This window comes from Arvicola amphibius, chromosome 5 (assembly GCF_903992535.2).
Source record: "Arvicola amphibius chromosome 5, mArvAmp1.2, whole genome shotgun sequence".
NCBI classification, from domain to species: Eukaryota; Metazoa; Chordata; class Mammalia; order Rodentia; family Cricetidae; genus Arvicola; species Arvicola amphibius.
The window spans coordinates 141,393,550-141,454,497 of NC_052051.1; the positions used below are offsets into that span (position 1 = coordinate 141,393,550).

General features: G+C 48.6%; 2 protein-coding genes across 2 annotated transcripts; both read left to right on the forward strand.

Annotated features, from left to right (window-relative positions):
• The first annotated feature begins 4,204 nt into the window (after positions 1 to 4,204).
• On the forward strand, positions 4,205 to 28,822 carry Cidea (cell death inducing DFFA like effector a). The gene is made up of 5 exons (XM_038332147.2): positions 4,205 to 4,551; positions 18,324 to 18,468; positions 19,779 to 19,925; positions 26,830 to 27,011; positions 28,387 to 28,822. The coding sequence occupies exons 1-5, from the start codon at positions 4,514 to 4,516 to the stop codon at positions 28,535 to 28,537; spliced, it is 663 nt and encodes a 220-aa protein (XP_038188075.1). The 5' UTR covers positions 4,205 to 4,513; the 3' UTR covers positions 28,538 to 28,822.
• Positions 28,823 to 46,561: 17,739 nt separating this feature from the next.
• Tubb6 (tubulin beta 6 class V) lies at positions 46,562 to 60,023 on the forward strand. Its single transcript, XM_038329264.2, has 4 exons — positions 46,562 to 46,692; positions 47,244 to 47,352; positions 48,851 to 48,961; positions 58,575 to 60,023. Exons 1-4 carry the CDS (start codon positions 46,636 to 46,638, stop codon positions 59,639 to 59,641), a joined length of 1,344 nt encoding a protein of 447 aa, XP_038185192.1. The 5' UTR covers positions 46,562 to 46,635; the 3' UTR covers positions 59,642 to 60,023.
• Positions 60,024 to 60,948: the final 925 nt, after the last annotated feature.

Below are 60,948 nucleotides of genomic sequence, written 5' to 3' on the forward strand. Positions count from 1 at the left end.
GTAGTAAAAATTTGTTTGGCACAGGATCTCGCTATGAAGCCCTGGCTGTTCTGAAACTCACTCTGTAGATCAGGCTGACCTTGAACTCGCAGAGATCTGCCTGCCTCTGCCTCCCAAATTCTGGGATTAGAGGCGAGCACCACCATACCTGGCTCTCCATATTAACTTTTAAAGCAGGATATGCACAAATTTGTGAAGATACTAATTCCTATTTTAGAATCCTTGGCATAGTTGCTTTTAATCTAGTGGAAGAAATAACTGTATAGAAGAAGGGATCTTTGCACAAGTGTCCCTACCATGCCCACCTCGGCTTCCTGCCTTCCCCAGCCTTATTCACCCACATTTACCCCCCCTATGTTCACACTCAAGTAGGACAGTGGAGGTGACTGTCTTTTACATTGTTCAGAATGTAACTGGCCTCAGGCCACATATAGGGTTTGAACCTAAACTAGTAGTAGGAGAAGTCAGGTACGGTGAAGCCAGCATGGTTACTTTGTCCTAGGCCCTAAATATGCCTTTCTTCCCGTTGTGGTTGGTTTAGGGTGTCAACTTAACACAAGCTAGAGTCATCAAAGAGAAAGGAGCCTCAGCTGAGGAAATACCTCCATGAGGTCCAGCTGTAAGGCATTTTCTCATAGTGATCAGTAGGGGAGGACCCAACCCATGGTGGGTGGTGCCATCCCTGAGCTTAGTTCGCCTTCAATTGCTGTGAGAGATATCATGACCAAAAGCAACTTGGGGAAGAAGGGTGTTTATTTCTGTTTACATGACAGCTTACAGTACAGCACGAAGGCAAGTCAGGGCAGGAACTCCAGGCAGGAACTGAAGCAGAGGCCATGGAGGAGTGCTGCTTACTGACTTGCTTGTTTTCTTTTATTTGACTAATTTGCGGGTTTGCTTTCTTATGCAACCCAGGACCACCTGCCCAGCGGAGGTGATGCCCACAGTGGGCTGGGCCTGCTCACACAGATCATTAATCAAGAAAATGCCCCCCTCCTGCCTAAACCAGGCAGTGGTGCGGCACACGCCTTTAATCCCAGCACTCGGGAGGCAGAAGCAGGCATACCTCTGTGTGTTTGAGGCCAGCCTGGTCTACAAGAGCTAGTTCCAGGATAGGCTCCAAAGCTACAGAGAAACCCTGTCTCAAAAAACCAAAAGAAAGAAAAGAAAGGAAAGAAAGAAAGAAAGAAAGAAAGAAAACTCCCCCACAGATATGCCCACAGACCAGTCTAATGGAGGCACTTCTCAGTCTAGGTTCTCTTTCCAAACGATCCTGGGGTCAAACTGACCCCAAAAGAAAACAAAATAAACAAACAAACCGTAGTCAATGCACTTAGCCATAGGACTTCAGGTAGCAAGGCAGGGGTCAGACTCAGAATTCATTGTTAATGCAGTTGGTTACTAATATGAGCGAAAATCTGAATAGACAGTTCCTAAACCACCAAACTTTCCCTGAGCAACAAGCACTTATCTTCCCCATGACTAGCCCCATAACTGAGAAGGTGCCTGTCCTCTGCTTCCAGCAGGGACCTCCCCTGAGCAACAGCTCACACGGTGGCGGGTCATGAGGGGCCCCTCCTCCCAGAGTAGATTCAGCTTAATGTGTACTCCAACCCTGAACTGAGCCTCCTACTGTTTCTCATCTGTCAGGTGCTGTCTCCCCAGCCACCCAATTAAAATTACCAGGGGCCTCTCCAGCTCCTCCCCCTTGTTATCACCATGTCCTTGAAATGCCCCAGCCTACCCTCACGACCATGCCCACTGTTGGCACCCATGATGACAATTGGCATCTTTTATTTGGGTCACTGTAGTTCCTCCCCTACCTAGTCCAACCTCCTTTCTCCCAGTCCATTACCTTTTTTTGGGGGGGGGGGAGGCGGGCCTTTGAGACAGGATTTCTCGTGTAGCCCTGGAAACTGAAACTCACTCTGTAGACCTGGCAGACCTCCAACTCACAGAGATCCGCCTGCCTCTGCCTCCTGAGTGCTGGGATTAAAGGCGTGCACCACCGCTGCCTGGATGCCTCAGCTTTCTTAAACCAAGGTCTGAGCAGGCCATGCCCCCTGTCTGCAGGCTCTCCACCACTCCTACCAGCCCTGGGCAGCTTTCCAGGTCACTCATGTTCCATGGGGTTTCTACTCTCCCTGAAAGCAACGCAGGACAGTCTTGCTGCCTCCCCACCTCCAACTCCTCCTCCATTTCCAGCTCCTTCAGCGTCAGCACCAAGTCACTGTGTCTTTGCTATTCCTGCCCCAGCAGCCAGGGCAGTTACATCATCACCTGTTGCCAGGTGCTTTTCTACCATCAGCTGTGCGACCTGTGTGCCCCTTAAAAGTCTCCAGACACAATCCTCTCTCTTGCCTTTCTTGTCTCTTACTCCTTTTGCTTCTCCGTCTGTCTGTCTGTCTGCCTTCCTGTCTCTCTCAAGTCCCCACTCCTAGAGGACCTTTCCGAAGCTCTTTTACTCTCCCCCTCCCCCAATAAACTTCTGGCACTAACTCTGTTATGAATGGTGTGTTTGCTTAGTGGCATATCCTGGCAGGGTCTGCACAAATGTGCCCACTTCACTTTTTTTTTTAAATCAGCACATATACCGTTGGAACTGAATTCCTCTCCTTGTTCTTTTTGCTGTTTGCATTCAGATATTGTGTGGCAGCTCATTTGCTCTTTTGTGTTCAAGTCTACGTGACTTCTGAGCCAATCAGGTCACTAGACTCCATGACCTTGACCGCTGCAGACTCTCACTCCCGGTAATGGTTAGTGCCTTGTGTATTTATAGCAATTAGCCTGAATGGTTAGGGCATAGACTACAGACTATCATTTTTGTTAGGAATGATCCCACTGATCTTTGGGGGAAGTTTTCTTGTATTTTTATTAGTTTTCTTATTTGAGAATTCCAAACGTTGTATAATACATTCTGGCTACTCTCTATTCCCTACCCTCTCCAGTCTCCCACTTACCCTGTCAATCACGGCCCCCTCCCCCACAGGTGCCTGGACCTTCCGCTAGGATTTTTTTTTTTTTTTTTTTTTTTTTGGTTTTTTGGTTTTTCGAGACAGGGTTTCTCTGCAGCTTAGGATTTTATGTGAGTGCTGGGATACAAATTTTCATCTCTCCAGCCTTGTGAGATTTTTTTTTCTTTCTTTTTTTTTTTCTTTTTTCTTTTTTTGGTTTTTCGAGACAGGGTTTCTCTGCAGCTTTTTTAGAGCCTGGCCTGGAACTAGCTCTTGTCGACCAGGCTGGCCTCGAACTCACAGAGATCCGCCTGCCTCTGCCTCCCGAGTGCTGGGATTAAAGGCGTGCGCCACCACCGCCCGGCTGATTTTTTTTTTTTCTTAAGGAAGTGCAGATTCCTGGGAGTAGTGACACAAACCTTTAAACTCACCAGGTAGAGGCGGGAGAATCTCTGTGAGCTAGAGGCCAGCCCAAACAAGCAAAGACTTCAGAGCGCTGAGGGGCTCTGAACCCGACTGACCAGCTACCCTGTGCGTCTGGACATTAGAATTTCTCTACAGTAAGGCATTTTCCTAAAGGTGATTTGAAGTGAATGGTCCCATGTTCTCAGGAGGGTGAGCTAATGACCTCGGGTGGCTTTGTCCAGCCCCATAGGCCTGGGCTGGACAGGCCGCTCTGTGAGCCTCTTGCAGGGCGTTCACCGGAAATAGCTTTTGGCTTCTATTTTCCTGCAGGTCAGGTGAGGTTTGTTGACACCAATGACCCCCAAAGGAGGAGCAGCCTTTGCTCCGTGAAGTAGAGGACTAATGATCATGCCTTGGAACACAAGCTCCAGCGACAGAAGAGCTTCCAGCAACTCCCTGTTCAGAGTTTACAGCTTGCGAAGAAAGTCGACATTGTAGCAGATCTCTGGCGCATGCCCATCCCCTCGAGGCGGTGGGGCAGCCTGTGCTCACTGCGAGAAGAAACCCCTCCTGGCCTCATCAATTTTCAGCTTTCCTTCCGTCTCTCAGAAGCGAACCTAGGACTCTAGTAATGAATGGTGGCAGCCGGATGCTTCCTCCACTCCCTCTACTTACCCACAGGGAAGCCCTGGCACCTCCGAGAACCCGAAGTGCTGCGCTTCCGCGTATCCCGGCAACTTCCCTGTCCCCCGGGAAGTCGCTGGCCAGTCGCCCAGCCCCGAGTCGGGCGCTGGAGACTCCAGCCTGAAGACAGCGGGTTGGGGCACTCCGCTCGCCCCACGCACAACTGCTTTTTCACTGTCAAGCGATGCCGCTGGCATTGGTAATGTCACCCCTGCCTCCAGAAGAGAAAGACAAACTGACAACAGCCACCAACACCGCCAAATCTGGGGTTCCAGAGTCCTCGGTACCGTTTGCCCACGAAGGGGCGTGGCCACGGGACCCAGGCGTGGGAGCCAGAACTGTTTGCTGCTCACAGAAGCGCAGATTGTCGCCAAGGTCCGGGCCGGGTCGGGTCAAGTCGGCGCGGGGCGGGGCGGACAGGGCAGTGCTTTTAAGAGGCCAGGCGTGGGACAACTGAACGACCCGCGCCAATGGAGACCGCCATGGACTACGCGGGAGCCCTCATCAGGCGAGTGCAGCCCGCGCCCCCCTGGACCCGGGGTACTCCGTTTGTCTCCATTTCCTCTGCTCCCCGGGTCCTCCTGCGTCCCGAGTCACTCCCTCCCCGTGCGTTCTCTTAACCCCGAGCTCCTCCTCTCTTCCACACCCCATCCGTCCCCTGCCTTCGCTCCGTCGGCTGCGATCCCCCTACAAGTCCGAACCGCCGGGACTGTTCCCACCCTCACCAGCCAGTGCCCACCGGCTCAGCAGCCCCGAGGTCCCTCCCACAGAGGGCTGTAGGTGCCCGGTGGGTCACTCCCGAGGTGCGTGGGAGTCCGCAAAACGTGACAGTGGTGAACGCGCGCAGTTTGGGAGTCTGCGCATCTCTTGCATCGCCTATGGACTATGGCTACAAGCCTTAGCGATGTGTCCATGCTGAGGGGACAGGGCTTCTCCGGGTCCTGGGTCTGAGAACAGAGTTGGCGTTCAAGGGGAGAGTCCCAGCTTAGGTTCTTCGGGTGAATGTGGATTCTGCCTACCCAGGGAAGGTTGGGCTCACAAAGTTTGTGAGAGCAGTTTTGGCTCCTAGCCAACTCCACATCAAGGCCTTGCTCAAGCCATTGGCATCATTCCCCTTCGGTTTATCTCCACATGCTGATAGAACATTCTAGTTCTTGATAATATCCTAGACATTTTGAGGCAGAGGGTTGTGTGTCTGTGTATATCTATGTAAAAAGAGACAGAGACCCAGAGAAACACTGAGACAGAGACAGAGACAATGAGAGACAGTGAGGATGAGAGACAGAGATAGGGAATAACACACACAGAGAAAGAATTAGAAACATATAGACAGAGAAAGAAAAACTGACAGACATACAGGGTTTCTCTTCAAGGCCCAGCCTAGCTTTGAACTAGCTATATAGTCCAGGCTGGTCTCCAATTCATAATCCTCCTGCCTCTGGTTCTCTAGTTCTAATGACTGGCTGGCTTTCAGAGTCAAGACCAGTTCCACGGCAGCGACTCTACAGAAGAGTGAGATCTTGATTCTCTAAAGATGGTTAAAGTATTGCCAAAGGATGAAGAAGCCCAAGTGCATAAAAATAGGGGCGCCACAGTGACAGACCTCACTATGGGGAGAAATATGGATGAGGAAGAATAGGGTTCCCAAACATGGGTGCCCCAGCAGTGTGTGAGACAGGGTCATAGGGGAAACTGTGGGTCATTTCACAAGGTTAGAAAAGTGGCTACCAAAATGAAAAAGCTGATCTTCTGGGATAGTACCTGCTTCCTCATGAAACAAATTAAAGCCTTAACTTTAGGGCTTGGGATTTGTCAAGGCTCCCAAATAACACTGCATTCCAGCTATCAGTGGCAGAAGATGTGTGGGAGGAACATTGGTGTTTAAATGTCGTGAGACAGCTTCACAGCCTCAGAGCAGCCCTTTGCCAGATTTCTCAATTCCACCTGCAGCCCCACCTCCTCACCCCAACCTTCCCCTGTAGCTCCCCAGTTTCCTCCACTCCTGTCTGTGCTTGTTCTGGGAAGCCTTGTTTCTCCCCACCCATTTTGTCCTGCGGCTCACACTGGTCCAGGGTCTTCTCTTTGCCACCTTCACAACTAGACGATGCCATCTAGCTGTGCCCTCACCCACACTTTTAAACTCCAGGACAAGGGCAGAGGTTTTCTTCAAAGGCTGAGGTTTACGGATGTTGGTATTAACTAAGCAGTTGCCAGTTGGCCTCAGAGTGGGAGGCATGAAGGCTGAGCTTACCCTTGGGTCTAACCATGCAACAGTTCATTGAAGTCCAAAATATTTCTGGGTGACGCCTCCACGGTGTCATGTGTGAGGTGGAAGCGGCTCCGAAAATTAAAACTCTGTAGAATATATGATCTACGGCACCGTCCATTCCAACCTGGCGGGTCCCTGGAGCTCACGCCTTTTTGTTAGTGACAAGCTTGCTTCGGTTCTCAGAATAATCTACCTACTTCCAGACCAGCCTGCTCTGATCCTTTGGCATCACTCGATTCCAGCCCAAACTGGAAGAAAACAACCTATAATACTTGCTGAAGGGGAAAGGGTCTTCTCCCCCTCATTCCCTCACTTCCTTGAAATCCCACCCAGGCTAAAGAGTCACGGGCTAAGTCCACTGCTTGTTCTTTGTGGTCTTGCTGTATTTCTGCTTCCTTTCAGTGAGTTTAAGCAGCCCAGTCCAGTACACTGCAGCTGTCATTCATTAGTTAATAACTGGATTTTCCCAGGGAGGTAACTTTATCAATAGAAACCTTATAAAGAAGATAGACACTAAGTTCTGAGGGTGTGGCTCAGGAGTAGTGTGCTGGACTGGCTTGGAGGAAGCCCTGAACAGAGATGGGAGACAGGAGATCCTTGTAAACAATTATGAAGCAGGAGAAATAGCTCTGAGGGCTCGGGGGAGGGAGGGTAGTGTTTGCTGCACATGCCCCAAGATCTGAATTCAGATCCCAGTACCCTGATGTAAAGTCGGGCATGATCACAGCACCCGGGACCCCAGCCTTGTAGGAAACAGAGACAGGAGGATGGCTTGGGCTCACTGGCCAAAGCTCCAGCCTCACCAGAGACCTTGTCTCAAAGGAATCAAGCAGAAAGACTGATAAAGCAGGACTCCCAGTGTCCCCCTTCAGGCTCTGAGTATGCTTGCAGGCATGTGTACACAGACCGTGTTCACAAAGTACAAATTCTTCTCTATCGACTTTAAATTTTATTTGTTTTTATATATGTGCACTTTAAGTGTGTGGGATGCCTGGAGAGGACATAAGGTGTTTGGGATCCCCTGGAGCTGGAGTGACAAATAGTGAGTCACCTGATGTGGGTGCTGGGGCTCGAACTCTAGGTCCTTCTCAAGAGCAGTGAATACTCTCAACTGTCATCTCTCCGGCCCTGACGGCACATGCTTAAACAGTTTGTGGACGTCTGTGAACACTGGTAAGAAGGGAAGAGCCTGGAGTCTTCCAGCAAAACTCTGGATATTTGTAGGTTTTTATTACCACAGACAATCTGCTTTGGTCAAACTCTGAAGCTGATATTTACCCTAAAGGGCAACATGAGCATTTGTAATTATTATTTAGATCTTCTGTGTCTGGATGCTACTCAGTGGTGCCGCTTTCCTTTTTCTTTTTGTTTTTTAAATTTTTTATTGATATTTATTGAGCTTTATATTTTTCTCTGCTCCCCTCCCTGCCTCTCTCCTCCCCCTTCAACCCTCCCCCAAGATCCCTGTGCTCCCAATTTACTCAAAAGATCTTGTCTTTTCCTACTTCCCATGTAGATTAGATCTATGTGAGTCTCTCTTAGTGTCCTCATTGTTGTCTAAATTCTCTGGGATTGTGGTTTGTAGGCTGGTTTTCTTTGCTTTATATTTAAAAACCACTTATGAGTGAGTACATGTGATAATTGTCTTTCTGGGTTACCTCACTCAAAATAATGTTTTCTAGTTCCATCCATTTTCCTGCGAAATTCAAGCTGTCGTTATTTTTTTCTGCTGTGTGGTACTCCGTTGTGTAAATATACCCCATTTTCCTTATCCATTCTTCAGTCAAGGGGCATTTAGGTTGTTTCCAGGTTCTGGCTATGACAAACAAAGCTGCTATGAACATAGTTGAGCACATGCCCATGTGGAACGATTGAGCATCCTTTGAATATATACCCAAGAGTAGTGTTACTGGGTCTTGAGGAAGGTTGTTTCCTAATTTTCTGAGAAATTGCCACACTGACATCCAAAGGGGTTGTACCAGCTTGCATTCCCACCAGCAATGCAGAAGTGTTCTCTTTTCCCCGCTACCTCTCCAGCCTAAGTTGTCATCAGTGTTTTTGATCTTGGCCATTCTTTCAGGTGTAAGATGGAATCTCAGAATTGTTTTGATTTCCATTTCTCTGATGACTAAGGATGTTGAACATTTCCTGAAGTGTCTTTCAGCCATTTTAGATTCCTCTGTTGAGAATTCTTTGTTTAGGACTGTACTCCATTATTTTTATTGGATTATGTGATCTTTTAGTGTCCAATTTCTTGAGTTCTTTGTATATTTTGGAGATCAGACCTCTTTCTGATGTGGGGTTAGTGAAGATCTTTTCTCATTCTGTAGGCTGTCATTTTGTCTTGTTGACCGTGTCCTTTGCTTTACAGAAGCTTTTCAGTTTCAGGAGGTCCCATATATTAATTGTTTCTCTCAGTGTCTGTGCTGCTGGAGTTATATTTAGGAAGTGGTTCCCTGTGCCAATGCGTTCAAGTGTACTTCCTACTTTCTCTTCTATAAAGTTTAGTGTGGCTGGCTTTATGTTGAGGTCTTTGATCCATTTGAGTTTTGTGAATGGTGATAGATATGGCTCTATTTTCATTATTCTACATGTTGATATCCATTTATGCCAGCACCACTTGTTAAATATGCTTTCTTTTTTCCATTTGATATTCTTTGCTTCCTTGTCAAAGATCAGGTGTTCAAAAATGTGTGGATTGATATCCGGGCCTTCTATTCAGTTCCATTGGTCTTCCTGTCTGTTCTTAATCCAATACCAGGCTGTTTTCAGTACTGTAGCTCTGTAGTAGAGTTTGAAGTCAGGGATTGTGATGCTTCCAGAAGTTCTTTTATTGTTCAGGATTGTTTTGGCTATCCTGGTTTTTTGCTTTTCCATATGAAGTTAAGTACCGTTCTTTCAAGGTCTTTGAAGATTTTTGTCAGGATTTTGATGGGCGTTGTGTTGAATCTGTGATACTTTCCCTTTTATAAGGAACTTGATTTGTACAGTGGCTCTTCCAGTTCAGAATCTAGACTAGCATCTGCTACAAGCAAACCAGGTTTCTGTTTATGGAACCAAACCTCCTTTTAGAATAATGTTGCAAAGTGTTCAAGGGCCCTTTATACCAAGCATTCTGCTAGGTCACTAAGAATAGATGTGGGTCAGGAAGCCTGTGTTCAGACTTGTGCTCAGTCATGTCCCAACTGTATCTCAGGCATGTTCCAACTGTGTCTCAGGCATGTTCCAACTGTATCTCAGGCATGGAGCCACGTGGGGGGCTTGGTGATGGGATCCTGCTTTGCTGCTACTTGCCATTGGGCCATTAAATGCTGCCCCACGGTGCATAGACACCTTATTAAGTCTGATGGGCACTTCCTAATCATCGCCTCCGCGCTCAACTTGCCAGTGTTTGAGCTCACATATTCTTGCCCCTGAGGTGTCTGTCTGAGGAAGTTCCGCTCTTTACTACCCTCATATGCATCCCTCATTTTCTGAGTAACTGAAACACACAGCATATGGCTGATCCCTGAGTAGCTTCTATCACTGATAACACCACAGTACAGCTGACCTCCACACCCATGGCATCTGCCCCAAGGATTCAACCAACTACAGGGAATAAAATAGGTGATTGATTGGTTGATTGATTGATTTTGTTTGGAGAGGGGGTTGGTTGGTTGCTTTTTTTGATACTAAGTCTAGATTTCCCTGTGTAGCCCAGGATGGCCTCTAACTTGTATGATCTGCCTGCTTCTGCCTCTTCAGATACTGAGAGTGCAGGCATTTTGGACCACCTGCAGATATGTACCACCTGAGGGTGCAGGTGTGCGCCGCCCAAGAGTGCAGGTATGCCACCCGAGGGTGCAGGTGTGTACCACCCAAGGGTTCAAGTGTGTACCACCCAAGGGTTCAGGTGTGTTACACCCGAGGGTGCAGGTATGTGCCACCCGAGGGTTCAGGTGTGCGCCACCCGAGGGTGCAGGTGTGTGCCACCCGAGGGTTCAGGTGTACACTACTATTTCTGGCTTGTGAAATAGCTGTATTTTTCAGTTGCATCTGTGCAGACTCGGTGTTTTCCTTCCCTGCTCTGTTATAGAGTAAAGCAGCTCTTTACATTGTGTTTGGTATGTGTGTAGGTTCTACAAAGGCTACATCTTATACAAGGGGCTTGGGCATCTGTGGATTTGGGGATACTGGGGCTCCTGGAACCCATCCCCTGAGGATACAGAGAGACAGCTGTATTTCTCTCTAGGACCTAGTTCCGGGGCCTTTCCTCCACCACTTTCAGGATGAACATCAGCCTGTGGGAGGCATACAAAGAAAACTTTTTATAGACTTTGGGGGGTTCCATGTTGTACGTGGGGCAGGTGGTAAAGAACTCACCAAAGGTACAAAGGACAGAGGGAATTGAAAAATACTACAAAGAAGCATCAGGCGATCTCCCAGGTGCCTGAGAGGGACTAGAAGTCTTTCATAGATAAGGAGAAGTTACTTAGTCATCTTGTGGGCCCTTTATATGGGGTCCGAATCTGGTGGACATTTCATTATCTTGTAAAGCAATAAATCTTACAACATGCATTTTATTTCTTCTTGGGACTGTCCTTATTCAGGTACATTGAATCATAGGAATCAGACACCTCTGTAAAACATGTTGGTCACTAAGATGAGGTCCCAAGGAGTCATGGCCTTGATGTGGAAGTGTAAGGATTTTGATCTTGGTTTTTGGTCTTTTTTCTCAGGTGTGTAGATGTATGTATGTGGGGAGGGTTAGTCAATTGGAGAAAAGCCAGTGGCCTGGCTACCTATGGCTTCTTGCTTTGTGTCACATATTTCTATAAGTTCCCTCAGGGAAGAACGCAAAGGTCCTCTTACCTGCTCTTCTGGGAGAGCCGATGTTTGACAGTTTTTGAGAATATTCGATGAAGTCTGATTTCTACTGTTGTTTTGAGTTCCACTAAACACCTACTTCCTTAAAAGCCCAGTTTCCTTATTGTTTTTCCTGCAATGACTTACTTCCTTTCCTATTTCATAGAATTGTCTGAACCCATTTTCCAAGGAATCAGGGAGCAACTGTCTCCTCAGTTGACAAGGTGAAAAGCTGAATTCTGAGATTTCTCGGTGGTCTTGCTGTTTTGCTTTTGGAGAGCCATCGAGAAAGGAAAACCAGGACCTTATGCTCGGTTAACTAAGCCACACCCTAAACTCTTCAGCCAGCCTGTCTTAATTTTGGCGGTGGGTGGAAAGAGAAATCCCACATCAGCAATGTGCCAGTGGCAGATGTAAAGTCTGTCTTTCCTAAGGGACACAGTGGGCAGGAGTGACACCCTGTCCTTTGATGCCTTGCCCTGTTCAGTTAGCGACTTGGCCTAAGTGATCATCTAGTTGGAGCAGTCAGTACTCATACTAAGTGGGTTTAGGAAGCAGAAAAGAAAAGTTCATTTAACCCTTTCATGTCTTACAGTCTTGACGTGAGAGAGAGAGAGAGAGAGAGAGAGAGAGAGAGAGAGAGAGAGAGGCACAGGCAGGCAGGCAGACAGACAGACAGACAGGCAGGCAGACATGGTTGAAACAGGGTCTCTCTTTGGGATCCAGGGCTCACAGTTTGGACTAGACTAGACTAGGTCACATTGAGTCCTAAGGATCTACAAGGATTGTTTTTGTTGTGCCAACTGAGCCTATTGTTTTACAATTCAACACATTAAAGCACAGAAACTTGACAAAAATGGTAAGATTTGGGGGCTGGAGAGATGGCGCAGTGGTTAAGAGCATGCTCTTCCAAAGGTCCTGAGTTCAATTCCCGGCAACCACATGGTGGCTCACAACCATCTGTAATGAGGTCTGGTGCCCTCTTCTGGTCTGCAGACATACACACAGACAGAATATTGTATACATAATAAATAAATAAATATTAAAAAGGTAAGATTTGATTTCCATGGTGTGTTTGTGTGTGTGTGTGTGTGTGTGTATATACAGCCCATGAGTCTTATCTTCAGCAATGAGCCAGTTCTTGGTTAGGAAATAGGCGGAAAACAAAAGCTCTACTGTCCTTTGGTAGCCAAGAAGGCTTCCTTGAGGGCAGGTAGAGGTGGCGAGGGTAGCAGTGGTTGCCAGCCCTTATCTTGTCAGATGGAAAAGACAATGCACTTTTAAACTCTTTGCCAAGTCAGGTTACTTTGGGAGACGTGTGTCTTTTCCCGATGAGGAGACCTGGGGCCCAAGTAACTAGGTCAAAGATGCGCCTTCTGCTGCAAGTGGCTAGGCCAGGCGTTTGGAAACATGGCCCTGTTCTTTTGTGTCTCTAACTTCGTCCTGTCATGCTTTGACTCAGCAAATAAATGGCATGCAGTGGAGGTGGGAGGCGAACTCTCGGGCAGACCCTGGGCTCTGTGAGCAGCTTCCAGAGGCCTCATGGGTAATAACAATGGCCTCTTAGCCAGGAGTAGGAGATAGGCTCGTCTCTACAGGGAGGTTCAGAGTCTCCTCTGGGAGGGAGGGATAGAGTCTGGCAGGCCAACTCCAAGGTCAGAAAGCTGTGGATAGAACGTCAGGTGTGGTGGCACAGGCCTGCAATTGTACCACACCGGAGACTCAAACGGGAGAATCAGGAGTTCCCGGTCAGCCTGAAGTACACAGTGAAACCCTGTTTCAAACGCCCTTTCCCTCAAAAAATGTGGGTGTGTATTCAAAACTCCAACCTGGCACTGCTTAACGGCCTTCTCCATGGCTGCTGTCCTGCGTCACTGGCTGACTCATGACTGTGACTTACAGGTGTCGGCCTTTCTTCTTTGCGAGAACTCGGCTAGCTGGTTAAATTTTCACAGCACACATGGGTTGACTGGGAAGCATGGATGTCGCTCATCCCCAAGCCCTGCCTTCCAGGTCACCAGGTGTGACAACGCTGTCTGAATTCTGCTCTCATGTCAGCCGTGTGTGGACATCTTGTTCTCTGGGTTGTGTAACGGAAACTTGGTGCGCCTCCTCCAAATCGAGGCAGAAGTTCAGGAACCACTCACCAGGGCCGCTGCCGTGCCGGGCCCAGCTAGGTCTCTGGTCAGGTTCCAAGGTCATTCCAATGCCAGACCCACGTCAGGGACCCTTGATCAATCTCATTCTCCTCAGCACAGCCCCTCAGGAAACAGATTGTTCAGCCGCTTTGTACCCCCTGAAAGGGGAAGGATGTGCACGCAAACCTCCTGAGCTTGGGGCTGCGGGGAGAGCCCCGTGGTCAAGAACACTTGCTGCTCCTACAGAAGACCCGAGTTTGGTTCTCAGCACCCACATCGGGAGGCTCACAACCGTTTGTAATTTCCAGCTCCAGGGCATTTGAGCCTCGGGCCTCCCTGGGCATCGGCACGCACATACTCGTACCTACATGCCAACACACAGTCCTACACCTGTCACGGGTGGGGTTTCACTCGGGTCTGTGAAAGAAGACTCAGAGAATGAATTTAGACTTTTTGCAGCTGCAACGGGACTCGGCCTCTAAGGACTGGAGCCCTTTCCTTTCGCCCAGGGACTTTTATTTTTTTCATATTTACACTTTAGCCAGCTGATTTCCATATGCAAAAAACAACCCGAAGGAAGCTTCCAAAAATACAATGTCAAGTGCAAGTCCTCGATTCATGAAGTTATCACAGTTTTCAGGGTTTCCCCAACCAAGTTTGTTGTTTGTTTTTTCTTTTTTGCTTTATTTATTTTATGTGTGCTGGCGTGTGTGTGTGTGTGTGTGTGTGTGTGTGTGTGTGTGTGATGGTGTCGGATTCCCCTGAAACTGTAGTTACAGACAGTTGTGAGCTGTTTTGTGGGTGCTGGGAATTGAACCAGTCAGTGCTCTTAACCACTGACACATCCATCTCTCCAGTCCCGCCCAACCAAGTTTTGCAAAGGCTTTGTATCCTTGGGAAACTCTCAGACAAGATTCACATAGGGCAACAAGAGAAACAAAAGGTATCTGCTAAACAAAAGATGGATTAGGGCTAGGTGCTAACTCTCCAGAGCTAAGTCAGGTGTCGCCCAGCTAGAATGCTGCCACATACACCTTATTAAAAATAATAAATCAGGCAGTGGTAATGCATGCCTTTAATCCCAGCACTTGGGAGGCAGAGACAGGAGGATCTCTTTGAGTTTGAGGCCAGCCTGGTCTACAGAGAGAGTTCCAGGACAAACTCCAAAGCTACAGAGAAACCCTGTCTCAAAAACAGCAAAAATTAATTAATTAAAAATAGGCTGGACAGCATGGTGCATGACTCTAATCCCAGGACTGAGGAGTCAAAGGCAGGGAGAGTGAGTTTGAGGCCAGTCTGGTATACAAAGCAAGTTTCAAGACAGCCAGGACTACATAAAGGGACCCTGTCTCAAAAACAAACAAACAAACAAACAAATGGGTCTGGAGAGATGGTTCAGTGGTTAAGACTGCTCTTCCAGAGGATTCAATTCCAGCACCCACATGGCAGCTCACAACTGTCTGTAACTCCAGTTCCAGGGGTTCTGATACCCTCCCACAGACATGCAGGCAGGCAAAACACCAATGCACAATAAAGTAAAACTAAATTATTAACAAAAGAATAGAAAAGTAATTTTTCAAAATCAGTCACCGTTTTAAAGAAATCCTGTCTCGAAAATGAGCAAAATAATTAGTAATAATAATAATAATAACAAACAACTCTTTTTTAGAGTGCTCTGCTCGCAGCCTGGCTGCTCCGGCATGTTGTTGCTTGCCTGGGATCGGAAGTCCAACCACCCCCCAATATGAAATGTTGGCTCTGGACAGATACCCATCCCACCCCATCGCTTACCTTTGTCACTTCAGACGATGTGGAGAAACCACGTTGGGCCTCAGTCTTCCCACATGAGAAATGGGGCGTGGTGGCAACAGTGCGTGTGTTTGAATTCCCGTGGCAGGTGCTCAGGGACAAGCTGGAAGAAGTCCTGGTGACGCTGCCTGTGTGTACTTCAGACCAGACTGCTGCTGACAACCTAGGTCTGATTCCAGAGCGCCAACCAGTTGATGGGGCCATAGGAGGGAGAGAGGGAGGGGGAGGAAAGAGAATGAGAAGCTGTAAGCCACAGGTGTTGGCAGCCAGGCCTCCCTCTTCTGAATTTCCTGAGACTTAACCACTCAGACAGCTACATGACGTAACCCGACAGGGGCCTTTTGCTTTGTTTTATTTAAAAGCTTTATTTATTTTTATTTTATGTGCATGTATGTTTATCTATACACACACATTATCACTCACACACACACACACAGACACACACACACACACACACACACACACACGATGTGTGTAATGCATGCAGTACCCACTGGTGCCAGAAGAGGGCATCAGATTCCCCGGAACTGGAGTTGCGAACCACAGTGCGGATGCTGAGGATCAAAACCAGATCCTCTCAAAGAGCAGCCAGTGCTCTTCACTTTTGAGCCATCTCTCCAGTCCCTTGGAATAATTTCTTTATGGGTCTGTTCCTAAATGAAAAAAGAGCCCACAGGCCTGGGTTAAAGCCCTTTAAGTGTTGTTCACCTGGTCTCCACAGAGGCTTAACCTCGGAGAGTCAACGGCAAAGCCTGACACTCTATGACGTTATTTTAGGTAGTGGCGGATCGCACGGAGCGAGAGAGAGAGAGAGAGAAGAAGACGAAGCGATAGGAGAGAGAGCTTCTAGCTAGAGTGACGGAGAGCGCGAGGGAGCGTCGCGAGACTATCGTGGAGAGGCGCGAATAATAGCATCGATCTCCGACCCTCTCCCTATCGTCATATCTCTCTCTCTCTCCTCTCCCCTCCCCTCCCCTCCCTCCCTCCCTCCCTTCCTTTTTTCTTTTTCTTTTTGGTTTTCAAGACAGGGTTTCTCTATGTAAACAGCTCTGGCTATCCTGGAGCTAATTTTGTAGACCAGGCTGACCTCAAATTCACAGCGGTCCGCGTGCCTCTGTCTCCAAGTGCTGGGGTTAAAGGCGTCCACCACCACCGCCTGGTTTAGGTAGCGTCTTAATGCTTCCCTCCCCAGGATTATTTTTCTAGTTTGTTAAACACAGCCCTGCGTGTTGTTTCAGAATAAGTAGTATGACAGAGGCAGTTTGGAATTTTTTCACAGCGACCAAAGCGTCCTGCGGTGACTGCCATGCAGACTTTGTTTACACAGTCCTACTTCAGGACAGCACCTACCTGACCTGTGAAGGGTGGTGATGGGTGCCTGGGGCTGAATCAGAGGCTCGAGGTCATCCTCTGTTACGCAGGGACTTGTAGGCTAACCTGGGCTACATGAGATCCTGAATCACAACAACAAAAACAGAAACAATCCCATCCAACTTTGAAAGTTGAGTTAAATAAATATTAAGTCCAAATAAAACAAAATTTATTTTTCCTAAATAACTACTACAAGAGTAGTCATCTTCATTCTTTCTCACTAATCCACCAGACTACTTTTCTGTAGTTTTCCAATAACAAAAATTGAATAATGAAGGACTGAGCTATTTTCCTCAGAAAATGTTGTTTTGATGTTGCTGTAATTCCTTCCCTGGTCCATGCTAGTGTGATTTGAAGAGACATTGTTTAAAATATCATTAGTGAAGATCTGCCTCAGCTGGAGTCTATGACTTAGTCTTTGCTTAGAAAAAAGGATATTCAATAATATTTGTCTTTTCTGCATGTACACGTGAAAGAATACTTCTGTGTGCATGTGTACGTGCGTGCTGTTTCACGTGCTGTAACCTGCTGTGTGGGGTGTGTGCTGTTTTACATGTGGTAACCCGGCCTAGCGGAAGGTGTATAATTCCACATTTTCCAAAAAATTAAAACTACATCCAAGGTTTCATGGGACTCGGGATCTAGAGTTTTCCCTTTCTGCTCTTCCAAGGCGTTTATGATGGCGGTTCTGTTTATACTGATCCCAAAACCTTGGTTGAGGTGCTAGGAGTCAGTTTATTGGCAGGGTCCTTGCCTAGCAACCCCTACAGTAAAAACAAAACAAAATAAAGTCCCATTGACTGCTACCTTGACCAGTATTTGACTTTTATGTTAATTTCTGGGCCAGCCTTATACAAACATATGCCCGTTTGTTCTTCTGTATTTACCAACTCTCCGAATTGGTTTAGCTACTTTGTAATCACTAGGCATCCTTTCCTTGGATTTTTAGTTCTGAAACCTTCCTGTCAGTCTGCTGAGATGGTTCCGCAGGTGAAGGCTCTTGATAACCCAAACCCACATAAACGTGAGAGGTGAGGATGACCTCCATGAGGTTGCCCTCTGACCTCCACTCACATGCTGTGGCATGTGTACCCACACATACACACATATATGTAGATACACAGAAACGAATAAAAAATTCAGTATAGATCCGGGGGTTAAGAGCACATTTTGCTCTTGCAGTGGACCCAGGTTCTATTCCCAGCACCCACAATAGCGGTTCACAACTCCGGTTCCAGAGGATCCAATGCCCTCTTCTAAACCTGTGTATACCATAGGTACCAGGCACACATGTGGTGTACACATCCACATGCAGGCAAAATATTCACGCACATAAAATAAATAAATCTAAAATGTTTGAATCAGTATTTGTGGAATACAATTTGGAGAAGGGGCTGAAGACTAACTCCAGGACAGCCCTGGATGTGCTAAGATGATGCATTATTTGCTTGCTCCTTGGAGGTATGGATGTGTGTGTAACATTTAATAATTCCTAGGCAGTGTTTTTCTTTCATTTAGATGCAAATATTAAACTGTATGATTTGTGTGTGTCTTAAACTTTCCTTTCCCTTTCTTTCTTTCTTTCTTTCTTTCTTTCTTTCTTTCTTTCTTTCTTTCTTTCTTCTTCCTTCCTTTCTTTCTTTCTTTTTTGGTTTTTCGAGACTGGGTTTCTCTGTAGCTTTGGAGAACTCACTCTGCAGACCAGCCTGGCCTCGAACTCACAGAGATCCACCCATCTCTGCCTCCCAAGTGCTGGGATTAAAGGTGTGTGCCACCACTGCCCAGCCTTAAACCTTTCCTTAAAAACCCTCCTCTAAAGGATGCTTTTCCTCTGTGCCTCCTCCACAGGCCCCTGACATTCATGGGACTGCAGACTAAGAAGGCCCTGCTGACACCCCTCATGCATCCAGCTCGTCCTTTTAGGGTCTCAAACCATGACCGAAGCAGCCGGCGTGGGGTGATGGCCAGCAACCTGCAGGAGCTTATTAGCAAGGTACCATGACCGCAGCCTCGGGTGTCCAGATCCTGGGCACTAAGACAGTGTCAAGGCACCGGAGTCAAGCAAGACAGCATAGCTGCTGGGTACTGTGGCACAGGCTTTTAATCCCAGCACTCGAGAGGAAGGAGCAGGCAGATTTCTGAGTTGGAGCCAATCTGGTCTACAGAGTAAGTTCTAGGACAGCCAGGACCACATGGAGAGAGAGATTGTCTCAAAAAAAAGGAAGAAAGAGAGAGGAGAGAGAGAGAGAGAGAGAGAGAGAGAGGATGAACTCATCGATCCCTCTCTAGGTTTCGGGGCTTGAGGGGACCTGTAACAGGTGGATGAAGGATGGATCTGAATCCTCAAAGTGCCACCACGTCTCCTCATCATGGAAGACTGTGGGCTGGAGGTGTGTGCCTTGACAGCATGCATCCCTGGGAATGTTACTTTCCTGCTTTGACAAGGGAGACTAGAGAGACCTGGGAAGGAATCTGATCAGGATAGGTGGTCCTCAAGCTAAAACAGTGCTCTCCGATATGGAAGCATCATAGACTCTCAAAGAAGCCTGACTCAGAGGTGCCACAGAAATGAGAAGTGAGCATCCAGCACTCAACCTCCACAGCAAGGGGTAGGTGATCAGCTGTGCTGTGCAAGACTGCATGCTTAAAGTACAAGACCATCTGCTTATTTATTCCTCTGCATAATAGGCAACTGTATGTATGTGTGGTGGCGCATGCCTTTAATTGCAGCGCTTGGGAGGCAGAGACAGGTGGATCTCTGTGAGTTCTAGGCCAGCCTGGTCTAGCAAGTTCCAGGACAGGATCCTAAGCTACAGAGAAACCCTGTCTCGAAAAACCATAAAACAAACAAACAAACAAACAAAAAGAAATCGTATATATGCAACAGATCACTTATCTCATTCCTTAGGAAGAGAAAGGTCCATTTAAAATCTTAATTTTTTTTTTCATTTTTTTTCCAAAATATTTATTTATTTATTATGTATACAATGTTCTGTCCTTGTGTATGTCTGCAGGCCAGAAGAGGGCACCAGACTCTTTACAGATGGTTGTGAGCCACCATGTGGTTGCCGGGAATTGAACTCAGGACCTTTGGAAGAGCAGTCAATGCTCTTAACCACTGAGCCATCTCTCCAGCCCCTTAAAATCTTAATTTTTCTTCTGAGTCATACATACCAGTCAATGTTTCTTTACCTCTATAGCTTTATCCCAGCCAGCCCTCCTGAAACCTTAACATAAACGTCACTGATGGTCCCATACAAATAGCTCCCTTCATCCTGTGCTTCTGCTTCCTTGCAAACTTAGACTCTGGATGTCCTGCTCATCACGACTGGCCTGGTCACACTGGTGCTGGAGGAGGATGGTACCGTGGTGGACACAGAGGAGTTCTTTCAGACCTTAAGGGACAACACACATTTCATGATCTTGGAAAAGGGACAGAAATGGACACCGGTAAGTATTGCCTTGCTCTGCAGACAACAGCAGGGCAGATGTTCTGCCTACGAGGGCGCTGTCTAATGTAGTGTTGTCTGAGCCACATCCTAATTATATTCTTATATACTCACTTCCCAGCTACAGCAGCAGCCCTCAAGAGGATTCTCCAGCGATTCTAGAAATTCATTGTCTCTGAATTTAGACTGTATGATCAAAAAATAATAATAATTTTGAAGCATAAACTTTTGGCCAGTGACCTGGCTGGGGCAGGTCAGCAGATCTGATCTGGTAACTGTTGACCTTAATCCTTAAGAAGCTGGCCAGCTGGCATGGCCAAGTCGTGTGTGTGTGTGTGTGTGTGTGTGTGTGTGTGCTAATCAGCCTTCTGTCACTATAATAAAATACTTCAGACAATTAACTTAGAAAAAAGGTTTATTTTGTCTAATATTTGGGAGGGTCCAGTCCATGGTCAGTTCTGCCTCCTCATCGAGGCAGTATATCCTTGAGACAGCGTGCCCTTGAGACAGTGTGCCCTTGAGACAGCGTGCCCTTGAGACAGCACGTCCTTGCAGGAGCAAGCAGGGCAGCAAAGCCGCTCACACTGGAGCCAGAGAGTGCTGTGAGCAAAGAGGAAATGGGAGTCCCGTGATCTTTTTCCATTACCCAGATCTAGGATCAGCTTTCCTCCTCTCCCCCTACAAATTGATATTTAAAAACAACACAGTTGAAGCCAGGCAGTGGTGGCGCACGCCTTTAATTCCAGCACTCAGGAGGCAGAGACAGGCAGATCTCTGTGAGTTCAAGGCCAGTCTGGTCTACAAGAGCTAGTTCCAGGACAGCCAGGGCTGTTCCACAGAGAAACCCTGTCTTGAAAAGCCAAATAAATAAATAACTATAACCAGAGTTGAAACACAGTGTGTGACCTAGGAACATGGATCCTGGCCCGTGCACATGCCCCTGGAACATGCTAGCTCCTACCGAGCAGATGTATATCAGACCTCACGTGTGACCCTTATGAGGGACCATAAATATTGGCAACAAACCCCATGTCTATTGCAGTTGGGTAGAGATGCACATCACTGCACATTTATTTCAGTTCACATAGTTTGATACGCCACTTCATATTTACTGAATAAAACATTCCTGACCTTGAAGACACATGAAGTGCAGCTACGGGCGCTGAGTAAATCCCATGACTGCTGAGTGAGACCAGCACAGGACAGAGCATCAGGCAAGCCACCTTCAACCTTTTTCATCTCAGGATTTATGAAAAGTAATGAAGACTCCCAAGACCTTTTTTTAAAAAATATTTATTTATTTATTATGTATATAACATTCTGTCTGTGTGTATGCCTGCAGGCCAGAAGAGGGCACCAGACCTCATTACAGATGGTTGTGAGCGACCATGTGGTTGCCAGGAATTGAATTTAGGACCTTTGGAAGAGCAGGCAATGCCCTTAACCACTGAGCCATCTCTTGAGCCCCTCCCAAGACCTTTTGTATCTTCTGTTACCATGGGAGACATCAAAGACAGTTAACAAATACCTGTCAGTCAAAGTTTCTTAGCTGGGGATCTTTTGCCCTTAGGAGCCATGGAGTAACATCTGAAGACAGTTTATGACGATAAACTGGGGAAGAGGACACAAATGTGCCGTCTAGTATGAAAATTACAATGCACAACCTTTGAAACAAAGAATTACCCAACTCCAAATGTCATTTGTGCCAAGGTTGAGAAACTATAGCCATACATACAGACGTTTCCATTATTCAAAATTAAAATTGAGAAATTAAAAGATATGTATCAATTAGTAATAACTCAGTAAAGGTTAGTTTGAACTACATATTTTAATAAGAAAATATTTTATTTTTTTTAATATTTATTTATTTATTATGTATACAATATTCTGTCTGCGTGTATGCCTGCAGGCCAGAAGAGGGCACCAGACCCCATTACAGATGGTTGTGAGCCACCATGTGGTTGCTGGGAATTGAACTCAGGACCTCTGGAAGAACAGGCAATGCTCTTAATCTCTGAGCCATCCCTCCAGCCCAAGAAAATATTTTAAATGAGTAGGTAGTGGCAGTGCACACCTTTAATGCCAGCACTCAGGAAGTAGAGGCAGGCAGTTCGAGGCCAGTCTGGTGTACAGAGCAAGTTCCAGGACAGTCAAGGTTACATAGAGAAACCCTGTCTCGAAAAAAAACCCAAGGGGAAAAAAAAAAGAAGAAAATATTCTCTTAAAATAAATGATCACTCTCCAAAACAAGATCAGGGAACTATACTTTTCATTTTTTTGGCAAATCTCTTTAATGTCTAGAAGACACTTGCATTCTCAGATATGGGCCTGGAGAGATGGCTCAGCAATTAAGAGCATTTGCTGCTCTTGCAGGGGACCCAGATTCAGTCCTTAGGACCCAAATGGCAGGCCATAGTCATCTGTAACTCCAGTTCCAAGGAACCAGATGTCTCTTCTTATCTCTGAGTAAGAACATATACATATACGCAGGTGCACTCACACACACACACACACACACACACACACACACACACACACACGAGCTATAAATAATTTTCAGGTGTTCCTCCGTGTTCAATCTTCTATACTCTGTTGTTTGGTGAGACTATGATGAACTCTGGCCTGTCTGCAGATGTGAAGATGGAGAGGAGAGGGGGTGCTGAGCAGATGTGAAGATGGAGAGGAGAGGAGGCACTGTTTAAGGATACCCTGCCTTGATCCTGCACCAAGAGTCAACAGTTACCAATTCCACAAAACTCAGCTGCAGTGGGGAATCTAAGGAGCGCCAGGTGGAGTCGGTCCCTGTGCTCCACTGAGAACATCAGCCGGCCTTACACTGTGAAAGGATCTTCCATCAGGGTGATATCGAAGCATCTCATTTTGGAGCAGAGGTGTGGCTTAGTGATGGATGTACTTCCCATGCCCTCTCCAGTCCCACAAGGAAAGCAGAAAAAGAAAAAGAACAAAAGAAAATATTGATTCAATAAGCCACATATTTCTCTCAAGCATGCTGTAGAAAACCAGGACGTAAGAGAACAGAGAAGGAGGACTGGAGAGATGGCTCAGCTGTTAAGAGCACTGGCTGCTCCTCCAGAGGACTTGGGTTCAATTCCCAGCACCCACATGGCAACACACAACTTTCTGTAACTCCAGTTCCAGGGGACCTGGCACCCTCACACAGACATATATCAAGGCAAAACACCAATGCACACAAAATAAAAATAAATTATAAAGATATAAAAGAGAACAGAGAGGAGCATAGCCTAATCCTTGAAAAAAAATATAAAGAGAATTGCCTTTAGTATTTATTGTGAAAGTAGTTTCAACCCGGGAGAGAACTTAAGTCTGATCCTCCTCCAGACCACACCATGAGAACATCTGCATTAAACCATTTCTAGATAACTCAGAACGATGCGAAATTAGAAATATAGTGTTCCCGGGAAGGGGCACCGCCAAGGTGACATCCTCCTGTGGAGGGGGTGGAATAACCAGAAGAGACTCCACGGGACCTCTGGGCTAGATAATGCTTTATTTTGTCTTGTTATTTCACATATGTGTATACATGCACACAAGTACCTCATAATTTTTCAGATTATTTTAATTTATATGTATGAGTGTTTTGCCTGCATGTATGTATGTGTTGATCCCACAGACACCAGGGAAAAGGTCACCAACCTAAATCATGGCCAAATTAAAGCAAGTCTTATTGGTGTGCGTGGGCTGCCTTCTCCTAAGTGGGGTTCAAGAGATCAGCACCGGTCATGGGGAAGATAAGGTTTTATAGCTCAGGGACAGGGGGTTCCCAAATAGGGGACTTGGCAGGCAAATAAGTGAGGTCACAGAAACAACATAAACATAACAGGTCTGTCATAACAACCTCCTGAAGCAAAGGCATGGTTGCTGTCTCCTGGGAAAGGCGGGGCAGAATCATTTGTTGTTAAGGTCACAGGTAGGAGCATAGCCTAATCCTTGAAAAAAAATCAGAGATTTGTAGTAGGAGGCCGCTTGTTTGCTTCCCCTACTGCCCGGCTGCCCAAACTCCCAAAATAACCACACAGAAATGCTATCCTTAAGATAGATAGTAAGGTAACCATTGCCTGTAGAATAGGTAAATCAGAAAAATCTTTGAAGACAGATTAATCTTAGGCTCTTCTTTCTTTTCTTCTTCTTTTTCTTCTTCTTTTTCCTCCTCCTCCTTTCTTCTTTTCTCCTAACTGTCCTGGAACTCTCTTTGTAAACCAGGCTGGCCTCAAACACAGAGATCCACCTCCCTCTGCCTCCTGAGTGCTGGGATTAAAGGCGTGTGTCACCGATGCCCAGCTTCCAATTCTTTCTTCTGGGCTTTCTTTAACTGTTGGCAGTGCTCGGGACGAGCTAACCATGGCCTGCCATGATGGCCTCCCACAGGGTGGCTCCTCCACCCCTGTGCTTTCTGTTTAAAGAAGGTGTGGTGACCTGCATGGCTTCCGTAGCATCTGTTTAAAGAAGGTGTGGTGGCCTGCATGGCTTCCGTAGCATCTGTTTAAAGAAGGTATGGTGACCTACATGGCTTCCGTAGCATCATCTGCATTTATTCTCGGAACCTCACCTGGCCAGAGAGCCTTAGCAGATGTGTGTCTCAAGATGGAGAGAATGTCCTGCATTACCCTGGAGTCCAGTGTCACCACAGGGTTCTCATGAGGTGGGGGAGCACGGGGAGGAGAGGATGAGATGCAAAGAAGAGGATCACAGACTAAGGAAGACAGGGGCCTTAGTCAGGACCCCGACCCCAGAACCGGCAGAGCATAAACAGGTGACTTCTAAGCCGAGGCTCCGGTGACTTACACCAGCAATAAGAAATTAACGCAAGTGGCAAGTGGAAAAGCTGTTTGCTATTGGTTTCTACAGATGAGACAAATGAGAGTTTAGAGGTGAATTTGGAGTGGCGTGTTTAAGCTCTGCATGGTAAATGGGACCTAAGAAACGTAGCGCGGTACCAAGTCGTAACAAGATATAATCAGTACGGATATCGTGACTTCCATGTCCCAGGGCTGGCTGAGGGCTCGTGAATCTGAAACACTGGATTGGTTTGGAGGTTGGCTTTTTGGGGAGGGAGGGAGGGTTTAATGCTGAGGATAGAACCCAGCCCCTCACAGACATGCACAGCTCTGCTGTTGAGCCCCATAACAGATTCTAGAGTCCCTCCTGGCTTAATTTCTCAGCCACTTTCCAGTAAGGTAGAAATGGTGGCTTCCCCGCAGAGCACAGACTGCCCCCTTACCTCAGAAAGGTTATCCCCAGGCCCATTTTGACTGAACCAAAATCTTCAGCCAAGAAACAGCCACCAGATGTCTCCCTTGCTCAGTCTCAGGGCCCCAAAACTCCATGAGAAGATGTTCCCTGCCACCTTGGAAGAAGACAGGGCCCAGTAATGCCCTTCCTTTCCTGCAGCTTATGGAAGCCTGGGTGCCCAGGTGTGAGGCCTCCTGCCCTTAGCACGGTGAGGGCATCTTGGCTTAGCCCCGAGACTAAAGGCAGCCTGAAGGGAGAGTCAGACAAACTTTGAAAAGCCAGAAAGCAATGTGAGGAGTGAAGGAGAGCTGGGGGAGGGGATAGATTTAAACCCTTCTATTCCTCAGCCGTGGATTGTTTGTTTTGAGGGGTCTCTTTGCATAGCCCTAGCTGTCCTGATGTTTGCTATGTAGAGCAGTCTGGCCTCAAACTCAGAGCTCTGGCTGTCTCTAAAGTGTTGGGAATAAAGGCGCGACCCTCCATGTCCAACTCAGTGTTTGTAAACGATGTTTCTTTCTCAAATAGTGGCTGGCTGGTGCAGGGGTGCCAGACTCTTGTGCATTGTACACTGGGTGACAACTGGAATCCTTTGTCGTTTATGATCTGGGTAGTAGGAAGACAGGGACACTAGCAATGGCTTCAGCAAGAAGGACTGGCACACTTTCAGGGGCATTTGTTTAAGTTTCAATGGATTGGATCGTTTTCATTATGTGACACTACTGTTTTCAAGTACTCCCAGCATGCAAAGCTCCTGAGGCACAGGGATGCTTGCATCATGCTAACTTGACCTTGGATACAGTGGGACTGGTGTGTGTGTGTGTGTGTGTGTGTGTGTGTGTGTGTGTGAGAGAGAAACCACTTAGGAAAGCAGTTCATGAGCCAGATTGATGCCCCACCCCCACCCCATCCCAGGACTGGAGATTGTACTTGAACCCAGAACCTTGCACACGCCAGGCAAGTTCTCTATTGCTGAGCCACATTTTCATTTGCATCTTGGGACGTCTTTGCTCTTCCAGGGTCTATTGTAGAGCTGTCTACAAACCCAGGAGCTACTGTCCCTCCCAACCGGAAGGGTCACCTGGTGTCCCTGGTAGACAGTGTGGTTCATGTTCCCACACAGTCATTCTTCCTCTTTGGCAGTTCCTGGAAAACAGGAGACAGTCAGAAAGACTGTTCCACCCGTTCCCCGAGCCTGAGTTCCAGCATTTTCTTCATCAGACCTACTTATGAAATGAGATGGAACTAGAGCTTCCTGCTCCTCTCTGGCTTTGTGACAGTTACAAGAGGAGGCTGGCCGTGTCCTCACATTCTCAGGGAGTAGCTTCAGGCCTCCAGTCAAACTAGCAAACAGGCAAACCGCTCCCTAAGGCAGGACCCTGAGCTCCTCTGTACATCAGATACTGAGTCCTTAAAGCCAAAGCCAACTGATCCTGAGTCACTGGAAGTTGATGAGGGATGAGTACATATGTAGGCATGGTTGTGTGTAACACGGTGGCCTGCTGTAAATGTGATTGGAAGAATCACAGCCAACATTTAGGAGACTCTGACTTTGGCAATAACCCCTAAATTGTGTGGATCAAGGGTCTTGACCCGTGTCACCCCTAAGTTTATTCCTTGCTTCTTCGTTGCTCTAGGGCAGCAAGTATGTCCCAGTCTACAGGCAACCGAGGAAGTCGGGAATAGCCAGAGTTACCTTCGACCTGTACAGGCTGAACCCCAAGGACTTCCTTGGCTGCCTCAACATCAAGGCCACCATGTACGAGATGTATTCAGTGTCCTACGACATCCGCTGCACAAGTGCCAAGGCCATGCTAAGGTAACAGCATCTGTATCCAGGGGGCTCTGTGGGACTCTGGAAACACCCAGGTGTGGCACGGGTGTGGCTCCTCCCCGCTTTGTCTTCTGCCCAATAACAGGGCCTGACTAGATCTGCCTTTGTCATCAAGTGTGACCTGATGCATATAGTCTTCAGCTTAAATCTTAGACCACAGAGTGAGTTTCTCTAAACATTTGACAAAATCCAAAAAAGCTCAAGCTTTAATGTCTCTGTAAAAATGAGGTATTTTTATCTAACAATATCCTTAACATATACAGAGTAAAATAAATAAATATTCATCATTTTTTGCAAAAAAAAAATCTTAGACCACAGGGTTGCATGCTTGCATCAATGAGAGGGCAAAATCCAGCTGGAAGCCGGGCGGCGGTGGCGCACGCCTTTAATCCCAGCACTCGGGAGGCAGAGGCAGGAGGATCTCTGAGTTCGAGGCCAGCCTGGTCTACAAGAGCTAGTTCCAGGACAGGCTCTAGAAACTACAGGGAAACCCTGTCTCGAAAAACCAAAAAAAAAAAAAAAATCCAGCTGGAGATATAGTTCAGTTGAGCGTTTGCTTGGCACTTAGAGGTCCTAGGTTCAATACCTAACGACACCCACGCACACTCGCATGCCCGCATGCCCTCCCTGGAATCTGGCCGGGGTGCTTTGCCCAGATCTTAGGAAGGCTAGAGTGAAAACTTCTGAGACCAGGAAAGGAATTAGAACTGGAAGAAACACCTTTTTTTTTGTAGACCAGGCTAGCCTTGAACTCACAGAGATCCACCTGCCTCTGCCTCCCGAGTGCTGGGATTAAAGGCCTGCACCAAAGGCATGTACCACCTTTTTTATTTGATTTGGTCTGAGAGGCTACGACCCGGCAGTGTGCCTTCTCCGTGAGGAGCAAGCTGGAACACCCCTCCACACGCCAAATCAGAAAATCACAATTCTAGTGTTTTCTACAACTTTCCTTTCCTCAGCTTGACGGGTCTTGCCACCTTGACCCAGGGGACTGGGACTGCAGCAGCAAGTTCAGCACAGCCACCTGGGCTGCTAGAATCCTCAGGTAGCAAGTGCATGCTCTCAGGAGTAGCAGGGGCTCCGTGGGGCTCTTGCGTTCCGATACAGGCAGCTCCTATCGAAGTGGATTGAGGACTGTGGACCCCAGTGGGTGTCCCTGGACCTGGGTAGTACGGCAGCCTGCTAGGGAGCATTCAGACTCTGCGTGCCTTGAATGTGGTCTTCCATGGGTGCCACGACTCAAAGATGATTGCAGCTTCCTGGGAGCTTAGTAAGGTGGCATGGGGTGGGGCATTCCTTCTCTTCCAGCTCTGGCCAGGCAGGAATCCCAAGCCTGATGCGTTTCCATCTTCTGTTGTAGGAGTCTGCTGCGATTCGTGTCCTACGCTGCTCAGGTAGCAGGACAGTTCCTGGTCTGCGCGGGCACATACATGCTCCGTGTCCTGGCCGATACAGACGAGCAGCGGTCTCCCAAGTCTCCCAAGCCTAACGCCAAGGGATGGTTCATGTAAACAGGTCACAGCGCCAGAGGCCCAGGTGCATGCCTTTCGTATAAATTCACCACCTTCGTTTAGAGGCTGCGGGATGCCAGGGGGAGGCAGGGGGCTTTGTAGTACACAGTGCTGGAGGGGCGGGGGCTCAGCAGCAAGGTTCCTGCAGGGAAAAGGGACCACAGAGAGGCCTTTCAAGGGCCTTCAAACGGCCTGACAGCAGAGTGTCTGGGAGCAGTGTGCATATGAATGGGACTGTTTGGATCCTTGCCTATTGTAATAAACCAATCACAAGAGTCTCTTTAATTCAGGCCATTCTTCCTCACATACTTGGTTTATCTCTCTGGAGGTGGTCACACTTTCACACAGAACAAAAACCAGAGCCAAAGACAGAAAGACAGTTACCACTGCTGTTTAATCTCTCATTTTAATTTTATTTTATTATCTTGTGGGTGGGGTGTGTGTGTGTGTGTGTTTGCCTATAACATGTCTAGGCAACATGTGCCAACATGTGCATGCAGTACCCGGAAAGGCCAGAAGAGGGCGTCAGATCTCTCCAGCTGAGTTATAGACAGTTGTGAGCCTCTGTGTGGGTGCATAGGATGGAACCTGGGTCCTGGGCTGGTGTGGGTGGGAGGGTGAGGGGTGGGGGTAGGGGGATGGGGGGTTGGATCAACAGTCAGTGCTCTTAACCCCTGAACCATTGCTCCAGCTCCATTGCTGTTTAGTCTTTATCAGTACGCAATGCAAAAGAAATGATTTGTCACATAAGCCAAGGTTTTATTTGGTTTAGTTTTTCCTTCAAAAGGATTTTGTGTGCGTGTGTCTATGTGTGTGAGTGCAGGCGCTTGTGCACCATGGCACACGTGTGGAGGTCAGAAGACAACCTGTGGGTTCATCCTCACCCCTTACCTTGTTTGGGAAGTCGTGCGAGCCAGGCTAACACACACTTCTGGGAGTCTCTCGTCTCCGCCTCCATCTGACTGTGGGACTGCTGGGATTGTAGATCCATGGTCCATGGAAACCAGTGGTTCTCAGCCTTCCTAATGTGTTCCTCATGTTGTAGGGCCTCCAACCATAAAATTATTTCGTTGCTACTTCATAACTGCACTTTTGCTACTATTATGAATTGTAATAGAAATATCTGATATGCAAGATACCTGCTATGTGACCCTCCAGTGGTTATGACGCACAGGTTGAGAACACTATTTATTTATTTATTTATTTATTTATTTATTTATTTATTTATTTATTTATTTATTATGTATACAACATTCCTTCCATGTATGCCTGCATGCCAGAAGAGGGCACCAGATCTCATTACAGGTGGCTGTGAGCCACCACATGGTTGCTGGGAATTGAACCCGGGTCCTCTGGAAGAGCAGTCAGTGCTCTTCACCTCTGAGCCATCTCTCCAGCCCCTGAGAACACTTTTTTTGTTTGTTTGTTTGTTTGTTTGTTTGTTGTTTCCAGGACAGGATTTCTCTGTGAAACAGCCCTGCTGTCCTAGAACTCACTATGTATGTAGCCCAGGCTGGCCTCGAACTCACAGAGATCCACCTGCCTCTGCCTCCTGAGAGCTGGGATTAAAGGCGTGCGCCACCACCACCGCCAGGCCAGGTCTGCAAGTTCGTACAACAAACACTGCACCCACTAAGCCATCTTCCCCTGCCAAGGCTTTTAATGAGCCCCAAAGGCCCTAAAGCTTAAGGATCCTTACAAGGGGCTCTGGGGGTGGGGATGCATAGGTTCAGCCTTGATTTTAGAAAGAAACAAAACAGTTGAAACTCGAGTTGGAAGCCAGCGCCGCCGCGGAGCCCAGAGAAGGCTCGAGGCCAGGAGCCGAGCTCTGCCTAGCACTGGCCAGAGCAAAGCCCTGTTGGCTCCGGGTTCTAGCTGACGCTCAGCTGGACGTAGGCCCTCAAAGCACCTTGGGAGGAACCTGTTTGTCACCTGGTTCTTTCTTTGGAGGTAGCTCCATCATTGGGCCACACTGCCTAAAGGAAACCCAGTGTCACCCTCGGCCCCTGTGTGGGATGCTCTGACTGTGTCTTCCCTGACCCTGTCATCAAAGAATCAAAGAAGACTTTCCAGAGGAGATGAGATGCTGTTACCTGAGTGAACAGTAACAGGCCCTGGGAGAGAAGTCTGTTCCTATTAGATTGGTCCTGTTGAGTCGGCCCTTTCCCTGACTGTGACTTTGCTGAGGGAGATGGTGGCTCAGAGGCCTAGCTGTATTTCTAGTTGCCTGTTCCAGCACTATGAACAGAAACAGCCTAGGAGTCCACACACACACACACACACACACACACACACACTCACACATACGCACACACACATGCACACATACACACACACATGCACATGCACGCATGCACACACGCCGCGCTTACACATACACACACATGCACTCGCATGCACGCACACACACTCACACACACACACACACACAGTACAGTTCAGCCCACCCCCCACAAGCCTATCTTAGGCCTCACTATGTCTGCCATGTATTGGATCAGGTCCTCACACCCCACTGCCACCGGGAAAGAAAAACTTGCTCACCTGCTGCTTTTCCTAGTGAAGGGACAGGCAGGCACCACTGGTGTCTGCCACCTCCTGAGGCTGTTTGGCTCTTTTAGAAACTTCTAGAAAGTAATAAGGCTGGAGGAGGGAGACTAGCAAGATCTCACACACACACACACACACACACACACACACACACACACACACACACGTCCTGTGAATTTCAACCCTATATAAGGAGCAGGGTGCCCGCCTTCTGCAGCCCCTGCAGTGACAGCCCAGGAGGGATGGGGTGTGGCCTGAATGGGCGGCTCAGAACCAGGGCTGCACCCCCGCCCCCTCCCCCTCCCCAGCTTGCATCACTTCCCAGGATCCCACCCTCCTCGGAAGCCACTGCCCGGCTTCCAAAAAAGGAATTTTCACTCCACATTGATCCTGTTGAGTCAGCCAGTTCTCCCGGCTCTGCTATTCAGTCGCCAGCAAGGGGGGCTGTCCTTTTCCTCTCAGGATGCAGGCGGGGTGGGGGGATGGAGGGGGTTACCGGGGGAGACCTAGGATGGGACTGGGCTCTGGTCACCACCCACCGCCTCCCTGTGAGAAGGGTCTTGCAGGCAGGAGGACCACCTGGTGCTGGGAAACCAAACAGGTAGCTGTCTGTCTGCCTTTGTCTCCAGCCCCCCCCCCCTTGTTAGTCAGTGACCCTGGGTAGAGCAGCTCTTAGGAGAATTCTTAGGAGAGGCAGGAAGACCTGCTGAGAGGAAGCCACAGAGGTTGCTATTGTGTCCTCAAAGGCTGCGGAGGGCTCCTTAAAGTCTTTGAAGCTAAGAGAGGGGGTAGTTAGCAGTCACCCTATACATGGAAGGGTCTCAGCAAGAGACAGCTCTGGGTCTCTGGTTCGGATTAGGCAGCATATTTTCCAAATGTGACATTCTCTCATTCTAATCTTAGTTTTTCTACAATCTTGCATCTTGGAGAGAAGCGGGAGCGGGCTAGGTTGGAGGTGTTCGGAGTTGCTGATACTCAAGCCATTGCTGAGCCCACTCATATGGTGTCCCTATTGAGGCTTGTGCGTCTTGAATGGATAGGGTTAACCCCAAGAATACTATTTATTTGTGTCTAGAATAACAATCAGAAAAAAAGAAAAGTTCTCATAAACTCAAGAGTTCGTGGCCCTGGCGCTGTTATGGTTCCCCCCCCCCCCGCCAGATTTTTAAATTTTATTTTATGTATGTGAATGTTTCATCTGCATGTATGTCTGTGCACCACGTGCATGCCTGGTGCCCATAGTGGTCAGCAGAGGCATACATCGCCTGGAACGGTAGTTACAGATGGTTCGGAGCCATCACGTGTGTGCTGGGAACTGAACCCAGGTCCTCTGCCAGAATGAGTGCTCTTAAGTCACCCCTAAGTCTCCTGAGGACCCCCTTGATGTTTCTTAGTGGGCCTCTTTTTTTTTTTTTTTTTTTTTTTCGGATAAACTAAAATGAATTCCTGTGCCCACCGTGGCTGTCCCCAGTAAACCCCAAGGCACACTAATGCCTCTATCTTGTGGTCAGGGAGCCTGATCCAGAACTTTCTGCCACCTGGGTCAGCGTGTCATCCCAACTCTGAGAACACAGAATGAAGTATTCTAGAAGTTATTACCTCATGGCCACAGCCGGGCTCCAGTGTAAATCCCCCTACTGGGGACGGATGCGCTAGTCCAAGCCTCTCTGTAAAATGAGGAGTGGAGCAGAAATCCCATTCCTGGAAAACTCACTTTGCACAAAGTTTTCCTTATTTTCATCATCATCATCACCATTGTCACCAAGACAGAGTCTCACTACAGAGCTTTGGCTAGCCTGGGACTGGCTCTGTAGACCAGGATGGCCTCAAACTCAGAGATCCACCTACCTCTGCCTCCCAAGTGCTGGGGTTAAAGGCACGCTCCACCAGTGTGCCATTGCAGAAATTTTAAATATGTAAACATCATGCCTTTGGTCAGCAGGCGTCTCTCCATGGCCGACAGTTCTGCTGATGCTCTTTTATCCACTTTTTAGAATACAGTTGCTTCCCACCAGACTCACAGAACGCCACTCAGCGACACAGAATGCCACTCAACAACACAGAATGCCACTCATGACACAGAGTGCCACTCAATGACACAGAATGCCACTCAACGACACAGAGTGCCGCTCAACGACACAGAATGCCACTCAACGACACAGAATGTCACTCAACGACACAGAGTGCCACTCAACGACACAGAGTGCCACTCAACGACACAGAATGCCACTCAACGACACAGAATGTCACTCAACGACACAGAATGCCACTCAGTGACACAGAACACCACTCAACGACACAGAACGCCACTCAACGACACAGAACGCCATTCAACGACACAGAATGTCACTCAACGACACAGAATGTCACTCAACGACACAGAGTGCCAATCAACAACACAGAATGTCACTCAACGACACAGAATGCCATTCAATGACACAATGTCACTAATGACACAGAATGCCACTCAACGACACAGAATGTCACTCAGCGGCACAATGCCACTCAATGACACAGAATGCCATTCAACAACACAGAATGCCATTCATGACACAGAATGCCACTCAACGACACAGAACAGCACTCAATGACACAGAATGCCACTCAATGCCACTTCACAACTCAGCCTTCAGCTGTGATCCCATTTCCTCCAAGTTCTTTAATTCACATAACTGCTCCGCTATGCCTTTTGTTTTTGTTTTTGTTTTTTCTCTGTGTAACACTCCTGAGTGTTCTGGAACTCACTTTGTAGACTATATTAGCCTCAGACTCACAGAGACCCATCTGCCTCTGCCTCCCGAGTGCTGGCATGATCCACCACACCTAGTCTGTGCCTTTCCTTTTCTCCAGGATGACACCCCCAACCTTGCTTGTGTTTTCCCTTACATGCCAAGAAACAAGAACATCCAGAGTCCAGAGATGCCGTGGGGCACAGGACTTGCTGGCTGCTTTCCCTACAAAGCCAGGCTTTCAGATATGGCTCCCCTTCAGTTAGGAAGCTGTGCCTGCTCTCAGCACAGAGATGAGCCTCTCCTTCTAAGGACGACTGTCACAGGCCAAGGCAATGTTGGGCAGTCATTCTTTCCTTCCTATTCCTCCTTTGGGACCCCTGCTCTTTGTCACAGTTATATTCAATTCTCCGCCAGACTCCAGAGTAAAATGTAGGAATAGGCTTGAGCCTGGTTGGCAGCCTACAGCCACACCCAGACCTTCCACAGCCCTGAATGGAGTGTGTGGTAGAAGGGGGCTCCTTCAAGTCTCTCCATTGCATTTAGGGGAGGGTTGTGGGGGGCTATTCTGTCTGCAGGACCAAACACACACACACCCATGCCAGAGCCCACCACTAATTCAGATTGTCTTGGCTAGGAATGACTTCGAAGTTGTGCACAGTGACTTCTGGCATTCGTTACTGAAGAGTATCTTTTTATTTCTCCAGGTGAGTCATGCGAGGGTAAAACCACAGTGGGCCACATGACAGACAGCGGTCATCCAGGCCTCTCCCTCCTCAGCTGTAAGATGTCTCAGGGCATGAGACTCACACAGACCAAGACCCAATAGTACAGGGGACACAGAAGTGCTTTTCTTTTTTTTTTTTTTTTGAGACAGAGTCTCTCTACAAAGCCCTGGCTGGGCAGGCACTAGCTGTGTAGACCAGGCTGGCCTCAAACTCACAGAGATCTGCCTGCCTCTACCTCCCAATCACTGGTATTAAAGGAGTGTGCCACCATGTTGGGCCCACAGAGGGTTTTGATGGGCAATTTCCTCTTCTCCGTCTATTCCGTGTTACTGCCACTCCCTTCCATTCTCTGAGTCACTGCTTTATGGGGGACTTTATGGGGGAGAACCAAGCTTTCTAAGCAGTTCAAGTAGAAGGGGGTTTTGCAGGTATAAAGGGTTCACCCCGTTGTTGGCTGTCGCCACCCATGTAAAGCAGAGGTGGCTTTATTGCTACAACTACCTTGCTCTCTCCTGAACCAGGGTTGCAAAGAGGAGGGTCCTGCTCCCAGTTCACCAAAGACCTTGCATCATTTGCCCTCAGATTTCTAGCTTTCCTCTCCTGGCTCGGGAATGTTCAAAATAACTCAAGTTCTGCACAGTGGCGCACACTTGTGGCCCCCAAGTCCCCAGTAAGAGCCATTGAGCCCAGAAGGGCAAGGACAGAAAACTTTTTAAAATACGCTTTAAGTAGGTTGGTAGAGTCGGGTCAACTGGATCAGCTGGCCACAGCCTTGGGTCCACACTGTGCCCAGGCCTCCCTTACCTAGGTCAGCGCTTGCTCTAAGATGACGTAGGAAGGAGGCCACCACACCACCGTTATGATGAGCAGAAGGACCCTCCTGTGATCTATTCTCAGCTGTGTTGTCAGCGTCCTTAGATCCATACTCCATGAAGGGTTGTCTGAGGGTGCGGGGGCAGCAGGACCCTCAGCTGTCTGGGCGTCACCACCTGCTGTGAATACTTCAGGCCTGTTGTTGCCTGCCAAACCCAGTCGAAGTGGCAGATGGTCATGTAAAAATAGCCCCAAAGCTCTTAGTGGGCCACTCGTCAGCTGCCCTGGGAGTGGAAAGCGGATGAGTGGGTGAAGGAGGACCAGCTCTGGCTAAGCCGAGGGTGGTACCTGGCTACTCTAAGTGTTGGCACCATGGGGCAGTGAAAATTCTACCATCAGAAGCATGGGCCAAGATGTGCATCTCAGCCGACAAACAGAGGGTAGAGACCAGGCTCTCCTGTTTCATCTATTTTCTTCTTCTTCTTCTTCTTCTTCTTCTTCTTCTTCTTCTTCTTCTTCTTCTTCTTCTTCTTCTTCTCCTTCTCCTTCTTCTCCTTCTCCTCCTCCTCCTCCTCTTCCTCCTCCTCTTCTTCCTCCTCCCTCCTTTTTCCTCCTTCCTCCTCCTTCTCCTTCATCTTCTTCTTTGTTTGTTAGTTTGCTTTTTGAGACAGGGTTTCTCTGTGTAACAGCCCTGGCTGTCCTGGAACTCTCTTTGTATACCAGGCTGGCCTAGAACTCACTGAGATCCACCTGCCTCTGCCTCCCGAATGCTGGAATTAAAGGTGTGCACCACCACTGCCCAGCTCTGTTTCATCTATTTCTAATCCATGGCATCTTAAAGTTGTCTGGTGGCTCTGCTCGCATGAGCACAGCCTGACCTATGGCTGCTTCGCTTGTTTAAAGATACAGGGGCCGGAGCATGAATGAAGTCTTAGGCTCCATCCTCAGTACTGAAAACAAATGAAAAACACAGAAGAAGGCAGTGTGTGTATGTGTGGGAGGGAGATAACACAGGTGGAAAAAAACACTAGCTACCAAGTCTGACAATCTTGGGAGGATCCCCAGAACCCTCATGGTGGAAGAACTGACTCCTGAGTTGTCTTCTGACCTCCACACATGTTCCGTGGAACACACACATACACACACACACACACACACACACACACACACAAATGTAAAGGGGGGGCAGGGGCAACAGCAACTGGGGGCCAAGGATCTGGCTCAGGTTAGGTTGCTTGGCTTTCCAGACTAGGGTTGTACATCCGTCTCGGACAGGATGACCTGTCCCCTAGGAGTGGACACGTGGCACACGTCGCTTTGTTTTCCCCTGGATTCTGGACGGTGTACTTGGGTGTTAGTAGCAACTGTAACTTGGAAGGGAAGGGTTAAAGCATTGAGGGGTGAGCTTTGTCGGGTGGGTGGGGGAAAAGATGTTTTCTGAATCGCTGGGCCAGCTGAGAGCCAGGGAGTGGCTGCGGCAGAATTCCAAAGAACAGCTGAGCCAGCTGGGGAGCAGTGGACTCCCGTGTGAACTGAGTTGATTCTCCACACAGCTACAGTCTTGCCCGCCAGAAGTAACGAGAATTTCACCTCACTTCTGATGGCCAGTTTGTCCCAGGAAATCCACCAGGCAGAGAGAGTGCTGGTCCCATCCCCAGAGCCAGAGAGAAGCAAATGCTCCCCGTGTCAAGAGAAAAGGCAGGGGCGTGAGAAGCGTGAAAGCAGACACTGCCACTTAGGCTTCCCCAGGGCACACGGCACCCGGCACCGGGCGCACGGCAGTGTTTGTCTCTGCTGGTGTCTGTTCACTTCCTATCAGCACAGCTGGTGAGAGGAGGGGCCAGGGAAAAGACAGACAGATCGAAATGTTCTAGAGCAGTCCAGGGGCAGGAAGAGGCGAGAGGGGGTGATGCAAGCAGCCTGAGGGGCCCGTGCAGAAGTTTTAGAAGTTGATGAACATACAGTCAAGCATCAGGGCAGAGTCAGGAGCTGGAAACCCGAACCCAAGGACAGATATTGTGGCCGTGGAGAAAGCAGGTGAAAAGAAGTTAAGTAGGCCCCGGTAATCTAACAGGATTCTGGGAATTCAAGATGGGGGGTCGGGGAGGACAGGCAGGGTCTATATTCCAGGGAAATAGAGGTGCGTGAATGGACCAGAAGAAAACATGGAGCTGGATCCAACTAAAATAACTGTTGTACAGATAATATACAAAGATATTTTATCTGTTGTACAGATAAAATACAAAGATGGAAGCAGCTGATTTGGGCACAGAATCTGCTGTACGAAACTTTCATCAGGAGGGGATATTTGCTGGTGACAAGACAACTGGCCCATTATGAGCACAGTTTGGAAACCATGGAGAGCTTGGGGAGGGAGGGCAAAGGTCGCTGTGCACCTCCATTTGAAGTAGACTGTGCGTGCCCCTCATTTATAAGGCCTATGGTCTCTATCATATTATATCAGCAGCTTCTTCAGTTCTCATCAGCCAGGCCTAGGGATCCCAGGGCTCCACAGGCCCGGACATCCAGTCAGTCCACGTCTAGCCTCGCTGAAAAGTTTGCTGGATGGATACAAATACATCCCACTGAAGAGCTCCCCCGAGGTGCTTTCTACCTGTCCCCTCCCCTCACATCCCTACAGGGAGCCTCTGTGACCACCCCTTCTTCCTTAACAACAACAAAAGACCTCTATGGTGGTAACTCGATGTGGTAGTGGATTCCTGTGATCTTAGCACTTGGGAGGCTGAGGCAGGAGGATTGTGAGTTTGGGACCAGACTGAGACCATGCCCTATTCAAGGAAAGAAACAAAGAGAAAAATCAAATAAAGAATGACTGAAATCACTGAACCACCTGGTCATTCTTATTATTTTTCTATTTTATAAAAATGGTGCATGTCAGCGGGCTACCATGTGATGGTTTGATTCAAGTATACATTTATAATGTACACATCAGGGCACGTTCATGTACTGCTTTGGTCCAGTTCACTTGCTTGCTTTGTTTTTTGGTTTTTCGAGACAGAGTTTCTCTGTGTAGCTTTGGCTGACCTGGAACTCACTCTGTAGACCAGGCTGGCCTCGAACTCACAGAGTTCTGCCTGCCTCTGCATCCTGAGTGCGCCACCCCTGCCCAGCTCCAGTTTGTTGTCTAAGCAATTCCCACCCATCCTTCCCTCCTGACAATCTAGCCTCTGGGAGCCTATTCTGCAATCACTTCTTATAATTACATATGTACACACATTTAATTTTTTTCAGTGATGAGAATTAAACTAGAGGTCCTGAGTATGCTAGGCACATGCTCCCTGGCAGAGCTGCACTCCTGGGCAACACCCGGGAATTACTTTTTTATCTGTGTCTAACGTTCCCAGCACCTGTTAAGGAGGGCCATTAGCACCTATCACTGGGGCTGGCATGTCACAAGCACTTGCTATTTCTGGAAGAAAAGAGCGGACAATTCATGAGTCATCGTTAAACACTACAAATAATATCTTACAGTGAAAGAGGTGGCCCTCGCTGACACGGCCCTGACCCTCAAACTTCTGCAGAGGAGGCTTTAAACTCTGGGTCCTGTCTGTGAGGGACCCAGGAGGTGGGTAGGGTTGTGGAAAAGACAAGTCAGGGGGCTTTGGGAAGGCCCCTGGGGGGACAACAGTCATAGGGTGCCTCTTTATCCCCCCCCCCCAAATCCTCTCTCTTCTCACTCCCACCTAAAATACTGGACAGAACACTCATTGTTATCTTGGGTAGGAACTTGTTTGGTTAGAAATGAAAGGGTTTGAGGGCACAGCTCATCTTTCTGCATTATACACACAAGGGCACAACACAGCTCCCATCCTACAGCGATGGTATCTTTCCCAACTAATGTGATCTCTTAAAAAAAATGTTTTATTATTTATTGCATGTGTGTCTGTGTGAGATTGCGCACATGCACACAATTAAAAGGACAGCTTTCGGGAGCTGATCTCTCTCCTTCCCAGGTGGGATCCAAAGACCGCAGCTAGATTATCAGGGTAATGTGAGGAACACTTCACTTACACCCATTGGCCGTCTCCTTGGCCTCCAACCTGGTTTTGATTCGGTGATGAAAACAGTCAGGGTCCAAAGGAGGTCTTTCCTGAGGCCTGTCCTGTGGGGCGTGGTTCACAGACCTCTTCCCCAAACCCATGAGAAAGCTGGGGCTCCTGGCCTCATGAAGGAACTATCAGGGCTCACCCCAAGAAGATGAGAGCTGTCTTTGTCAGAAGTCTCTCTCTAGCATGGAGGCTTTACAGGAGAGGACACCGGCAGAGCCAGCTGCCTCCCTTCCCATTAAATTTACTTCTTGGTGGTCTCTCAGTCTCCCTTAACCCGCCCCTAACCGGGTGCTGTATGATGACACAAGTCACGAGCCTCAGATCCCTAGCTAGCGTCCTGCAGCGATGCCCAGCCTCCTTCAAAGGAATCGGGAGGGGACGTGGGGGACAAGGTGCAGTTGGGGCGTTCCTTTCTCATCAGGTCACTAACTCAGTTGCAGTTCCTATGACACCCCTATCCCAGCCTGCTGCCCCTTGACATTTACCTAACTCTTCACAGCAGTGACCCCAGAACCCACCTCCAGGAGTGGGCCTGCTACAGCACGATCGTGCTACTAATGGAAAATTATAAAACACTCCAACTGTCCACACGCAAGGAAACAGCTGAGAGTACTAGGGGCAGCGGATGACTCAGCTGGTAAGGAAGCTTGCTTCCCGCAATTCAACTCTGACGGCCTGAGTTTAATTCCTGGAATCCGTGTAGAACGAGAGAGCCGAGTTCTTAACATTATCCTCTGACCTCCATGCGTGCTGTCCCAGGTAAGTGTTCATGTGCTCACACAGATAAAATAAGAATTTAAAACTTGAGCCGGGTGGTGGCGGCGCACACCTTTAATCCCAGCACGCCGGAGGCAGAGACAGGGGGATCTCTGTGAGTTCGAGGCCAGCCTGGTCTACAGAGTGAGTTCCAGGACAGGCTCCATAGCTACAAAGAAACCTTGTCTTGTAAACAAAACAAAATAAAAAACCTGGACACCAACACACATGTGAGGTACCGCTCAATGGTATGTTTTATCTAACATGAATGATGCTTGCCTAATGTGGAATACTCTATGTTTGTGTGCCTAGTCTCTCTCTCTCTCTCTCTCTCTCTCTCTCTCTCTCTCTCTCTCTCTCTCTCTCACACACACACACACACACACACGTGAGGGTGGGGTGGGGAGTAAAAATTAAAAGGTTAAAGCACTTTCTCCCCCTCTTCTTTTCACCCTGACTCACCTGATTGAGATATCCCAGGCTGACTTCACTGGGCTTCTCTCTGCCTAGGCTTCTGCCCCTCCCTCTCCCACAGCTCCTTCCTCAGTCCAGATGGAGGCGTTCAGTGTGTGTGTGTGTCTGTGTGTGTGTGTGTGTGTTCTCTGCACAGCACAGACACTCCATTACCCTCCGTCACAGGCTGGATTTGCCACAGCCCTACCCTTCACATGCGCACTTGCTGTGTAACTTTTCCCAGGGAGATACACGCAAGGACTGCTCATTCGGTGGGACGCCAACAGACCAGAGAAATTATTTCACTCAAGTCCAGCTTGCTGAACCAGTGGATTGATTGGGGTCACTTGGGAGAGCACAGATGACTCTCAGGCGGCTCCATCACCGACAACTCACCGAGGCCTACCCCAGTCAACAACCACTCCCTGGTTTAACTACAGGACTCTAAGGCCAGCCGTGGGGAGGCCAGCCTGGGAAGGTACTGGATTCTAAGGCAAGGGTCTCATGACCCTCACACCCGTACAAAAGAATGATAATGGTCATTACCATGTAGAGCGTGGCTAATCACACCGCTCTAACTTGAGAATGGCAACGGCTATGCCATTCCGAAGGGCAGAGCTCCGTTCTGACACCAGACCCATCATGTACTTTGTGGATTTGACTGCTTCCTTGGAAACAGAGGAAGGGGCTTAGTTAGGGTAGAGAGGTGCAAGGAAGCAAAGGCTCGGCTGGAGGAGGCAGTCCAAGGCAGTGGTTGCGGAAGTGCCACCAGCTAAGAAGTGGATTTCATCCTTGGAACTTGCTGAGAGCAGATTTGAAAAATGGCACGTAAAGGAACGCGTATTAATTAACTTGATTTGTTTTTTTTTTCTTTATTTTCGTTTTTTTGAGGCAGGTTACAGCTCTGGCTGTCCTGGAACTTACTTTGTAGACCAGGCTGGCCTCAAACTCACAGAGATCCACCGACCTCTGCCTCCCAATTGCTGGTATTAAAGGCGTGTACCACTGTACCGCCTGGCTGCTTTGATCATTTTATGATGTATACAGGTATCAAGGCAAATATAACATGTGATACATATACATAACCGTTTGTCAATTAAGTGGCTTTTTTGTTTTTGTTGCTATTATTATTTTTTTTTTTTAGAAACTAAAATTCCTTGATACAAAATCCTTTAAAATGGAGCAGGCACACTGAAGGTGCAGCTCTGTGGTAGCATCTGCTCAGCACAGCTGAGACCCTGTTTCATCCCCAGTACTGTGAAAAGTAAAATAAGGGCCGGGTAGTGGTGGCACACGCCTTTAATCTCAGTCCTCAGGTGGCAGAGGCAAGCAGATCTCTGTGAGTTCAAGACCAGCCTGGTCTAAAAAGTGAGTTCTAGGACAGTCAGGGCTACACTCAAGAAAAAAAAAGTAAAATAAGTATAAAAGAGATAGGCATGCTTTTTGGTTTTTTGTTTCTTTGTTTTTTGCTTTTTGGGGTTTGTTTTGTTTTTCGAGACAGGGTTTCTCTGTGTAACAGTCCTAGCTGTCCTGGAACTAGCTCCTGTAGATCAGGCTGGCCTTGAACTCACAGAGATCTGCCTGCCTTTGTGCTGGGATTAAAGGCAGGCACCACTACCACCCAGCTACATGCTTGCAACCGCAGCATGTAGAAAGCTGAGGCGGGAGATCCTGAGTTTGAGGCCAGGCTCTGAAGAGGTAAGTAAAGAGTAAATATGTAACATGTTCAGGTGACATGCAACAGGCAGCTGCTGGGCTCCATCTGTGACTTTGTGTGAGTCTCTGCAGCTGCCCTTTAGTCCCCAGGTCATTTCAGGCTGATGGACTTGAAGTGGGGCATATTTATATCCATGTGCTCATTGACAGTGCCTCATGGTGTGTAGTAGGAGGCTGCTTGTTCATTTCCCGGCTGCCCAGACTCCCGTAATAACCACACAGAAACTGTATTAATTAAATCACTGCTTGGCCTATTGGCTAGCTTTTACATCTTTTTTTTTATTAAGGATTTATTTGTTATGTATATAGTGTTCTGCTTGCACACCAGGAGAGGGTATCAGATCTCATCATAGATGGTTGTAAACCACCATGTGGCTGCTGGGAATTGAACTCAGTACCTCTGGAAGAAAGTCAGTGCTCTTAACCTCTGAGCCATCTCTCCAGCCCTAGCTTTTACATCTTAATTTAACCCATTTCCATTATTTTATATTTTACCACAAGGCGCGTGTCCTACCGGCAAGGTTCCAGCATGTCTGTCTCTGGCAGCAGCTCCATGGCTTCTCCATGACTCTGCCTCCTTTCTTCCAGCATTCAGTTTAGTTTTCTCCACCTAGCTCTGCTCTACCCTATCACAGACCCAAGACAGCTTCTTTATTAACAACGGTTTCCACAGCACACAGAGGAGAATCAATGTTGGGCCTAGAGAACTTCCAGAGAATTAAGTTCAGACAATGATTTATGGAAGGCGCCATGTTCCAGGAGAGAGTACCACAGCTAAACATGGAGCTGGTAGAGTGAGCAGGCTCTGGTCCCTGGCAGTAGCCTAGGGCCAGAGTCAAAACTGCTACCACCCTAGACCAAGATAAGATAAAACCACCACCACCTCAAGGTCCTCCTTGAGCTTTAATCACTGCTCTAGGCTGTGCTGGGAGCCCAGACCCTAGGATTCCTGAGCTTACTGCATTCAGGGCCTCTTCTTCTTCCTGGAGGCTGGAGGATAAACCTGGATTGGATGTAGGATGGTCAGTATCAGGCGAGAGACCCTTCCCAGTGTGGGGAAGTTGGGGGTGGGGAGGAAGGGACTGGAGGTGAGATTATCAGTGCTGTTTCCCTGACTGAGCTCCAAGGAGACTTGGAGCTCTAAATTTGCTTTCCAGATACTAAGTGTGTGTGTGTGCGTGCGTGTGTGTGTACATTTGCGAGCCTGTGTAGATGAGTGTGTTATGCTAGGGATTAAGCCCCAGGCCTTTTGAAGGCAAAGCACATGCTGTGCATAAGTTATGGTCCCAGCTTTCTAGATACCAGTTGTGTGTTCTTGCTCCACATCCTCAGCATCCTAGGCAAGCCTCAGACATAGGATAGAGTCCTTTCATCCGACTGTTAGCAATATGATGGGGTCTAAGCCGGGTTCCATTTTTCTCATCTGCTAGAAGACCTGCTTGTGTTATGATAATCCTATGAATTTTGTACGATAACATCTAGCAATATGTCTCATTATTTTCTTACCTTCTCCCACCACAATGCAAGCCTGGGTCCAGCAGCCTCCAGAAACCCCAGTCAGTCACATTGTCCCTTACTGAATCCTAGTTATTGTGGTAGAGTTCCTGGCATCTGCTTTCTAGCCCAACAGGAAACCACAGGCTCAAATCAGAGCCCAGGACCACCTTGTAGAAATGGCTAGCTCAGCAAAAGAGGATAGTGCCCTTTAAACCGCTCAAGTGACTAAAGATGAAGAGCAGTCCCCTCCCACCCCCCAGAACTACCCAGCTCCTCTGTGGCTACCTCCTACCCTAGCCTCTGCCCCAAGCAAGAGGAAAGGGTAGCATTTACTGGGAGTTAGTAATTACACTGAGCAAGTGCAGCAAGAGCCTAGATGAGCGTTCTGATGCCCCAAGCAGGGAGCTGGATTGGCTCAGCCTCAGGGTTTCAGGACACCTGGGAAAGTTGCGATCACTGGAGATCTCTTCTTTGGGAGGTCTGGGGACCATAAGAAAGCAGAACAGTGCTGGGGTGATTGGGAGGGATCCAGTGGGTAAAACAATACCCAAATTTGGAACCATTTGAAAAGCTCTAGAAGAAAAGTATTTTTAGATGCCTTTTGCCTCCTTTCAAAGACAAGTAAAGACACATCTTAGGGTTACTATTGCTGTCATAAAACACTGTGACCAAGCCGGGCGGTGGTGGCGCACGCCTTTAATCCCAGCACTCGGGAGGCAGAGGCAGGCGGATCTCTGAGTTCGAGGCCAGCCTGGTCTACAAGAGCTAGTTCCAGGACAGGCTCTAGGAACTACAGGGAAACCCTGTCTCGAAAAACCAAAAAAAAAAAAAACACTGTGACCAAAAGCAACTTGGGGAGGAAAGGTTTTGTTTGGCTTATGTATTTTGAATCACAGTCCACTGATGGAAGCCAAAGCAGGAACTCAAACCTGGAGACAGGAATTGATACAGAGGCCATGGATTGCTTCCTGCCTGCTCAGCTTGCTTTCCTACGGATCCCAGGACCACAACCCAGAGTGGCCCCACCCATCAATCACTCATTATGAAAATGCCCTACAGATGGATCTTTTGGAGGCATTTTCCCAGACAGGGTTCCATTTTTTCAGCTGATTCTATCTGGACACACATGTTCATCAACATTCATCACCCCCGCCCCGCGCTGTCTCTCATATTTGGAGACAGGGTCTCATATAGCCCAAGTTCGCCTCAAATGTGATATCTAAACTGATCTCAAATGTCCAAGTGCTAGGAATACAAGCACGTAGCACCACACCCAGGGATTTGACCAGGGCTTCCTGCCCGCATTCTAGGCAAACATTCTACTGAGTACGTCCCTAGCTCCACGCGAGGGTTTCCTCAGTTTTCACGGATCTCAAAAGAAACCACGAGTACAAATCACCGATCTTGCTGCTGCCTCATTGTGTGGCATTTCTGACTGGCCTGGGCTCGGGAGGATCCAGGAGTTTTTCATATTCCCGCGACGGGAAGCGTTCGTGGGAGAACACCTGGGAGTCCTTAGTGGCTGTACAGACTACAGGTGCCAAAGAATTCTGGCCTGTCAGGTGGTCTCCGGGATAAGCCTTTCAGTTTGCAAATGAGGACATGACTGGCGCCCGGGGTCCAGGGCGTGTTATCACAGAACTCAAGTGTTTTCACCAGGATGGAAAAGCAAGTCATCCCAGCCACCACCCAGGGCTCGTTCCTGAGTCCCTACGGATACCCCGACTTTCACCTACTGGTGTTTTCCCCTGGCCTTGGGTAAGGACTTTGCCAAATAAGCCTCCCGTGAGATTCCAGAACATTCTATGTGCCCTGGTGGCAGGACATGCCTACCATTCCTGACGGTGACCAGTTCTTATGAGTTAGTGGGGGCATCTGAGAACAAGATGAGACTGCCCGCTGGAAGGGCTGGGGACGACCTCCATGATAGAATGCCCAGCAGTGGTAAAGCCATCTGCTGAGGTCAAGAACACTCGGAAGCCATCATCATACCAGAAACTTGCGGCCGGCATCACAGTCGGCACTCCCTCATCTCCTAGTGGCCCTTTACCTTTGATGAGACTAGAAAGACAAGCTCTTTGGGTCGCTTTTCTCCTAGTCCTCTCCCTCCAGCAGCACTGCGCCTGTGCGCCTGTGTTCAGTTTTGTTTTGTTTCAAAAGTGAGGGAGGGTGAGAGCGAGCCCAGCTCTGGCTGCCAAGCGCTTTCCAAGCTCGTTAGGAATTGGAGGCTGTTGTTAGGCAAATACAGCGTGGAGTCACTTTATGGATGGTTCTGGAGAGGCAGGCGGAGAGGCGCAAACTAAATAGGCGTGCCGGGATTAGAGAGACACCCGAACGTACCCACGAATCCACGTCAGGTCCCAAAGGTCGCCTTCCACCCGCAGGGCTATGGGTGGGAGCGTTGTAACTCACTAGGTTAGCATGTGATCAATACCACGGGTTCCAGTCTCCTCCGGTACCAACAGCACCCGGAGACAACAAAAGGTGGTAGAGTGAGAGCTTAGGGCTTCCCCTCACCCCCTCCTTGGGAGTCCCTGCTGTCCACCCTGCACCTCCCGGCCCGGCACCCAGGGTTCCAGCTGTCGGAACCGCGAGCCCAGGGCTAGGAGAAGCCCGCTAGCCTTTGGGGGAAGGGGCGGGGACAGCAAGTGGGACAGCCCACTGCCATTGGCTGGGAAGGAGGGGGTGGAGGGCGGAGAGCGGAGAGGGGTCAAGTCCCGGGAGCGCGCAGGCGGTCGCAGTCACGCCGCCGTCGGGAGAGCCAGCGCCCGAGCGCAGACGCGCCCGCCATGAGGGAGATTGTGCACATCCAGGCGGGACAGTGCGGGAACCAGATCGGTACCAAGGTGGGCCCAGGCGCGCGTTCCGCTCCCGCGGGTGGGCAATGGGTGTCGCCGGCCTCGGAAGACCTCGCCTTGCTCCTCGGAGCCAGGTTGAACCTGCGCACTCCTGGTGGGAAACAAACCACTCGAGAGCCTGCCCTGTCTCCCCTCGGGCAGACCCGGGGATCCAGCCCAGAGAGTGGGCCACCGGTCCCAGCTGCCGGCTCTCGGGATCCGGCTGGAAGTGGGCCACCAGTCCCAGCTGCGGCTCCAGAGAGTGCGCCCTGGATCCCCGACCCGGAGAGTGGGCCCTTGGTCCCTAAGGGCGCGCCCTCGAGAGCGGCCCCCAAGGAGTGGGCCCAGGTTCCTGCGGTCAACCCCGGTGGCTCGGCCACGGGTCTCAGCGCACCGACCCGGGATTCCAATCCTGGGGTTGCATCTGCGTCTGAGGGCTGGGGAGCCGACTCTATAGAGCTGGCCGCAGGGCCCGGGGTGGGGAGTGGGGTGTCCCAGGGTGGCGGGGGCTCCCTGAGCTGCCGGTCTGACTCTCTGTCCCTTCGCCGCTCCCCTTCAAGTTTTGGGAAGTGATCAGCGATGAGCACGGCATCGACCCAGCTGGAGACTTTGTGGGCGACTCAGCGCTGCAGCTGGAGCGTATCAGCGTCTACTACAATGAGTCATCCTGTGAGTCGCACGGCTGCGGGCCGTCAACCCCCGCGCCACCCGGCCTCCGGCGCCGGCACCTGGCCTTCCCTGCTGCCTTTCGGGCATGCCTTGACAGCACCCGACCATCCCCAGCCGGGACCCCGGGCTAGACCTAGAGAGGGAGGCGCTCGGGGTGCGGTCTTGGCGGCGGGAGACTTAGCTCAGGGAAAAGTTCGGGCGGGATGGAGCTGATGCCCGGCCACTCCCTCACTCCCCCTGCAGCGGGAAACCCGCCCTAGGTCTATTCAAACTGTGGGATCCCGCCTATCCCGAAGGCCCGAAACAGACAATCCGTTGAGGTTGTGAAATCATCACCTCAGCACTTCCAGGCCATTCTTTAAAGAACGGAGCAGAGTAACCCGACTGTAGCGAGCTTTAAATGCTCCTTTTATTAGGAATGCTTGGCTAAAATTTTGGGAAACACTTGTTTAAACGATTTTTCTGGTCCTTCACCTAAATTGTTTGCTAGACACTAAAACTGCGGGCAGCTCTGAGTAATTAATAGGGAGATTAGTAAAATTTCAGACCCTGGGTAATCCCAGTGTGGGAATGACAGCGCCTTTGTCCTCTGAACACTATTTTTACAGCAATTTTTGTTTTAAAAGTGTGACACACACCTCGCAAAGCAACAAAATCCCAGGGCATTGGATGAACACCCAGAAATGACACGAGCAGGCACTCCGTGGCCTGACATGGAGAGCGCATCCAAGACACCCCCTGGAGTCACCAGAGTCTGAGTCACTTCCCACCTGTTCACCCCGATCTGGGAAGGGTGGTAGACATGAATCATGGGAAGTTGTTCGCATATGCAGACATGGGACACCTAGATATGGAGGGAGGTTCTAGGAGCTCTGAGAGAAACTCCACAGTGTACATGGCACTTCTTAACCATGGGGTGACCTCTGTGACACCCGTTCCTCTCTTTGGTTATGTGCCGAGCCCTTCCTCCTCGAGGTCCTCTGAAGTCCACCCTCACTGGGAACCACAGCTTGCGCAGGCGCCGTGCAGGCTACACAGACACCCTCTTACTTAAATGAGCGAACTTCTAGGATCCCAGAGCCCCTGGCACGGCACCAGGGAGGAGCTGCGCACACAGCTTGACTGCTCATACATTCACACACTTGAATGGGGCAGGTGCCAAACAGCAGACGGAAGGCCAGTTCGCTGCTACAGGCCTTGTTTATTTCCGCGCAGCTAGAGAAGTGCTGCTGTCCAATAGGAAAGGAGTGACGGAGGTGAACTGGGAAATACCATAGACATGATGTAGGCAGAAGGGTTGGTTTCCCACTGGTCCTGCTTAGGGGCCTAGTAGTTCCTCATCCCAAGGTTAAGATTCTTTTGAGAGAAAAGTCACAGTACCCTCTCTGAAGCTACGCTGGTTATCCCAGCCAGGCAGCTCTGAGCCGGTGGGACTGCTGGGAAAAAGTCAGTTTTCCCAGGAACCTGGAAGTAACTCTTGCGGCCTTTCTCTCTCCAGCTCGGAAATATGTGCCCAGGGCTGCTTTGGTGGACTTGGAGCCAGGCACCATGGACAGTGTGAGATCTGGGCCTTTTGGGCAGCTCTTCCGGCCTGACAACTTCATCTTTGGTAGGTTCAGTCTTGCTTGCTTTTCTTATTGTTTCGTTTTTATTTATTTATTGTGGTGCCGGGGGTTGAACCCAGGGGTTGAATTGGGACTGTCCTCTTGCGGCACCTGGGAGATAGTCAAAAGGCTTCAGGTTTTGGAGCATTTGGAATTTTCAGGTTAGGAAGGCTGAGCCATCAGAGTGTGTTCCGGGGGAATGGGAGAATTCTAAGGGCGATTCCTAGCCTACAAGCATTATAGAGTGTGAAGCTATCATGAAAAATCTGTATCCTGGCTCCATCCTCAGAAGGCCCCAGGCCTACACAGTGTAACTGAGGATTAACAGGCAGTCCTGATACCTCAATCATTGTTGAGAGGAAATAGTGAGAGCTGCAGTACTTTTTATGAGGCTGTGTTTTCCCAAAACATTGTTTTGGGAAAGCTATAGACCAAAATCACTTAAGCAATCAAGGCGAAACTCCAGATGCCACTGTTTAAAAGCACAACACTACTTTGTGGGGTGTTATAGGACACACCAATGCTGTACCTTCCAGCTTTGGGGAGGCAGAGGCAGGAGACTCTTTGAGTTTTAGAGCTGGGTCAGCCAGAACTACATAGACCCTGTGTGAAGAGAAGGAGGAGGGGAGATCATATTCTGATAGAATAGGCAGATAGGGTCCCAGTCAAGAGTCTAGCACACTGCCACTGGCCCTCTGGTCCTTCCATTCCCTGGACAACTTTGGACTGGCTGTCTAACTTGCATGGGGACTCTCTGGTCCTTAGGGAGACAGAATTGAATGGGTAGGTATGTAGGCTGTCACAGAAATGCTCCCCCTCTGACTTGTGCTTGGCTCTGCTCTGAAGAAGGCAGAAGACCCTGTGTAGTGGTACATGACTATCTCATGGTCTCTGAAGGCAGCTGGAGCACTTTCCTAGATTCTGACAGGAAGGGCCCCTTCAAGAACCCTGAAGTCCTAAGCTCTTATGAGAATCTGAGGTGAGGTAATGGCAGTAGGTAAAGCACTTAGCCTGAGCAGGACCAGAATTCAAGTTCCCTGACCTCACGTAGAGGCAGACGTGGCAGTGACAGAGATGAGAGGGGGTACAGGACTCAACAGAGGCCCACGGGCAGGGGGCCTGGAAGCTGAAGCAGTGAACAGGAGACACTATCTCAAACCAATGGAAGACTGTCCTCTCACCTTCACAGGTGTACACAGGGATGTTGGCCCCACTCTTTCTCTTACACGCTCTCGCTCAGATGAGCAGTGTTCTGGGTGCTCTAGCAAGGCGAGAAGATTGGTGTGACTGAGCTGAGACAGGGTCTCATGTAGCCACAGCTGGTTATTATGTAGCTGAGGAGGACTTTGAGCTGAGTCCGCTGCTTCCCCAACACAGGTGCTGGGATTAGCGCCATGGCCTCCGTGCCTGGTTGATGCTGTGTAGAGATTAAAGCAGGGCCCTTCACAAGTGTGGTCAGCTGGGAGAGGGGAGGCTCAGGTCAGCTGAAGGACCCATTTCACTCTGGGTTTCTGGCAACTAAATTCATTCTCTCTCTCTCCCTCTCTCCCTCCCTCCCTTCCTCCCTTCCTTTCTTTTTTTTCTGGCAATTAAATCTAAGAAAGGAAGTGACCCCATGTCTCTATCCCTGAAAGACAATTTACGAACCCTTTGATTCTAAACTAGCATTTATTTTTTACTTTGCCTTTATTTCCAGCAAAATACAACGCAATCACATTATCAAAAAATTAAACTATAAGCCAGGTAGCACAAAAGGCAGAGGCAGGTGGATCTCTGAGCTTGAGGCCAGTCTGGTCTACATAGCAAGTTCTAGGACAGCCAGGGCTATCTAGAAAGACCCTGTCTCAGAAAGAAAAGCATACTAGAGTACCCAAATCATTTTCACCTGCTGTCCATCTCCATAAACTCAGTCAGCTTTGCGGTCTGCCTTAACCTGTCTTTATTTTGGTTGTCTTGTCCTCTGTTTTAATTATACCATTATGTAGATTTTTTTCATGGAATATCATAAACCATACTCCATGTTAGTGTGTAGTTCTAAGATCTGTAGTTTAGTTGGTACATAATATAATTAATGGTAATTCTTATAAGGCCAGTTCTCAATAGCTATTTGACAGGGAAGCAGTGTTTGCTCTTAAAAAGAATACAGTAATAAGGTGGCTGGGAAGAGGGTTTCCTTGGTAGAGAGCTTGCTGTGCAGACAGGAGGGCCTGAATTTGGATTCCCGACAGCCTAGTACTCCAGTGTGTACCTACAATCCCAGTGCTGGGGGTGGAGCCAGGTGGATACCTGCGTTTATTCAGCCGGCCAATGTAGCTGGATCAGAGAGTTGCAGTTAAGCCAGAAACTGGATGGAGGAAGAGAGCTGGCATCGTTCTCTGGCCTGGCCTCATGCATGCACACATGCACTCAGATGACATGCACCCACACGCATGTGTACACACGCTGAGCACTGTCATGATCTGGGAGCGGTGGCACGGGACTGAAATCCTAGCATTTTGAAGATGAGGCAGAGAGTTGGGGAGTGTGAAGCCAGTCATTTAAAGACCCTGCTTTAAATGAGACTGTGAGGACTGAAGACATGGGCTCAGTGGTTAAGAGCATTTGCTGTCCTATTGCGAGAACCTGGAGCTCGGATCTCAGCCCTCACGCATCAATCCTAACATCCCACACATACTTGTGATCGAAGCTCCAAGAGGAGTAGAGGGAGGAGGATTGCTGGGACTTGCTAGCTTTCGGTGTGTGTGGGGGGGCACAAAAAAGCCCCAGGTCCAGAGAGACAGACCCTGCCTTGAATAGACAGAGTGATAGAGACTAAGTGGCACCCCTCTTTGGCCTCTGGACATGCATGCATCCACACATGCATGCACTTACATACATGGGTGCATACGTAAATTTTTCTTTAAAAAGAACATGAGCATATTGGTCTATGGAAATTCTTTTCCTGACTTTGATTTCAGAGTAGACTCTCAAAAGTATAATAAACATCTCAGACTTGAAGACTTGGCCAGACCTCCCACAGTCTAAGGGCCACTGCAGCACAATTTACCTCTGCCTTTACGTGAACTTAAATTTAAATTGCTATCCCAGCACTTATCCTAGTAGTGACTTGGTGCTTTGAGAACTGCTTTATCAGGATTGGGGTGTGGCTCAGTGGCAGAGTGTGTGCTTAGGATAGAGGAAGTTCTGGGTGTGATCCCCAGGACCACAAAAACAACCCAAGCGGAAAAAAGTTACAGGAATCACCAAAACAACCCTGAAAGTGGCTGTTCTGTGTATAAAGTGTCAACGCCCAAAAGAGAACCTTAGACATAGCACGTGAGACTTGTCCCCAGAGAAACCCTTAGACCTGTGTTCAAATAAGTAACCAAACACTTCCCGTGAAGGAGGCACATACCCCATTCCTGCTCTTTGAGAGAACACGGGAAGCTTGTTTCTGGCTTGGCACTGTTTATGATATTTAAGTTACATTGGGATTTCTAGTATGTCGATGGGATCTGTCATCATATGCGTAGAAGTGTGGCTAGTCACCGTGTTATTATCCCTAACCTTTTACATGCCTTAAGTCTTGTAAGAAAACGTCAGGTTCCTTGGAGGTGTGTAGCAAAGATGATGGCTTATTGACAGCATAGCCATGGCTTCTCTGCAGGTTTTTTTTCCTTTTAGGTCCAGGCGGACCGTCTGCCCACCATAGGCCAGGTGGGGCTAAGAGAGCCCCATTTGGCCTGGGTATTGTACCCCAGTTGCAGTCCTGGTATGAAACTTTTGTCATTCCAAATTCTGGGTTGTGGAAAGGCAGCTTCTTGTAGCAGCCAGTTTTCTTCAAACCGAAAAGTAGAAGGGTAGTTTTCTTTGTTTGTTTTTCGAGACAGGGTTTCTCTATGTAACAGCCCTGGCTGTCCTGGAACTTGCTTCGTAGACTAGGCTGGCCTCGAACTCACTGAGATCCGCCTGCCTCTGCCTCCTGAGTACTGGGATTAAAGGTGTGCGCCACCACTGCCCATCATAAAGGAGGTTAAGAAAGGTCCGTCCTCACCGTTTTACCTGTTTGGTGCGTGGATGAACAAGAGCAAACCCAAATTGAGGCAGACTGTGTCATTTAGTTGTCCGGTGGAGCAGGTGCATCACAAAACTGAAAAAATGGTGCTTAAGAGCTGGGGAGATGGCTAAATTATAAAGAGCTTGCTATATAGGCATGAGGGCTAAGCTCTCTATTAGACCATTAAAAAAAAAAAAATCTGGGTATAGTGGGTATGTACCTGTGGAGACAGGAAGGCCCGGGGTATCTGCAGGCCAGCCAGTATAGCTAAACCAGTCAGCTCCAGGGTTGGTATGCACTTGTCCAAAACACTGAAGAGTGAGGAAGACACTTCAACCTCTGGCCTGTACACTGTTCATACTACACAGGTACTACATACTACATACTACATATGTACACTGTTCATACTACACAGGTACTACATACTACATACTACATATGTACACTGTTCATACTACACAGGTACTACTACATACTACATACTACATATGTACACTGTTCATACTACACAGGTACTACATACTACATACTACATATGTACACTGTTCATACTACACAGGTACACAATGTGCACACACACACATGCAAAGAAAATGACATTTGGCATGTAAAGCCCTTCCTCAAAATTCTGGCTGGACTGGAACTTGAATATACTGCCATACCCAGGCTTAATTTTTCATATCTCTCTCTCCTTCCCTCTCCCCGTGTGTGTGTCAGTGTGTCAGATGTGTGTGGGTACCCACAAAGGCCAGGTGTTGAATTCTCTGGAGCTGGAGTTAAGAGGCAGCTGTGAGCCACCTGGTGTGAGTGTCAGGCACTGAACCCGGGTCCTCTGAAAGAGCGCAGCAGATGTTCTTAACCACTGAGCCATCTCTTCAACTCCCACCCCCACTCCCTGTTAGGAATTTGAGACAGGGTATCTCACTATGTAGCCCTGGTTTGCCTGGAACTTTCTATGCCAATCAAGATGGCTTCAAACTCAAGAGTTCTGCCTGTCTCTGCCTCCCAAGAGCTGGAATTAAAGGCTATGCAACTATGCCCAGTCCAGAATGTTCATTTGTTTGAGGCAGAGTTTCACTGTGTTGTGTAGCTCTGGCTGTCCTGGAACTCCCTTTGTAGACCAGGCTGCCTTAAACTCACTGAGATCCACCTGCCTCTGCCTCCTGAGTGCTGGGATTAAAAGCGTGCATCACCATTACTCGCTAAGAAGGTTAAAAATTTTTAAACAAGTTGTCCTGACATAAAATATCCTTAATTGTGGTGACTCTTAACTGGCCCAGAAGGCTGAAGCAGGGACACTGGATCCAAGCACAGCTTGGTCTATATATGTGAAGGTAGCTTGGACTACAGAAAGAGATCCTATCTTTAAAACACAAAGATTGTCCCTTGTCTAAAATGTTTATTATTTTCCATTCCTTTTTTTTTTGGTTATGGCTGTATCAACTGGCCAGTGAGCTCATGCTCAAATTTATGTGGGTTCTGGGGATCTGAACTCAAGTCCTCATTTGGAATTGTCTAATTACAGTTGACTCCAGAGTGATGCATTTTTTAGCTGGTTCCCAGCTCTTAGGCAAACTAAAATAGACCATTGTCAAGCAGGGCTTAGTGAGTAGAAGAGCATGTGTGAGGGCCTGTCGCCAGCACCAGAAAACTGAATCAACAAGCCTGTGTCATTTCAGTTCTGGATATAGTTTGAAATGACTTTGGGCAGAAAGCATAGAGGCACATGTCCCAGCCCCTGGGAGGCAGATACAGGTGGATCTCCAAGTTCCAGGACAGCCAGAGCTACTCTTTCAAAAAATCCAGGGGGGAGCGGATGAACTAGTTGCATTAGTAATATATAATTTTGAAAAGTGAGTTACTTACATGTGAATTCCCAATGATATGATCATAGGCTTTCAACACTGCTTTTGTTAATTGCTGGTTGCAGAGCAGCTGTGCCAAGGAGACTGTGGGAAGGAAGCTAAGCGCCAGACAGGCTGTTTCCTTAAAGCCCCTGTGGGTTTGTAGTTTTCCTTCGGATGGAGGCCTCGCTAAAGAGCCGGGGAGCATGGGGAGCTGGAAGACCAGTTCTTCACCCAGTGTGAGTTGGAGGAAAAGCAGCAGAGGGAGGACTGTGAGGAAGCCCTAGGCGTCTGCAGCTTGCCTGCCAACCCTCAGGGCTGCAGCCTGTGTTGAACAAGCTGGAGCCACTGATTAATAGCCCAATGCATCGTGTTGCTGGTCAACTTATGACCCCCCCAAATATTTAAGCAGGGATGATCTGTTGCTATGAGACAGTGGAAAAATATTTTTAAAACTCGCCAGCTTCCTTCTTTTGTCGAGTAGAGAATACTTTGCTGCTAATCTGTGCTATGAATAGGGAGGAAGCTGAGTCGCTGGGGGAGCTCAGTCACTGTACGGCCTACAACTTGAGCAAGTTTGATTTAAGGTTCTGCGTCTTGCCTGCAGCTGCCTACCATGCTTTCTGCATGCTGAATGGCCACGGCACGGCTCTGGCAGTGTGTGCAGTCCTTCTGTGAAGCAATGCTCTACACTGAGTTCTAGGTACAAGGTCAAGCCTAAGTGCCGAGTTGACCCCGGCGTTTGATATTCTATCTTGGGCTCTGGCCTGGCTGCTGCCTGCTGACTTGTGTGGGAAGGGGTAGGTAGACATGAATTTGTGGGTCCTCAGAAAGGACAATGACTATCTGCGCTGCCTAGCATTTTTATGCACTTGACTAAGCCAGAGTCATTTGGGATGAGAGAACTGCGATTGAGAAAATCCCCTACCAGACTGGCCTATGGGCAAGCAAGGGGGCATTTTCTTCCTTCCTTCCTTCCTTGAGACAGCTTTTCTTTGTATTGCTCTCGCTGTATTGGAACCCACTCTCTACAACTCAGAGATCTGCCTCCTGCATGCTGGGATTAATCACATGGACTGTTACCTCCCAGCCAGTGGGGCATTTTCTTGATTAAGACTGGTGTGGGAGGACCCAGCCTATTGTGTGTGGTCTTGGGTTCTCTAAGAAAGCAGGCTGGGCAAGCTCTGAGGAACAAGCCAATAAGCAGCTCTCCTCCATGGTCTCTATCAGTTCCTGCCTCTAAGTTCCTGCCCTGGCTTCTTTTCATGATGAACTATAAATTTTAAGGTGAAACAAACCCTTTCCTCTCCAAGTTGCTTCTGTTCATAGTATCTATTGCCATCTTAGAGTCTGCTCAGAGAAGAGAACCAGCCAGTTTTCAGTGGCAGCACAGCTAGACAGGATAGAAGAGAACTCCTGTTTGTAAGAGAGAAGCCCATCCTAGATAAGGTTAGATCAGGGGAAAGCAAAGCAAGAAATGGCTACCTGAGAGGCTAGAGGGACCAGTGCCCAGTAGGTGTGCTAGTCATGAAGCAGGTGTCTGCCCAGATCACTGTGGCTCCGTCCAGCTGCTGCCGATTGTCTAGATCCTCACCACACCCACTGGGGCATGGATAGCAGGGAGAGTCTGAGTGCCCTCCTGAAGGTGGTGAAGCCAGAGGGGGAGGCCACCACGGTCAGGCCAGGGTGCCCTGCAAACTTACCTTTTAATATTGAAATGCGCTGAAGTTTTCATCATGGTGAATTCGGAGGGTCTTCACGTGCATTGTCCAAACACTATGTGGTGTAACAATGGGGACCCCTCAGCCTCATGATGGCCATGAGGCTATATCCTTAGACAGATAACTAGTGTTGTAGGTGGTTGTGGTTTTCTATGTACACTCTTAGATGTTAGCACACACAATTGATTCTGTGTTCAGGAAATGAAAAGTTTTCTCTGTAGTGTGTCTGTAGAATGAGCTGCTCTACGAAACAGACTGACTAGATTTTTTCTAGCCACTTGAACTGTTGATAAAAACTCAATTTTTTGTTAGGTTCCTTTCCACAACTAGACTGGATGTAACTTGAGGGTAGGAATGTTTGTGCCTGTCGTCAATTATAGATGCAAAACTAGTAGTTAGTTCCTAGAAAATGGGTAATAAATGAAGTGCCCCATTCACATCAAAAATCATTACAGGGGGCGGGGGGCACTGGAGAGATAGATGGCTCAGAGGTTAAGAGCACTGGCTACTCTTCCGGAGGAAGAGTTCAATTCCCAGCAACCACATGGTGGCTCACAACCATCTATAAGATCTGTTGCCCTCTTCTGGCCTGCAGGCATACATGCAGGCAGAACACTGTATACATAACAAACCTAAAAAAAATCATTATGGGTGCCAGGCAATGGTGGTGCATGCCTTTTTTATTCCCAGCACTTGGGAGGCAGAGGCAGGTGGATCTCTGTGAGCTCGAGGCCAGCCTAGTCTACAAAAGTGAGCTCCAGGACAGGCTCCAAAGCTACACAGAAAAACCCTGTCTCAAAAAATCAAACAACAAAATACTATCTTGAGAAGAAAATAAGTATTTGTAGCCAGGCAGTAGTGGCATACGCCTTTACTTGGAAGGCAGAGACAGGCAGATCTGAGTTTCAAGGCCAGCCTGGTCTACAGAGCTAGCTAGTTTCAGAACAGCCAAAGATACACAAAATCTGTCTTGGGGGGAAAAAAAAGGGGGGGTATTTGTATATATATAGCATGGGTTTTGAATCCTTGAAATCAAGTCTTTGTTGAAATGTTTGCATATGTATAAGAAGCTCCCTTGCCAGTGGGATAGCAAGCATGATTATGTTTCCTTCACACTTTATACACAGAATCTAAAGGTTCAATGCATCTGGGTTTTGGCCTCTCGTGAGGTCAGGCATGGAATTTTCCACTCATGACATCAGATCCGTACTAAAAAAGTTAGGGGTTTTGAAGTGTTTTGGATTTTCAGAATTAGTGCAAAGTTCAGAAAGCTCAAAAGAGGGAAGGTAAATAACTGACGATGTGTGTATCATGTCCTCTCTGAACTTTGATCATATGCCAAAATTATTTTAAAACTATCAGCCGGGGAGTGGTCAGGAGGCAGATAGGCAGATCTCTGTGAGTTCAAGGCCAGCCTGGTCTACAGAGCAAGTTCCAGGACAGCCACAGTGGTTATACAGAGAAATCCTATCTAAATAAATATAGAAATAACAGCAATAAGATCAGAGCCTGGCCTGGTGGGGCTACATAGGTAGACTGACTCAAAACAAATGACATTATCAGGTCAAGACAAAGGTGCCTTAGATGTTTATATACAGATTTGTCATCAGATTGTTTGGTGTTTGTTTTTGTTTTGTTTCTTTTTTGAGATATGGTTTCTCTTTGTTACAGTCCTAGCTGTTCTGGAACTAGCTCTTGTAAACCAGGTTGACCTCGAACTCACAGAGATCCGCCTGCCTCTGCCTTCTGAGTGCTGGGATTAAAGGTGTGTGCCCTGCTATTTGTCATTAGTTTAACGCCCTGGGGTTGACTCCAGGACCAGGAGTTTACTAAGTACACTCTTGTAGTGAGCAGGGCCCCCACCCCTGGGTACAGGGTTGACCTATCTAGAGGTACCTGCTGCTCATGTGTTTTCTAGACACTCTGGTGGGTACCTGCTGCCTGGCTCCTGTTTCTTATGCTCTGAAAATACTGATTGAGGAAAGCAGGTCCCCTCTGGAATCTTGTTATCTTGCAGGACAGACAGGCGCCGGGAACAACTGGGCCAAGGGCCACTACACTGAGGGCGCGGAGCTGGTGGACTCGGTGCTAGACGTGGTGCGCAAGGAGTGTGAGCACTGCGACTGTCTGCAGGGCTTCCAGCTCACACACTCGCTGGGCGGTGGCACGGGCTCGGGCATGGGCACCCTGCTTATCAGCAAAATCCGGGAGGAGTACCCGGACCGCATCATGAACACCTTCAGCGTGATGCCATCGCCCAAGGTCTCAGACACCGTGGTGGAGCCCTACAATGCCACGCTGTCCGTGCACCAGCTGGTGGAGAACACAGACGAGACCTACTGCATTGACAACGAAGCCCTCTACGACATCTGCTTCCGCACGCTCAAGCTGACCACGCCCACTTACGGGGACCTTAACCATCTGGTGTCTGCCACCATGAGCGGTGTCACCACATCGCTGCGTTTTCCAGGTCAGCTCAATGCCGACCTGCGCAAGCTGGCTGTGAACATGGTGCCCTTCCCACGCCTGCACTTCTTCATGCCCGGCTTTGCGCCACTCACAGCCCGGGGCAGCCAGCAGTACCGGGCCCTGACAGTGCCCGAGCTCACACAGCAGATGTTCGATGCCAAGAACATGATGGCTGCCTGTGACCCGCGCCACGGCCGCTACCTGACGGTCGCCACTGTCTTCCGGGGCCTCATGTCCATGAAGGAGGTGGATGAGCAGATGCTGGCCATCCAGAACAAGAACAGCAGCTACTTTGTGGAGTGGATTCCCAACAACGTCAAAGTGGCCGTGTGTGACATCCCACCACGGGGCCTGAAGATGGCTTCCACCTTCATCGGCAACAGCACCGCCATCCAGGAGCTGTTCAAGCGCATCTCGGAGCAGTTCTCGGCTATGTTCCGCCGCAAGGCCTTCCTGCACTGGTTCACCGGTGAGGGCATGGACGAGATGGAGTTCACCGAGGCTGAGAGTAACATGAATGACCTGGTGTCTGAGTATCAGCAGTATCAGGACGCCACAGTCAACGACGAGGAAGAGGCTTTTGAAGATGAGGATGAAGAAGAGATAAACGAATAGGATGCTAGAGTGTACACTTGCTCTTTTCTTAGCCCTGATGGTGTGGGCACGCTGCCCTGGTCTGCACGTTACAGGCCCCTCTCAAACCAACACTGCACTGTTCCCAGGTTATCTGGAACAAGCACTTTCCTCTGCTGGAGAGTTGGCAGTCCCACCAGACCAGGGTGGCTTTGTACAGAAACACTGACAGCAAATTAAGGGGCTGCACGGGGCTAAAGATAGCAACCACCTTCCGTTAAGTGCCCAGCCACCAGAGTTAACAGGGGAGTTAGAATAAGGATTTGTTTCTCATTCTTGATAAAACTAACACCACACAGTTCTGCCTTAATTGAATACACAAAATGGAACTTGGTGACAATCCATTAATAAAATGCTAAATGTGTTTTTTGGTCTCTTGAACTTCACTGAAGCAATGTGATATGTAGTTCTCATTTTTCAGAAACCTATTTTGTGAGATCCCCATAAATCACACCTATCCTGGGAAAGGGTCTGCTGTGGGTCAGGTTTCAACAGGTAGCATGCAGCTAAGCCTTGCCATACCCATTCCTGTGCAGGTGAGGTGACACCCCAGATGTGCAAATTTGTTGTTTTCCCAACACGGGAGACGCCACTCTCCTGCCCCGAGGTCTCACAAGGCTTGCCAGGACAATGGCCCCTCTATTACTGTTCTTGTGAGGCAGAAGCCCCGGGCACTTGACTTGTAGCAGGCATAGCAGCTTAAGGGCGGAATGTCTCAGCTTTACCTGCCTGGAAACTTTGGCAGGCAGTGAAGGCCAGTTCCTCCCTTCCACAGACTGGCCCAAGTTCCATTACTACTTCTCTGTCAAAGAGCCCAGACTGCTAACCACCACTACAGTTCATCATGAGGGTATCCTCATGACTAAGCAGGCCTTACAACCTCAAACAAGTCTCCATTGAGCCGTCCCCTCCCAGAAATACCCAGTGGGGAGAAAAGGAGGGACCGTGTGGCCCTTCTGCAAATGACCATGCAGAGTCAAAATGCTGGTGAGAGCCGGTACCTCGGTGCATCTCTGACCCCACTTACCATGTGGCCATGAGCTGGAGTATACCCATCAAAAATAGCTCCTACCGCCACTGAAAGACTGCTCCAGGGATGATGCCACTGTCCCTACATCAGCAATGCACAAGGTAAGCTGGAATGTTTTTTTATAAGATGCAGCTAAAAAGAAATACAAAATTGGCATGGTGGTTCATACTATATAATCCCAGGACTTAAAAACAAAGGAGACATGGCTCAACAGTTAAGAGCACACTGCTCTTGCAGAGGGCCAAATTCAGTTACCAAC

What these genes read in the sequence shown, in the direction of transcription:
- Tubb6 (XM_038329264.2), top strand. Translation starts at nt 46,636, where the DNA reads ATGAGGGAGATTGTGCACATCCAGGCGGGACAGTGCGGGAACCAGATC. An exon ending in CTACTACAATGAGTCATCCT is followed by an intron (nt 47,353 to 48,850) that starts GTGAGTCGCACG and finishes TTCTCTCTCCAG; the next exon opens with CTCGGAAATATGTGCCCAGG. An exon ending in GCCTGACAACTTCATCTTTG is followed by an intron (nt 48,962 to 58,574) that starts GTAGGTTCAGTC and finishes GTTATCTTGCAG; the next exon opens with GACAGACAGGCGCCGGGAAC.
- Cidea (XM_038332147.2), top strand. Translation starts at nt 4,514, where the DNA reads ATGGAGACCGCCATGGACTACGCGGGAGCCCTCATCAG. An exon ending in TACGCGGGAGCCCTCATCAG is followed by an intron (nt 4,552 to 18,323) that starts GCGAGTGCAGCC and finishes CCTCCTCCACAG; the next exon opens with GCCCCTGACATTCATGGGAC. An exon ending in AGTGCCAAGGCCATGCTAAG is followed by an intron (nt 27,012 to 28,386) that starts GTAACAGCATCT and finishes CTTCTGTTGTAG; the next exon opens with GAGTCTGCTGCGATTCGTGT.